Source organism: Moschus berezovskii, chromosome 13 (assembly GCF_049115385.1).
Source record: "Moschus berezovskii isolate FMDL1 chromosome 13, NW_MosBer_1.0, whole genome shotgun sequence".
Taxonomy (NCBI): Eukaryota; Metazoa; Chordata; class Mammalia; order Artiodactyla; family Moschidae; genus Moschus; species Moschus berezovskii.
The window spans coordinates 33,692,707-33,764,795 of NC_142472.1; the positions used below are offsets into that span (position 1 = coordinate 33,692,707).

General features: G+C 40.4%; 1 protein-coding gene across 1 annotated transcript; it reads left to right on the forward strand.

Moving 5' to 3' along the window:
* Positions 1-1,796: 1,796 nt before the first annotated feature.
* Positions 1,797-31,741, forward strand: EDNRB (endothelin receptor type B). Its single transcript, XM_055426525.2, has 8 exons — positions 1,797-2,006; positions 2,812-3,343; positions 22,968-23,080; positions 23,215-23,419; positions 25,097-25,246; positions 26,344-26,477; positions 27,023-27,131; positions 29,045-31,741. Exons 2-8 carry the CDS (start codon positions 2,864-2,866, stop codon positions 29,177-29,179), a joined length of 1,326 nt encoding a protein of 441 aa, XP_055282500.1. The 5' UTR covers positions 1,797-2,006; positions 2,812-2,863; the 3' UTR covers positions 29,180-31,741.
* Positions 31,742-72,089: the final 40,348 nt, after the last annotated feature.

Here is a 72,089-nt window from a genome sequence, read left to right on the forward strand (position 1 = left end):
TAGACCATACTTCACACTTAAAGTTCACCTTTTAAAATAGAAATTGATTTCCTACTTAGATTTTCCCAGAAAACTTTATATCGAAGCCTCAAAATCCAAGATTCTGGTCCCACCTCTGCCATTAACCCACCTAAGAATGACCCACCTAGACACCAGGTGAATTGCTGCAAGGAGTGGCTCCTCCTGGGTCTGAAATTTCACAGATCCAACAGGGACTTGGCTGACTGGAAGACAGCGGAGTAACATCCAGTGTGTACTGTACGGCCTGAATTTCTGATTTCTGTTCTATAAAATCTAGCTAAAACTGGCCAAAATTCTCAGCCAGTATTATTTCTTTCTACCTCTTAAAAACTGAGTTCCAGAATGGACAGGAAGAATTCACTTTATGGCTCTGCTGATAAATATCCTAAATCTGAATGTTAGCTTTCTGATTATTTTCATGCCCCCGATAGGTATCAGGTTCTGACAGTAATAAAATCTGGAGATAGGCTGACAATAGCACTTTAAGACATAGCAGGATGAGAAAAGAGCCATAGCTAGAGAAAATGAGGGAGGAATTTTAATTCTCTCTCAGGGCAGTCATGAGGCTTAAGAAGAAAGGATCAAGCTCTTCCATGCTGGTGGGGGCCAGTGCAGACTTGACACTTAACAGGAAAACATTTGGACTCAGTGGAAGAGGAGGGTGGGATGATCTGAGAAAATAGCGTATACATTACGTATACATTACCGTATGTAAAATAGATAGTCAGTGGGAGTTTGATGCTGGAGAAGGAAATGGCAACCCACTCCAATATTCTTGCCTGAAGAATTCCGTGGACAGAGAAGCCTGGTGGGCTGCTGCCAATGGAGTCGCACAGAGTCGGACACGACTGAAGCGACTTAGCATGCATGCCTGCATTGGAGAAGGAAATGGCAACCCACTCCAGTGTTCTTGCTGGAGAATCCCAGGGACAGAGGAGCGTGGTGGGCTGCCGTCTATGGGGTCGCACAGAGTTGGGCACAACTTAAGCAACTTAGCGGCAGCAGCAGCAAGGTGTTTGATGTATGACACAGGGCACCCAAAGCCGGAAGAGGGTGACAAGGGAGGTGGGGGTGGGGGTTTAGGATGGAGGTGACACATGTATGCTTATGGCTGATTCATATTGATATATGGCAGAAAAAAATCACAATATTGTAAAGTAATTGTCCTCCAATTAAAATAAATAAATAAATATATTTTTTTAAGCCAACAGCATCCTCCACCCCCCAACTAATCCAAGTTTAGGTATCACCGTGGGATAGTTAACTTTGGGGTGGGGGGAGTCTTAGCAGACTTTGTGTGTGCCTGTGTTCAGTCACTTCAGACTCTGTGCAACCCTATGGACTGTAGCCCGACAGTCTCCTCTGTCCATGGGGCTTCTCCAGGCAAGAATACTGGGGTGGGTTGCCACATCCTCCTCCAAGGAACCTTCCCCACCCAGGGATGCAACCCTAGTCTCTTGTCTCCTGCGTTAGCAGGTGGGTTCTTTACCAGTAGCACCACCTGGGAAGCGGGCATTAAACACATTTAATTCAGGGCCAGGTTCTAGTCTGGAGCCTCAAGGGCCAAGAGTTGTGTAAAAACTTGCCCTTGGCCGAGTCTCGTCATCTGAAGCGCTCTGAGCCATGACAAGTCCGCAGCCTTTCAGGACGCATCTCTGGCCCAGGACTGCCCAGTAAGGCAGCGGCCAGGTCCGACTGATGCTGTCCAGGCGTCGCCCCGGGGAAAGGTTGCTGCGCGGTCGCTAGGGACGGGAGGAGTCTGGTGGTGATTGATGGGAAAGGGACGAATGAATAAAAGTACTTGTCTAGGGGCAGCAAGGATCCCGAGCAAACTTCGGAGGCTACACGGTCAGGCATTCCCTCGGCGTTTCGTCAGAGCCAGACCCTCCCGCTGCTGAAGGGAGGCGCGCTCTGCTCCCGGGGGCCGGGAATCCAGCCGCGCGCGGGGGGAAGGAGGTCCCTGCCTGGTGCGTCGGGATCAAGAGGTAACCGTTCTGCTTGGTGTTTAATTCAAATCTGTGATTGAACCTTATCCTAGGGATTCAGTTTGGATTACTTGTTAGATTTTTCTTTTCTTTTTTTTTTTATCGTGTAGGTACAGCAGATTAAAATAGAATTGGAGTGAAGGAGAGAGCTTGAGTGTTTGAATTCACTCGGAGGGGATAGAAACTTCCAAGTTAATCCAGATAGAGACTCTTCCAATCAGACCGAGTGGAGATGTCCGGGAGATTTTCCGGGTCAGCCGGCCCAGTCCTGGGGTGTGGGTGGGGGGGAGCGTGGGGGGTGCGGAGGAGTCCGACCACAGGCAGCGGGGAAGGAAGGGGTCTGGGAGTCCAGACACGCGGCATCCGGGGTTGCTGTGGAGTCAAATGCAGAGACTGGTGATGCCCTTGATCTCTAGGTGCCTTGATTTCCCCCGTCCCCGCGCGCCCTTGGCCGGAACGAATACTGCTCCCTCTGCGCACACCAGGAGCTCAAAGCTTTGCTTTGGACACCCATCCTTTCCTCCCCGTCACACCCCTTCCAGGATACCCCGCCCCACTGCGAGTCATTTACCCCTCAGGGGACGCAAGGGAGGAAAAACCAGAGAAAACTGGCTCTGGAGGGACGGTCTGGGGCACAGGCGAGTCCCACGCGCCAGAGTTCCCCACTCCGGCGCCAGTTCGACTTACTAATACTTAAGCGCGCGGAGAGTGCGGGCGCAGCTGCGCTCCGGGATAGCTGCTTTCAGGGGCGTGGCTGGGGACGCTGACCCGGGTGTCCGGTCTTCCTTCCCTTGCTGGTCTCTAGACTCGGAAAGCTGAGGAGCGGCCACCCGACTCCCTCTGGAGCAGGCAGCAGCATGCAGCCGCTGCCCAGCTTGTGCGGACGCGCCCTGGTGGCGCTGATCCTTGCCTGCGGCGTGGCGGGGATCCAAGCTGAAGAGAGGGAATTCCCGCCAGCCGGGGCCACTCAGCCACTTCTGGGGGCCAGAGAGATGATGGAAACCCCGACTGAGACGTCCTGGCCCGGGAGGTCCAACACCAGCGAGCCGCGATCGTCCGCAACACCGCAGATGCCTAGAGGCGGAAGGATGGCGGGAATCCCACCGCGCACCCCACCCCCGTGCGATGGACCCATAGAGATCAAGGAGACTTTCAAGTACATCAACACGGTGGTGTCCTGCCTAGTGTTCGTCCTGGGCATCATCGGAAACTCCACGCTGCTGAGAATCATTTACAAGAACAAGTGCATGCGAAACGGTCCGAATATCTTGATAGCCAGCCTGGCTCTCGGAGACCTGCTGCACATTATCATTGATATCCCCATCAATACTTACAAGGTAAGGGGTGCCTGCTAGGATCGCGATGGGAGGGCGCACCCTTAGGACCGGGAAGATGGGAAAGTCTTTGCGGGGAGATTTCTCAAGAAGAGCCATCCCCTCCCCCACTCCCCCACCTCCACCCTCTGGCCCCACACCCCCGCTTCCCCTGTACTTCTAATAATCGCTGGAACCAAACACCCTTCTGGTTTCAGTAGCCCCCTACTAAGCCTAGAAAAAGCATAGTCCCCAGACCAGCAGCCTATTACTTGGGAACTGTTAGAAATGTATTTTTAACAAGCCCTCCAGGTAAAGTTAGAAAGGCACCGGTCTTGAAGGACCTTGTCCCTAAATTCAGCTCACAAAGTTATATTCTCTCTGCTCAGAGATTGATGGACCATGGACTGGCAGATTGTTATCACCTGAAAACTTGTTAGAGCTCCAAGTCCACCCCAGATTTATTAAATCAGAACCTGCATCTTAAAATACCTATGCAATTCATATGCATGCTAACCTTGGGAAGCGAATAGGTTTTTAGAAAACAAATGGCCTAGGAGAAAGAGTCCCAGACAGGTGAGTGGGAAAACACAGTTCATCTGCTGTGAATGACTGTATCGTATCTGATCTTTACTGAATGCCTATGATGGGCCAAGCACCGGGATAAATGTGTTACTTTCCTTTCCTTCTTCTGACAACCTATGAGTAGATATGATTCCATTTTATCAATGATAGGATGCTCAAGGTCTCACAAGGAGTAAGTGATGGAGCTGAGGAAAATCAGGCCCAATCATCAGGTTCCAAAGTGCGAACTGCACCCCATCACTTTGAGGACAAGACCAAGGACACTCAACTGCAGTCTGTCACAGTTTCAGTAGCTAACATCATTGTGTGATTACCACTGGCATCAGAGGAAATGGGCATGAAGAGCTAGGGCAGGACACAAACCCCCACATGATTTGACTCTCACTTGCTTTGAAACTCTGAACACATCCCAACATCTCTGGACCTCAGTGTCCTCAACTCTGCAGTAAGCTGCTAGTACCGACCAACTGGAATTCTGTGGCATTGAGAAAACAGCCTAAGGGAAAGAGATGGAATATTTTAAAGGACTGTGCAAATATGTTTCCCCACCTCAAGCGATAAGTTGACTCACTGGAAAAGAGTCTGATGCTGGGAGGGATTGGGGGTGGGAGGAGACGGGGACGACAGAGAATGAGATGGCTGGATGGCATCACCGACTCGATGGACATGAGTTTGAGTGAACTCCGGGAGTTGGTGATGGACAGGAAGGCCTGGCGTGCTGTGATTCATGGGGTCGCAAAGAGTCGGACACGACTGAGTAACTGAACTGAACTGAACTGAACTGATGCAAATATGTAAAACTCTGCATCCCCAACATAATCAGCAATAGAAAGTCACCCATAAACACAGAACCAAAAGTGTGAGGGACTCAGAATGTACTTTGGGGATTTGCCTAAAGCTAGTTTGGGGCTCAGTACAAGGCGGGGGAAGGGGAAGGCATGAAGGGTTAGGAAAAGGTTGTGGGGAAATCTTGGAGCTTTGTGACAGGAGAAGTTACCAGATAGGATGCTTTTAAGTTGCCTTTTATGAATCTCTGAAAATCCTAATCCAAAAAATCATACATTAAGGAAGTCTAGAGATTTTTAAGATTTAGAGATAGTATTTAGATTAGGAACCAGGTCCTAGAAAGAAACACTCCCAGAAATGAGGGATAAACAGATGAAATTCTAATTTCCTGCATGACTACCAGTTCTGATGAACTCTGAGGATTTCCTGGGAGAAGCACGGGCTGAAATGTATCCCTTATATGCAGTCCCATCTCCATTAGAACCAAAACTAACCCATTTTTGAAGTCCTACAGACCAAGTCTTACTGTTCCAACGTGGCAGAGGCATTCCTCAAACCTGACTTAAGAAACTTTAGAGTACAAGGTGTTGTGAAAACTTTAAAATAAGTGATTTCTTGTTGTCGTTCATTCGCTAAGTTGTGTCCAACTCTTTGCGACCCCATGGACTGCAGCACACCAAGTTCCCCTGTCCTTTACCATCTCCTTTAGTTTGTTCAAACTCATGTCCATTGAATCAGTGATGCTCTCCAACCATCTCATCCTCTGTCACCCCCTTCTCCTCCTGCCCTCAATCTTTCCCAGCATCACAAGATCCTTCTGAAAAGGGAGATTACATCTAGTTTTGCTAGTTTTGTGAAAGATCTGTTAAGGAAGGTGCCAGGAAACCCCACGTGGTGAGCCCATTTAGATATCCTCCTAACTCCTAAGTCAGCCGGCAGGTGAAATCTTGTACGGAAGGTAGGATTGAGGGCCCCAGATGTAAATCAGGTCTTCTAGGACCATCTTACTTTCTCTGCCCGGCCAAATTATTACATTCAATAAGCCAGAGGCGAGCCTGTTCCCAAAGGGACACACAGGTTTTCCTTCCCTTTCAAATTCTTTTATGATTTCCCTAGGAAGTTACATTATTTTCCCTGAAACACTGCAGTCTGTTCAACCTGTGTTTCTGTATCTGAAATAAACAAATTAATGAGTCATCACAAATCTGGCTTTATTAGCTATGAACAAATCTATGACCTAGAATTAGGTCCTGTTGCTAGCTTTGCCATCACAGAATCCTACATAGTGGCCTTTGGTTTATGTTTATAATATCGGTCGGGAAGATCCCCTGGAGAAGGAAATGGTAACCCACTGCAGTATTCTTGCCTGGAGAATCCCATGGACAGAGAAGCCTGGTAGGCTACAGTCCACGGGGTCGCAAAGAGTCGGACATGACTGAGCGACTGAACGGAACGGAAATATATGTCACTTGAGACATAATAATAATGATTACCATTTGTTATGCACTGTGTACCTGGTTTTGTTCATTTCAACCACTACAAGAAAGCCTATGGAGGGAGTATTGTTATCATCCCTGTTTGATGGGGAAATTGCATTTTCAAGAGATGAAGAAGTAACTTGCTTGATGATGTCACACCACTAGAAAGTGATGAAACTAGGGCTTGAACCCAGGCCTCTGGTCCTAGAACCCATGGTCCTCCCACCCTGCACAGATTGAGCGGCTCACAGCATGACCTCCTCCAACCTGGAATATTGTTAGGACCTCATTGGAGTATAATGGTGCAATTATGTGATACACTACCACACAGTAGGCTACTTGGGAAACATTTTCAGTTTTAATTTTGTCATCTGAAGATTTCTGTCTCCTGAAATTCCCCTCAGATGATCTATAATGTATAAAATTGATAATATCACTGTTATTCTAAGTCTTTATTTACAAAAACATCTAATCCAGGACTAGTTAAAAGCCATTTCTTTCTTTAAATAATTGTGTCACTATATAAGGAAGTTTAAAAAATACATTTAGAATTTCACAGTAGTCAAGTATTTTACTTCACACAAAGGAACTTAAGTGAATTATGAGTGTCATTTAAATTTAGCCTAAAGTGGGGTACTCTAGTGATTTCTAACTTTGTTTTTGTGGGGCATTACTAGTCTCTTGACAATCCAGTTAATTATCTAGGTTACATGCTATATAAATTAATATATAAATAGATAATTTATGTATGAAAGAAAAAGTGTCACTCAGTCTTCTCCAACTCTTTGTGACACCATGCCCACCAGGATGGAATTCTCCAGACAAGAATACTGGAGTGGGTAGCCCTTTCCTTCTCCAGGGGATCTTTCCAACCCAGGGATCCAACCTGAGTCTCTTGCATTGCCAGTGGATTCTACACCATCTGAGTGTTATAATTAATACATAATATAATATACATTCACAATTTCTGAGGGTTCATAGAATACTGCAACTCATCTATTGGTTTACCCAGGGTATGGAAACTTCAACACGAATCTGTAACTTTAATCTGGAGTTCAGTAATTCTAGAGTTCAATAAAGTTGACAAAGCACAAAATGTCACAGATGTGGCTGAAAGCTATGCTCCTTGATGCAGCTGTAGAAATGGAATGGGACTTCTCAGGGAGGGGCTGCTGTGAGCGCTGACAAACCTCAGGGCATATGTCTCTTCTGCCTCAACTCCTTCAAGGAACTTCCTCTGGAAACTTCTAGACAGAGTCAGTCCTCTCACCAGAGCTCCTATGTCAGGGAGGAAATCTTGATTGACAGATGTTGTGGGAGACTCCGCAAATTGAAGCTTGAAAGGGACTTCAGATAGGCATGTACGCATGCTGGAAATAAAAGCTTATGTCTCCTTCTCAGCAACACACACTGGGGCTGTCACTGTATTACATAAGAGCGTCTAGATGAAAATGAAATGCCAGCATCCATTTAAAAATATATAAGTGTATGTGTATATGGGCTTGCCCAGTGGCTCAGCAGTAAAGAATCCTCCTGCCAATGCAGGAGACACAGGAGACGCGGGTTTGATCCCTGAATCAGTTGGAAGAAGTCATGGCAACCCACTCTGGTATTCTTGCTTGGAAAATCCCATGGACAGAGGAGCATGCCAAGTTACTGTTCCTGGGGTCGCAAAGAGTAGGACAGGGCTGAAGCGACTGAGCACACACACATACACATATATGTTTGTACATATTCATATGTAAATACATTAAATATTATAAAAATGTATAGATAAGTGGATAGGTGAATATCGTTGGTCACAGTATCTGGTACAAAGTAACCAAGTAATAAATGTTACTAGAATGTGTGAGAGTGTGTGTGAATAAGAATGGAAATTGTTTTGTTTTTCAGCTTTTGCCATTATAAACATGACTACAAATAACTTTTTTGTATGGCTTTGTACGCATGTGTGACTTGAGTTGAAGGATAAATTTCTAGAATTAGAATTATTGAATCAAACGATACATGTCTTTGTAATTTTGATAGACATTGCTATACTGTCCCCCAAAGTTGTTATTGTACTCTTAGTTTGAATCACGAGTTTATGTAAGATGTTACAAAGCTATACAAAGATGTTATTTGTAGTCATGCTTATAATGGCAAAAGCTAAAAAAAAAGTTTCCATTCTTATTCACATATACACCCATACACATTCTAATGACATTTATTACTTGGCTACATTGTACCAGGTACTGTAACCAGTGATATTCACCTCTCTACTTATCTACACATTTTTATAACATTTAATATATTTACATATTAATATGTAGTATATATATATACTTACATATTTCTAAACATCCTCTCTGGATGCTTGCATTTCATTTTTCATCTGGATGTTCTTATGCAATACAGTGACAACCCCAGTGTGTGTTGCTGAGAAGGAGAAATAAGCTTTTATTTCCAGCATTTCACATGATTATCTGAAACCCTTTTAGAACTTCAATTTGCTGAGTCTCCCACAACATCTGTCTATCACGATTTCCTCCCTGACTCAGGAGCCCTGGTGAGAGCCCTGACCAGAAGCCCTCTTTATATGGGCTTCCCTGGTGGTTCAAACATTAAAAGAATCTGTTTGCAATGCAGGAGACCCCGGTTCAATCCCTAGGTTGGGAAGATCCCCTGGAGAAGGGAAAGGCTACCCACTCCAGTGTTCTGGCCTGGAGAATTCCATGGACTGTATAGTCTGCTGCTGCTGCTGCTAAGTCACTTCAGTCATGTCCGACTCTGTGTGACCCCATAGACGGAAGCCCACCAGGCTCCCCCGTCCCTGAGATTCTCCAGGCAAGAACACTGGAGTGGGTTGCCATTTCCTTCTCCAATGTGTGAAAGTGAAAACTGAAAGTGAAGTCGCTCAGTCGTGTCCGACCCCTAGCGACCCCAGGGACTGCAGCCTACCAGGCTCCTCCATCCATGGGATTTTCTAGGCAATAGTACTGGAGTGGCTTGCCATTGCCTTCTCCGACTGTATAGTCTATGGGGCCACAAAGAGTTGGACACAACTGAGAGACTTTCACTTTCATATCAGTTCAGTTCAGTTCAGTCGCTCAGTAGTGTCCGACTCTCCGCGACCCCATGAATCACAGCATGCCAGGCCTCCCTGTCCATCACCAACCCCCGGAGTACACTCAAACTCATGCCCACAGAGTCGGTGATGCCATCCAGCCATCTCATTCTCAGTCGTCCCCTTCTCCTCCCGCCCCCAACCTTTCCCAGCATCAGAGTCTCTTCCAGTGAGTCAACTCATCGCATGAGGTGGCCAAAGTATTGCAGTTTCAGCTTTAGCATCAGTCCCTCCAATGAACATCCAGGATTGATCTCCTTTAGAATGGACTGGTTGGATTTCCTTGCAGTATAAGGGACTCTCAAGAGTCTTCTCCAACACCACAGTTCAAAAGCATCGATTCTTCGGCGATCAGCCTTCTTCACAGTCCAACTCTCACATCCATACATGACCACGGGAAAAACCATAGCCTTGACTAGACGGACCTTGGTTGGCAAAGTAATGTCTCTGCTTTTTAATATACTATCAAGGTTGGTCATAACTTTCCTTCCAAGGAGTAAGCGTCTTTTAATTTCATGGCTGCAATCAGCATCTGCAGTGATTTTGGAGCCCAAAAAAACAAAGTCTGACACTGTTTCCACTGTTTTTCCATCTATTTCCCATGAAGTGATGGGACCAGATGCCATGATCTTTGTTTTCTGAATGTTGAGCTTCAAGCCAACCTTTTCACTCTCCTCTTTCACTTTCATCAAGAGGCTTTTGAGTTCCTCTTCACTTTCTGCCATAAGGGTGGTGTCATCTGCATATCTGAGGTTATTGATATTTCTCCCAGCAATCTTGATTCCAGCTTGTGCTTCTTCCAGCCCAGCGTTCCTCATGCATATGAAAAGTTAAAAGTGAAAGTGATAGTTGCTTAGACAAGTACAATTCTTTGCGACCCCACGGACTGCAGCCCGCCAGTCTCCTCTGTCCATGGGATTTTCCAGGCAAGAATACTGGAGTGGGTAGCCATTCTCTTCTCCAGGGGATCTTCCCAACCCAGGGATCGAACCCAGGTCTCCCACATTGCAGGCAGATTCTTTACCAGCTGAGCCACAAGGGAAGCCCTCATATATATATATATACATATATAAGTATATATACACACATATACATACATATATACACACATATATATGTATCAGTGTCTGTCTCTAAAATATAACATGAATCACTATGCCAGTATTTATATGGGCTATGTATGTACTGACCCACAAACTAGTGTTTAAGTATCTGATGGGAGGGTGAATCTCTCCTTATTCACAAACTACTTATTGTGTCCTTCTTGTAAGACTAAAATGAATGAAATAATCTAGATGTTTGTTGCCTATAGAATCCTGGAGTAGCACCAATGTCAAAGTTGCATAGGAAGAGCTGAGTGTATTTATAGATGCTGTGAAATTTTATGTGTTGCTAGTGATTGGTTGGAGAAGGCAATGGCAAGCCACTCCAGTACTATTGCCTAGAAAATCCCATGGATGGAGGAGCCTGGAAGGCTACAGTCCGTGGGGTCGCTAAGGGTCAGACACGACTGAGCGACTTCACTTTCAGTTTTCACTTTCACACATTGGAGAAGGAAATGGCAACCCACTCCAGTGTTCTTGCCTGGAGAATCCCAGGGACGGGGGAGCCTGGTGGGCTTCCGTCTATGGGGTCACACAGAGTCGACACAACTGAAGTGACTTAGCAGCAGCAGCAGTGATTGGTTGATTAGTTGGTTTGCTTGGTTTGGATTAGCAGTGATATTTTTAAAAGCCTTGAATGCAGGTTGAAGTTAAAATTTCTTCAACTTCTCTTAACATATCAAGAAGTTAAAAATGCTTAAGCAAATATCGAACTTTTAAATTATAACAAATTCACTCTCTTTGTGCTGTATTTATATGGATAACTGAGTTGATATATATAGTTAACATAAATATAGTAAATAATAGAAATATAGTTTCCTCTATGTGTAAGCAAATCGCATTTAGTATCTTCCCAGGTGGCCCTACTGGTAAAGAGCCAAAAGATATGAGACTCAGTTTCAATCCCCAGGTCAGGAAGATCCCTGGAGAAGGAAATGGCAAACTGCTCCAGTATTCTTACCTGGAAAATTCCATGGACTTTTTTTTTTCCTAATGGGCTACGGTCCATGGGGTTGCAAAGAGTCAGGCACAACAGAGCTCACACACACACAAATTACATTTGAAAACAAACATCCTTATAAACTGATGACAGATATCTACATGGACATTATTTTGATAAGGATCCAAGTATAATCAGATGTCTAGTGGCAGTGGAGAGCTTTCTAAAAATTAAGCTGGTGACCTGTTTGGAGTGCCTCTAGATGGTTTTATCGTTAAGACTTTGGAGGCCACTGTTGAGGCAAAGAAGCTGCCTTCATAGGTCTGAGAGGCAAAAACTACTGATCTTTAACATTTAACTACTTCAGGTGGAATACATGTAGCATTAAAATGCTGGTATGTCAAAATGGGAATTGCTTCACTGAACCCTCAAATGAGTTTTGAGTGAAATGAGCTTGTAGTGACTTTGCCAGATAGTCAGGCTTTCCTGCTTGGGACACAATCAAAGCTCTATTTCAATCAAAGTCACCTTTCTCACTTTTCAATCTTAGACTATTTCTAGCACTTAACAAGTCTGTGTATGATTAACTAGTTTCATAGTTAGAAGTAGAAGTGAACAGAACACCATCAAATTTAACTTTCCTTTTTTTAAAAATTTATTTACTTTAATTGGAGGTCAATTCCTTTACATTATTGTATTGGTTTTGCCATACATTGACATGAATCTGCCCCGGGTGTACATGTGTTCCCCATCTTGAACCCCTCTCCCCAAATTTAACTTTACACTTATCTGATTAATAAATGGAAGTTTATGTGTATAGAGCAACACAAGAAGTAAAGATATCATGGAGTTGTTGTTGTTGTCGTTGCTTAGTTGCTGACTCTTTTGCAACCTCCAGAACTGTAGTCCTCCAGGCTCCTCTGTCCATGGGATTTCCCAGGCAAGAATACTGGAGTGGGCTGCCATTTCCTTCTCCAGGGGATCTTCCCAACTCAGGGATTGAACCAGTGTGTCTTGCATTGGCAGGTGGATTCTTTACTGCTGATCCACCGGGGAAGCCCCTGCCATTGAGTAGCAAGTCTAATTTTGCCCAAGATAACAATACTGTTCTTATGTCCAGTTAAGTAACTGAGATATTTTAGTGACATTTTAGTAATATCTGGAGATATGTTAGGGTTCACCGGCAGCTTAGCGGTAAAGAATCTGCCTGCTAATGCAGGAGATACAAGTTCGATCCTGGATCGGAAGATCCTCTGGAGATAGAAATGGCAACCCATGCCAGTATTCTTGCCTGGAAAATTTCATGTACAGAGGAGCCTGGCAGGCTACAGTCCATGAGGTCACAAAGAGTCAGATACAACTGAGCACACAGAGATATGTTAGTAGAAGAAGCATTTTGTACTCAGAACAGAACCTAGATACTTCTGAGATTCATTTATTTAAAGCAAAAAAAAAAAAAAAATGTAAGGATCACCAATTAATCATATTTGAAGTAGTAACATTTTAAAAGTATTAATAAAGAGTAAGACTATTCATTTTGAATGACCTTGAGTCAATTAATAAATATAACTTAACACTCCAACACCCTGTAACAGTCAACTGCAGACAAATGCTTGTTGACAGACGTTCTACTCATATTTTTGTAACTGTCCAAATGAAAAAGAAAGGGAGATTTTTGTTCTTTTTTCTATATATATGAGGCTATTGGCCATTGCGGAATAAGAGGTTAATAGCAGATGTCAAATAACCCAGAAACTCAAGACTTCCTAGTTCTGATTCAGTGCTTCACATTTTGCCCATGGATGCCTGTGACAAAATGATTGGCAAACCCTTGGCTATGGACAGTGGAAGGTTTCCTGGGGTTAATCGTGTTTGCCTTTGATCTGTCACTCAGTCGCTCCATAAATCTAAGGCGCTTAAAATGTCAAGGCAATGTCTCTTTCAACATGGTAAGGTTTATCTATCAAAGACTTTACATTTTTCTTTACTCATTTTAAATGAATCATTCAAGACTGAAGGTATTTCCATAGTTGTACAAGAGGATGATCCAGCCAAGACCATGTTGTTTCAAAGCCGGGGAGCCAGGGTCTTCATTCCCTAAAGAAAACCAAATAAGGTTTTCACCGTGTAGCTAATATGCAATGGTTGATGATTTTTAGAGAAACATGCCTAATGCTAACCAATGATTAAGTGCTTTTAAGGGTGTTGACAGATATAGCCTGAGCTGAAATGCAATTCTGATATAATTTATGATGTGAAGCATTTTCTTTGAGGACTTTGCAAAGTTAAGAAGAGGTTGGTTATGTCTGGGAGATAGCTGAGCGTGGTATATGGATGTAGCTTAGCCGGCAAATTCTCTAATTTTAGACTTTCTTTTTTTTTCTTTCCAATGCTTTTATTTTATAGAGTTACTATTTCTCTTTCCTAAAAGATACTCTGGCAAAAATGTAAAGAAATAAGAAAATGGCCAAAATAGGGTGGTAGAAGGAAGAGAGAATGAGGATGGTTCTTGAGTCAGAAATTATTAGCAGGGACTTCCCTGGGGGTCCAGTGGTTAAGACTTTGTCTTCTAGTGCAGAGGGTATGGGTTCGATCCCTGGTCAGGGAGCTAAGATTTCACATTCCTTGCAGCCAAAAAACCAAAACATAAAAGAGAAGCAATGTTGTAACAAATTCAATAAAGACTTTAAAAATGGTCCACATCAAAAAAAAGAAAGAAACATATCAGCGAAGTCGACTGAGGCATTTTGTCCCCGATTCCTTTCCAGACATACTCGTGCCTTCTCACTCATGTTTCTACTTCTCTCCTCCTTAGCTGCATTTTACTTTCCAGAAAGGAGTAACCCAGTTCTCAGGGTGTTTAGGTTCTATATGTCTCCTTCCCCCTCACACAGTGTTTTTAATTTATATTAAAGAACTTTTGACTTCCATAGTAATCAAATGTTTTCTAAGCACAGATTATTCCATAAACCATTCTCTGGGTAGAATTAGGTTTAAGTAAGACATGAAATGACTTAATAAGATTTGTTGAATTTATTAAGTTTGAGAGTTACTTTCTGAGCCATGAGATCATCACATTATAATTCTTTAGTTTCTTCCGTTGTCACAGTGATCTTAGAAGATTCAGCTCAGAGAAGTGAATTTGACCATAAAGCTAGATTTGTGAATAGCATTTCTTAATGCTCTTAGTTGAATCTGTTCAACATATATGACATGTCAATGAAAGCTTTTAAGCACAAATTGAGGATAAGTTTTCAGGTTTAGATAATAGAAGAGTAGCCATCTAGTTATTTATTGGCCTGTTACAGATGTAGAAATAAATTTCATTGTAATCGAGAAGGGATATATGTTTAAGGTGAAGTTAATTTACTCCTAAGACATTAATTTTTTATCTTTTTCTTTCTCTTTGCTGCTCTTAGAGATTTTGTTTCCAGAAACTTAACTCATTTTAATGGAGTCATTCATCTGTCCTAGGAATCTTTTCAGAGCAGTGGAAAGTCCTTTCTTTGCTGGAGTTCACACAACAGATTCCTAGGACAGGGTCTTTGTCCTACACAACTCCAGGGAGTGCTGTTCATACTGCAGTCTATTTAAATGGCACCTCTGGCCTATTCTTTAAGTGATAAAGTGCATTTTAATGGATGTAAGATGGAACTTGTAATTGATATTTGTCCCCAGGGCACAAGTACCATGTATGTCAAGAAAATATTTTCTGTGCACTTGACCAGCAGCTTAAACTCTCACTGTATGGTTTTTTTTTAATTAAATTTATTTATTTTTGATTGAAGGATAATTGCTTTACAACATTGTGTTGGTGCCCACCAAACATCAACATGAATCAGCCATAGGTACACCTATGTACCCTCCTCCTTGAACCGTCCTTCCACCTCCCTACCCATCCCACCCCTCTAGGTTGTCACAGAGCTCCAGTCTGAATTAAAGGGAAAAAAAAAATTGGACATGGGAAATCCTTGAATGAGGGTGTCTTATCTTATTAAAACGCCAGTTCAAACGCAGAAAAACTCTTATCTGCCACAGGAAACAGAGATAAAAGCAGAAGAATACACCCTTCCCCAAACCTGTGAAACACAGCCACTCCATTATTTCCTTCTTTTGACTCTGACTGTAAAAATATTTCTATAATATCAGTCATTTGAAAGAAATGTTCACAGTTCATCACCAGATGGAACAGACAATAGTCTGGCAAAGTAACCCTGGTTGTCACTTGTAATGTGTTGCTCACCCACCTTCCTAAAAGCACTCTGTGCTTTCTGCATTCATCTCCACCACGTTTACAAATAACACACCTCATAGAATCCCATCAGATAGTGAGAAATAGTGGGTTCTGTTTTATACCAGTCATTTCCCTGACAGGTTTGAGGAGGAGAGAGAGAAGGGAGGGGAGGAATTTTGCTCTCCACTTTTTCCTGTCTGCTTGGCAAGCGGAACTCCCAGAGAAGAGCCAACGCCTCATTTCCGGAGGCCCTGGCTTTATGTGTCAAGAAGACTTGATCATCTGGAAGGGAGGAGCACGTGGACTAGACAGTACAAAATCAGTCAATCAGTAGAAAGTGCAGTCATCTCAACTCTCAGAAGAGTTTATTTCAAATATGGGAACTGAAAAGCTCATGACAAGTCTTAATACAAGATGTCTGTCTTATGATCAAATTCATTCATTCATCCATGAACTGATTCATTCACCATTAAGAGCCAACCCACTGGAAATGACCCTGATGCTGGGAAAGATTGAAGGGAGGAGGAGAAGGGGACGACAGAGAATGAGATGGTTGGGTGGCATCACTGACTCAATGGATGTCAGTTTGAGCAAACTCTGGGAGATGGTGAAGGACAGGGAAGCCTGGCATGCTGCAGTCCATGGGATCGCAAAGAGTCAGACACGACTTAGCGACTGAACAACAACATTTAATGAGCAGTCACTGTGTGCCAGGCACTATGCTAGCCACTAAAAATGTTGTAGAATATTCTGAAACTAAGAACCAGTTAAAGCTCAGTGTATCCTGTTAATTTTTTTGAAAAATAGAAAGGAGAATGGTGATTATGGTTAATGAGACAATTGAACATTTGTTAGTGCAAGATCGTTAACTTTGGCATTTCCTGACCCTATGGGGCTAGATTCCATTGGGTATTAAGAGTGGTATGTATTAATAGGATTTTCTCCATTTCATTTCTCAAGAATGTAATTTTTAATTAAAAAGAGAATTGGAAAATGTAAATTTCCCCAGTTGGAAAGATTTTGTAGGACTCATTTAGCAATACCTTTAAAGAAAAGACATTGTCTGTTCACACTATTTATCCTTTAGAAATTTTTAAAACTACGTAATATAAAAATATGTATATACTATAATAGTATATAGTACATAGTATAAACTATGTACTATAAAAATAATTTTACAATATGATATGAAATTTTTTTGTATTCTGTTGCCTTTTTTCTTTCTCACTGGTTCAACATAAAGTTATGAAATCATGGGCATCTTTGAGTAGAAACCTTATCTTCAGTATGACCATGACTGTTTTCAATCTAGTGTTTATTTGTTTGTTTATTTATACAAAAGAAATGCACTAGCAAAGCAGTGGAAGCTTTAGGGGAAAGAGCTAAGCCTGAGGACAGGCTATCATTTGTCAAATGGACACTACATTGCTCCCAGGACCAACACTAACAAAAGTTCTTTCTCAAATGAGCCATCACCATTGCAAACCAGTGTCAGTAATGGGAATATTTTCTGACTGGCTCACATTTGATAAATGGTAAGCAATATGTATTCAAACTTAATTTTAAACAGGACCCAAACATTTAAGTTACGTGGCAGGGACCTAGAACAATATTGATCCCTGACTTTTTTTTTGCAATCAGAGAGATTTGATTACATGCATGATTTGTCTTCAGTACTCAGATTTTGCCCTTAAGTTATCTAACTGAATGACGAAAACTGCAATAAGAAATATGAATGTGTTATTGCTGGGTTTAAAGTTAAACTTGCTTCTTCTTGCAATAAAAGAGAATCAGTTTCCTCTACCAAAAGGAAAACTGAATCATTGAACTTCAGATTATAGGCATTGGGTGTCATTATTTTTGTCAAGAAATAGTGAAATAATTTCCAAGAATTGTGAAAACCTCTAAGAACATTCTTTCACCAAATTTTAAAGTGGTGTCTTGGTTGAGATCGATTTTTTTTTTTAAGTTCACAGCTTTTCCTCCACTCAGGGCAAGAGATTAATGTCTTTGCATTCTTAATAAGCTCAAAGCCCTAAATTGCCAAGACATTCTGGATGGAGGCCATTTAGACTGAGATGAGCATCAATAGTAGGCATGGTCTAAGTCACAGGAGATCAGGCTTCTCAGTGTCTCCACAAAGCCTTCTGATGAGAGAAGCAGAGGTTGCCAAAGTCATCCTTTTGACTACAAAATAATAGAAATGAGCACTCAATCCCCCACCTTCTGTGGCCTCTCAGGACTGGCAGCATTCACGTCTGAATTGAAATCATGAAGGGTTTTTTGGCAGTCTCTTTTTCTTTGGAAGGGTAGATTAGAAAATTGTAATCTGTCGGTTGTGATTAAGTTTCTGACTATCTCTGTGTTGAACTTGAAGAGAATTGCTACAATTTTCAGTTTGTGTTTCCCTGTCCCCTGTGATAACTTGGGTCAGAGGTTGGACTGCAGGCCTCCCAGTGGTATGAAGAGCAATCATCCAATGTCTAGTCTGAGCCAAAATCAATAATAACCTCAAAACAGAGCCTGGATTCAACGCAGAACTCATTTTCATTGGCCAGACATCTTTCCCTTCAGTGACCAGACACTCATTCATTTTGACTCATCCAATGACTGTACCCTGTGATACTCACATTTGCATATTTAGAGATTGTTCAAGACAATAAAATATTTGAAACTATCTGAATTTTTGGATATTAGATGAATAAAATATCTAGGGAGTTATCTATTACTTACCTAAGTGAGCATGTTGTGTGTGTGCTAAGTCACTTCAGTCATGTCCAACTCTTTGCGACCCTGTGGACTGTAGCCCTCCAAGCTACTCTGTCCATGGGATTCTCCAGGCAAGAATACTGGAGTGGGTTGCCATGCCTTCTTCCAAGGGATCTTCCTGACCCAGGGATCTAATCCACAATATCTTATGTCTCCTGCAATGGCAGGTGGGTCCTTTAGCACAAGCGCCACACAGGAAGCCTCACATAAGTGAGTGACCAAGGACAAATATATTCCCTGGTAGCTCAGTTGGTAAAGAATCCACCTGAAATGCAGGAGACCCCAGTTCGACTCCTGGGTCAGGAAGATCTGCTGGAGATGGGATAGGCTACCCACTCCAGTATTCTTGGGTTATCCTGGGGGCTCAGCTGGTAAAGAATCCACCTGCAATGCAGGAGACCTGGGTTCTTCTGACTCAGGGTCTCTCACAAGGGTCAAATTATTGGCAGGGCTACAGTCAAGAGAAGGCTTGTCCAAGGCTGGACACTTGGCAAATCAGTGCCAGCTGTTTTCAGGTGGCTTCAGTTTCTTGCCATGTTGGCTCTTCACAGGGACCCTTGGGTCTCCTCCTTTATGTGGCAACTCCCTCAAAGCAATGATCCAAGAGCGAGCAAGGAGGAAGCCATAATGCCATCTATTAACTAGTCTCAGATGTCAGGCATCATCAGTCCCACCACATTCTATTCACTAAATGTCAATCATTAAGTCCCCCACCCCGCTTCAAAGGGAGGGAAATGAGCTTCACCTTTTGAAGGAAGGACTGAAAGAATCTGTGGACATGTTTAATACTTGCAACCACAAGTTTCAGCCCATGATCTCTCATCAAATCTTCTTTTCTTGACTATTCTAGTCTATCATTGTCTATCTAATCTATTCATAGTCTACCACACCACTTTCTAGTCTATCTTGGTCCCAGCATCAGAGTTTTTTCCAGTGAGTCAACTCTTCGCACAAGGTGGCCAAAGTATTGGAGTTTCAGCTTTAGCATCAGTCCTTCCAATGAACACCCAGGATTGATCTCCTGTAGAATTGACTGGTTGGATCTCCTTGCAGTCCAAGGGACTCTCAAGAGTCTTCTCCAGCACCACAGTTCAAAGGCATCAATTCTTCGGCCATCAGCTTTCTTCACAGTCCAACTGTCACATCCACACATGACGGCATGTGGAATCTTAGTTCCCTGACCAGGAATCAAACGTGCAACTCCTGCACTGAAAGGTGAAATCTTAACCGCTGGATCACCAGGGAAGTCCCCGGAGTGATTTTTTAAACATAAATAAGATGATGCCATCTCCCTGTTCAAAATACTGCAATGGATTTCCTTAAAAAAAAAAAAATGACACTCCTCCCTCTAACTACATCTAGGGTGGTCTGGACCACTCCAGTCAGCCTTAAGAAACTTCTTTTCATCTCTTCCTGTCACTAGGCTTATTTTGACCTCAGGGCCTTTGTATTTGCTCTTTCCTCTGCCTAGAATACAGTCTGCATGGCTTACTCTTTTATTTTAGTTAAATCCCTACTGAAGGTTGCCTCTTGTGAGAGAGACCTGACTGGTGGTACAGGGGTTAAGACTTTACCTTCCAATGCAGTGGGTGCAGGTTGGATCCCTAGTTGGGAAGCTAAGATCCCACATGCTTCATGGCCAAAAAAATCAAAGCATAAAGCAGAAGCAATATTGTAACAAATTCAATAAAAACTTTAAAAATGGTTCACATCAAAACTATCTTTAAAACAAGAAAGCACCCCAAGTTTCATTACAATTTCTCAGTTCAGTTCAGTCACTCAGTCATGTCTGACTCTTTGCGACCCCATGAACTGCCGCACACCAGGCCTCTCTGTCCATCACCAACTCCCAGAGCCTACCCAAACTCATGTCCACTGAGTCGGTGATGCCATCCAATCATCTCATCCTCTGTCGTCCCCTTCTCCTCCTGCCCTCGATCTTTCCCAGCATCAGGGTCTTTTCCAATGAGTCAGCTCTTCGCATCAGCTGCCACAAATCTGCGAACAACTTATTATGTATTTATGTGTCCTTTCTCTGCCTCCCTCATTAGACTGTAAGCTCCGTGAGAGCAGGGAGTTTGCCTTGTTCACTGATAGGTCCCCATACTCCAAATGGTGTTGACACATGGTGAGTATTGAATACATGTTTGTTGAATGAATAAATAAACAAGCAGAGTTATGAGTCAGCCCATTAATATAGAGGTCACAAGTTAGAGGCTGGTCTGACACATAAAATTATTTTGTTAACATGATGTTATTATCTGTTAGTGTTTTTGTTTTTTCAAAAATTTGAATTAGTTGACAGTTTTTATAAATTGTGAGATTTTGTATAAATATTCCAATTTGGGGATAAAAATCAAGATATTTTGGTATTGGGGATTTCTTATCAACAATCACATCATGTTTATTAGCAGGGGCTCCTTTTAGACAGGATTTACCCCATACCCCTCTGCCTTTTATTATTTCCTGACACCAGTGAATTTCTTGCACCTGGCTGCCTTCACTCTTGTGTGATCTGCATGGTCTTGCAGGCTTTCCGACCCTAGAAAAAGCATATTTGCTGTAAGTTTGCCAACATTTGTCTACATGTCGGTGTAATTTTTCATGTCTGTCTTAGAAATAAAATTGGTCTCATGTAGGAGCTCTGAGTCATATTCATACTGAGACACACATTTCAGCTTTGGGTGCCATTCTAGTTGCCAAACAATTACCCAGCATGACAAACTCTACAAACAAACATTACAAGTAGAAGAATGGAAAGACTTAATTACGTTTCAAACTAGTTTTCAACTTTGGAAGGTTATTCTTTAAAACAGTAAAACACACATATGTAGATTTAAAACAGTTTCTTTTCAAACCACATAAACATTTGACCCAGATGTTTACCTAATGTGATTCACTTATATTGTGTACGGGGCATACACAGTTGTCCTACAAAAGAAAATCATGGGTTTAACAGAAGATGGCTGCACAGTTAGTTTGAAATAGAAATGTATGTATAGTAGCAAGAACTAAGTCATTTTGCTCACTGAATAACCAGTGCCTATGTATTTTAGGGACTTGAATACTTAAGCATCTGCTGTGTGTCAGGAACTGTGCTAGGCAATTGCAGAAGTTGTATTCTGTCTGATAGGCTAGGGGTTGCAGACAGCAAAAACTTAAAACAAATAAGTATACTATATTATACACAATAGGAGTTAATAAGTGCTGGAAGTGTAAAGGGAAGTGGAGTAGAAAGACAGAGATGGGGAGGGCTGACCATTTCCTATCTTAACGGTGTGGTCATGGGAGATCATATTGAAAAGATGAGACTTGAGTAAGAGCTAAAAGAAGTAAAGTTTTTAGCCAAGTGGATCTGTGGCGGAAAAGCCTTCTGGGAAAAGGAAGGACTCAGGTGAAGTCTTAAGGAAGAAGCGTGCCTTGTGTTGAACACATGCTGGACAGTGTGCTGACAGTGCAGTTGACCAGAGTGAAGAAGAAGTACACGAACACACGATCTGTTCTCTATAGGAGTCTGTGCTTAGTCGCTCAGTCCTGTCCAACTCTTTGCGACCCCATGGACTGTAGCCCACCAGGCTCCTCTGTCCATGGGGATTCTCCAGGCAAGAACACTGGAGTGGGTTACCACTCTCTTCTCCAGGGGATCTTCCCAACCCAGGAATCAATCCAGGATCTCCTGCATTGCAGGCAGATTCTTTACTAGCTCAGCTACCAGGGAAGCCCAGGGAGTCGTCTAGTCTAACTAAGGAATGCTTTTCACCTATTTTTGATTAATCTTTATTTTGATTCGGCCATCAACTGAGCATTGGAGACTTCATAAGAGTACGAGAGACATTTTCAGCACAATTCAAAAAAAATTTTTTTAACTGGAATATAGTTGTTTTACAATATTGTGTTAGTGTCTGCTGGGCAATGAAGTAAATCAGCAATATGTATGCATATATCCTGTCTCTCTTGAGCCTCCCTCCCACTGCCCCCATGCCACCCCTCTAGATCATCACAGAGCACTAATCTGAGCTCCTGGTGCTATACAGCTGCTGCTGCTGCTGCTGCTAAGTCGCTTCAGTCGTGTCCGACTCTGTGCGACCCCATAGACGGCAGCCCACCAGGCTCCGCCGTCCCTGGGATTCTCCAGGCAAGAACACTGGAGTGGGTTGCCATTTCCTTCTCCAATGTGTGAAAGTGAAAAGTGAAAGTGAAGTCGCTCAGTCGTGTCCAACTAGTAGTGACCCCATGGACTGCAGCCCACCAGGCCCCCCTGTCCATGAGATTTTCTAGGCAGGAGTACTGGAGTGGCTTGCCATTGCCTTCTCCGGTGCTATACAGCAGCTTTGCATTTTTGTAAGGAGAACTTAGCAATTGGCCCCAGTTGGCCCTGCAGTAGAAGAGACCTTGACCCTAAGCTCCTGTTCATGTGTAGCTAATTCTCCTGAATTGGCTGCCCTTTCATGATTGCCAGCCCACTCTCTTGTTGCAAATATCTAACAAATGCAGGTGGTTTTCAGAGAAGTCCATGAGAAAAAAGAATAAGAACTGGAATGTGTTATTTTATTCCACAAGCTCATTCCCCTCCACTAAGTAATACATACAGTTCGAGAGCACCCTGTGAACATCTCCCTAACAGAGCTTTGTATCTCCTCAATGCAGCTGCTCGCCAAGGACTGGCCCTTTGGGGTTGAGATGTGTAAGCTGGTGCCTTTCATCCAGAAGGCCTCCGTGGGCATCACTGTGCTGAGTCTGTGTGCTCTAAGTATTGACAGGTAAGAGCATGTATCTAAGCGACATATATCCTGACCACGATCCTAGTGGTTGCTATGTTACTTAGAAAGTAAACTGTAATTCAATAAAAACCAGGCTCTGCCAGCTTGGCAATTGATTCTGTTTTGTTCTTCAGATATCGAGCTGTTGCTTCTTGGAGTCGGATTAAAGGAATCGGGGTTCCAAAATGGACAGCAGTAGAAATTGTTTTAATTTGGGTGGTCTCCGTGGTTCTGGCTGTCCCTGAGGCCGTGGGTTTTGATATAATTACCAGTGATCACATAGGAAATAATCTGAGAATCTGCTTGCTCCATCCCACTCAGAAAACACCATTTATGCAGGTAAATTTTACTTTTCTTTCCCTTTTCTGCTCTTGCCTTATAAATGTTTAGCTATTTTCTGCCAATCTCCTCTTCTTGGGAAATTATTGATTTATTACTGTCCTTTGCATACATTAAAAGTGTAGGTCCCAGGACCTCAGGGTTAACAGCAGGACTAATGGCCCATGCTGCAAGAAGCTAGGTCATTATTTCTCCAAGAATCCCCTGGTTCTAAGGAATACAGATAAGCCAATTTGACTTCAGAGAATCTATTGGAATTTATAGCTTTCCTACTCAAATTCACATGAGAACTGGCAGCTACAACATATTTTGCATTAAGCAACACAACAGTCATTGGAGGCAGTGTGTAGTTAAAGGAATGATCAAGTAGAAGTCACCCTGGTACGGATAGACTGGTAGAAATCTACATGACTCCATGAATCTTGGTATGAATGACAAGCTTGTCCTCTCTCTAAAGGGAAAGCTGCCATTGAGAAGAACTTCATCTTGTCTATTTATTTAAGAGTGTTTCATTAGGAAATGGGGGAAAATAGCAATGCTGGTCATCAGAAAATAGACCCTAAGTGAAAAAGGCTGTTCCTAACAGAAAGGGTGAGGAGGAGGTAATGCAAAGGGAGTGGGTCCAAATGCCACAAATAATTATTTTCTATTTTACACTTAAGTTTATATAAGATTTTATGTATATGTGTATAGATCATGATAAACAAAAGTCTAAAGAGGGGCTTAATGGGAAACTGAAAATGAAAATGCTGTTTCCTTGTTTCTTATTAGTTACAATGGAAAAAGTACTGCATGGGTGTGCGCTAAGTCACAGTCATGTCCCAAACTTTGCGACCCCATGGATCTTACTCCACCAGGGAGTAGAGATAGAGATCCATGGGGTTAGATAGAGGGATAGTAGGGTTAGATAGTAGGGATAGAGATCCATGGGATTCTCCAGGCAAGAATACTGGAGTGGGTTGCTGTGCTCTCCTCCTGGGGATTGTCCCGACCCAGGGATCGAACCCGCATCTCTTATGTCTCTTGCACTGGCAGGCGGGTTCCTTACCATAAGCACTACCTGGGAAGCCCAAAGTACTGCATAGATTCCATGATTTCTGTTCCAACAGAGACATATCTGGAACAACAATCTTTAAAAGGAGAAAAGAACGAGTAAGAGAGAAGTCATTTTATAAGCAATTTTGATTTTTAGTAGATAGTTTAGATGTATACAGCCCTGAGCTAAATGATTACTAGAGACCTCTTCCTACCTGCTTTCCCCAGAAACAAACTTGTTAAAAAGTGAGAAGTTCCCCAAAACACTAGGTATCTTTATACATCCAGATGTGATATTTCACACAAGGAATTCCTTTTACTTATGTGAAGACAAAAATATTTGAGCTATCAAGTATTTAAAATTTTGCCCAATTGCTTACTTTTTTATATATAATTATAGCACACTGCCTTAGAGAATTGAAACACCTTTTAGGAAAAGTTTGTTTCATTTAATTTAATTTTTTGTTCAGCAGACAAAAAATTCTACATAGTAGAATAAAGATTCTACTGAAAGATTCTACATAGTATTTATAAAATGGATCTACTTTAGAAGATTATTCCTTGATAAGCATTTTTTAGTATTTGATACATAAGATTTTCTTACAGAGGAATATTAACTATAACGTCCTTTCTTCCCCATAGTTTTACAAGACAGCTAAAGACTGGTGGCTATTTAGTTTCTATTTCTGCCTGCCATTGGCCATCACAGCATTGTTTTATACCTTGATGACTTGTGAAATGTTGAGAAAGAAGAGTGGTATGCAAATTGCTTTAAATGATCACTTAAAACAGGTAAGGAAATAGAAATATTTGCTGAATCATGATTACAATTCCAATTATGAATATGAAAATTATTGTAGTAATAATAAATTAAAAGTATCATATGCTAGAGCATAATTCCTTTTTCTTAGTCTGATATTTTCAATATGTTTTATACTATCTGGAGATATCCTACATAATCTAAAGGAATGTAAAAAGAGCCATCACTTTTTTAGATAAACCATTTTTTATTGGAGTGTAATTGCTTTGCAGTGTTGCGTTAGTGTCTGCTGTGCAGTGAAGTGAATCAGCTATATGTATGCATATACCCCCTCCCTCTTGGACCTCCCTCTCGCCACCACCCATCACACTCAGCTAGGTCATCACAGAGCACCGAGCTGAGCTCCCTGTGTTATACTGCTGGTTCCCACTATCCATTTACACATGGTAGTGGGCTTCCGTCTATGGGGTCACACAGAGTCGGACACGACTGAAGTGACTTAGCAGCAGCAGCAGCAGCAGTATATTTGTGTCAAACCTAATCTCCCAGTTCATGGTGTTCACACATCCTTTCTCTGTCTGTGTCTCTATTCCTGCCCTGAAAACAGGTCCATCTGTACCATTTTTCTAGATTCCACATATAAGTCATTACTTTTTAAAGATGAATCTCTAGGATAAGAGGAAGGGCTGGCTAGCTAGGGGGTTTGAAATGGACATGTACACATGGCTATATTTAAAATAAATAACCAACAAGGACCTACTACATCAGCATATAGAAGTCTCCTAAATGTTGTGTGGCAGCCTGGATGGGAGGGGAGTTTGAGGGAAAAGGGATATATGTATATGTATGACTGAGTCCCTTTGCTGTTCACCTGAAACTAACACAGCATTGTTTATTGGCTATACCCCAATACAAAATGAAAAGTTTAAAGGAAAAGATTAATCTCTAGTCATTTAGGTTCTAATTCACAGTAACTATTCAGTTTAAAACTCTGTATCCTGAATTTTTACAAATGCCACTGACTTTTTGTAAACAGTATTAAACATTTTGTTTGGAAAGGTTATAATGATTATAATTAGTGATTATAATGAGCCATCCTTTACAGAGTCTGACTGTGGTTTTATTTCAGAGACGGGAAGTGGCCAAAACAGTGTTTTGCCTGGTCCTTGTGTTTGCTCTGTGTTGGCTCCCTCTTCATCTTAGCAGGATTTTGAAGCTCACTCTTTATGATCAGCATGATCCCCGTAGATGTGAATTTTTGAGGTAAGTAAGGTAAAATAGAAATAGTTGTGTAAATAAATGCCATTCAGAAGTTTTTCCATTGAGTCCTTTCATTGGCAGGAAGAATACCATTTTTCTAATCCTAAGGGAGAATTGAAAATGCCCCCCCCCCTTTCTTTTTTTAAATTTACCTTTACTTCTGTTTCCAACAGAGAAGTAAGGGGAGCTTTAGAGAACACTGAGAGCCAGGGCTGTCCAAGTGAGTGAGTGGCACGATTGAAAATACCAGATCTGGTTCTCCATTGCACTTTTGTAAATCCTCCTTTATTTTTTAGACAGCCTGGGCACTTACAAAATAGATTTCATTTTAAAGCAGAGAATGGAGCGTGGGAGTGGGAATGGGGATGAAGGATATGATGGGGCAGAGAATAAGAGAAAGAGATGGAAACAGAGAGATCAAAATCAGCAGAGACTAGTGATAAAGCCAAATAATTAAAAATGGGTAATTTTTTAATATATAAAACACAGGAGTCTGTAAAGTATATGTGCTCGTAGCACATAAATAAATTCTTGTATTATTTTTGCAGCTTTTTGTTGGTATTGGACTACATTGGCATCAACATGGCCTCCCTGAATTCCTGTATTAACCCAATAGCTCTGTATTTGGTGAGCAAAAGATTCAAAAACTGCTTTAAGGTAAGAGACTATTCGAAAATCAAAAACCCTTTTAAACTGGTATCAAATATAACCCTTTCAAACTATTAATATTTCTATCCAGAGAGATCTAGTCAATTGTTTTATAGTTTTCCCTTGTATTACATGATAGACGATTCTTTAAATATGAATTTTGCTCATAAATCACTATAATTGATTTCTCCCCACAAATCCCAGTCATCCATTCACTGCTGCCTCAGCCAATCGGTTTTACTCATAGAGTTACTCAGAAAATGAATAAAAAATTACATGCATTGATATCTGAACGCTATCACATGATAAAATAAGAGCTACACATGAATTAAATGCACTATTTCCCTTTTTGGAAGATTTTGGACTAGGTAGCACAGTGCTAATTATAACTAAATTAGTCTCCTTTTCATACACAGATGAGAATTACAAGCCAAACAAAGCAGTTTAATTCAGGTTCTACCTTCACTTTTCTGCTTTCATTCAATAGCAGTGTTCCTTGATACAGAATACGTGAAATTATTCCTCATTTGGCTGCTTCCATTTGTGTGTAACATCCATCCATTCATTCACTCCTTCGGTTACCTAGTATGGAATAAAATATTCCTTCCCTTATATCCACTTGTTCCTAGTGTAACCAAACCCAGGTTGGCTGCTTGCTGCTCATACACCAATAATTCCAGAGGCAAGTGTTAAAGAAGAAAAATGTTTTCATCGGAAAAGCCAGCAATCTAGGGAGATGGTGGACTCAGGTGTAGAAACCGACTCCAAAGATTCTGTTCAGTCATGACAATCTTTAAAGGGAAAAATGGAGGGAGAAGAATCTCAATGAATCATCCAGGCAGAAGGTTGGGTTCTGCCTCTCCACGGAAGGCAGACTGTCTGGCTCTCTCTTCAGATGTTATCTTGCCAAGTGATCTGCTTGCAGGATTCCTTGGGGGGACTGCTGTGGGTTCAGACCTAGTCCTACTTCTTTTTATCTGGGAAAAGCATCAACAGGTTAGACAAGGCATCTTGTGCACTCAGTTGAGCATTAAGTCAGGAGTTAGTTTCAATTGCTTAGTGATCAAATCCCTACGGGTGTGTTAGTTGCTCAGTCATGTCCAACTCTTTGTGACCCCATGGTCTATAGCCCACCAGGCTCCTCTGCCCATGGAATTCTCCAAGCAAGAATACTAGAGTGGGTTGCCATTCCCTTCTCCAGGGGATTTTCCCAACCCAGGGATTGAACATCAGTCTTCTGCATTGCAGGCAGATTCTTTATCCTCTGAGCCACCAGAGAAGCCTATAATTAGGTTCTTTTAAGATTAGAAGTGAACAGAAATAGGCAAACAGGAAAGGGACAAAGGAGTTGCTTTCAGTTCCCCACTGTCAACCACCATTCCATTTCTATGGAATTAAGGGTGAAGTTCTAGGGCACCATATTCTGAATGGAAGACGTCAGTGAGGGTCTGTAGCATCTCTTGCTGACAATTTTAGTTGTGTACTTTAATATACGGGCAGAACAAGCTACAATTATTTTGATGCCCACAAAGTTACAGATTATTATGTATTTATGGGTATGGTAATATTTCCACTTGCATAGGAAAAAAGCTTTGAGTTATATATTCATCAAATATTAAGAGTATTTCTCAAGTAATCAAGAGTAAGTATCCAAGAATTGAGTGTCTTTCTATTTCATTTTAATTAAAAGATGAAGAAGTTTAATTATATACATTTTTCTTTGGTGTAGCTTCTAGTTTAAAAAATTATCATATACTACTTCTGTAGTTGTATGTTTTTAAGGGGAAAATTAGAGGGTACGGCAAGAAAGTGGCCCAAGAATTGCTGTTCATGCAGAGAAAGCCAGAACTCTGGTGAGCAGGAAGGGTCATGATAGTGTAACTTGATGTAAACTTATAACGAAGTTACTTTGTTTTGTGCAGTCATGTTTATGCTGTTGGTGCCAGTCATTTGAAGAAAAACAGTCCTTGGAGGAAAAGCAGTCGTGCTTAAAGTTCAAAGCTAACGATCACGGATATGACAACTTCCGTTCCAGTAATAAATACAGCTCATCTTGAAAGGAGGAATATTCATTTTCTTTATTTTGGACAGAAATCATTCAAACAAAGAGGTGTCTGCCAAAGTGAAACAAAACAACATTTGTGTTTGCACAAAACAATGTATAAATCTAAGAGTGATTATTCTCTTCACACTCAAGAGTTCCACATGACATTTGATGAGCTGTTTACAGCATGAGAAGAGAAGCAGTGAGAATTAAGAAAGCCTCATTGTGAAAGCACTTAATTCTTTACAGTTAGCACTTCACTATATTATAGCTCTTCAGAACTTCTGGTCTATTCATATACCACTTACATTTAACTTGAGTTCGCTCAGAATTCCTGTGAAAGATGTTTATTTTTGTAAATTAAGATGAATCTGATATAAAGGAAAAATGTGTCACTGCAAAACAGAGTTTTTAGATGAAATTTAAATTATTCAATTTAAAATTTTAAAAATCTTTTAAAGTTTCACACCATTGGTGGGACTATATTTGGAAACAACACGTGAAAATAGTTCAGCTGGTGTATTTTTGACATTAGAGACATATTTACATGATCAGGAGGGAGAGTCAGAGAGACTGAGGTTTTTGAAAATCATGCAACTTTACATTCAGATAAGATCAAATGTCACAAAGGGACAGAGAGAAGTTTTGGAATGCCATCCCAAAGCACTGCTTTGAAATCGCCTATTCAAGTACTTGGCAAAGAAAGGACTACCTATAATTTTTTTCAGGATTATTAAAGCATTCTTCTTTTACCACTGTAGTTTAAATGCTGTACGTTTAGTTTTGTCATCTGTAAATACTTAGCTACAATACACAACGTGTAGATTAAACAGAGGGCAGGCCCCGGTGTTCATACCTTTACAATGGAGAGATGCCAGTAACCCCATCATGGACAGAATGTGAGTTGCCTGGAGCGTTGACCATATGGCAAAGGAGACAGCAGCATCTCCTCTGCAATTAAGACGGTATCTGGCATATGTATCATGTGATAGTTAAAATACTGTCTCTAAGATCATAGCTATTACAGTCAGTGTAACAGTCACCTTTAAAGCTTATTACTAACTTTTATATTATTTCTGTAAATAACTAATAGAAAAGAGTTCTGGATGCGGTGCTTTCCTGTCACAGGCAAAACTGTTTGCTATATGAGACTGTTAAGAACATTTTAACTTTGTACATTCTTGCCGAATTCTTTCATCTCCCCAGCAAAGTGCCTTAGGTTAACTCAGATGAGATGTGTGTGAAAGTATGTACGAGAGAAAAACGGAAGACAGAGGAAATGAGATGGGGCGGGAGAAGACCCATGGGGACAGATTCCCATTCTTAGCCTGATGTTCGTCATTGCCCTTTACATCAATGCAAAAGGTCCTGATTCTGTTCCAGCAAAACACAGTGCAATGTTCTCAGTGTGGCTTCAGGAACAAATTGGGCCCAAGAGCTTTAACTCTGTCTTAAAATATAACAGAGTTTCTGATTTTTTTTTTTGGTAACCCAGAGCCACATGTTGGGAATAAACGAGCAATGCTGCTTTCCAGCACCTAATGTGATGATACCAAAATCCCAACAATGCCAGAAAGGAAAGAAAAGTCATGGATTCATATGCCAGATGGAATTTATTTATGCATCACAGTCTTGTTTATTAATGTCTTCCCAATCACATTTTCAGATCCTTGTCATCACAAAAGACATTTCAAACTTCTGATCTTAAATTAACTTTGGGTCGCTACTGTTTTCAGTTTGTTAATGAATTTTTTTATTCCTATTTAAATTTGAGCTCATTTTGTGTCCATTTCATTTTGTTTCTTCCTCATTTACATTATAATGCTTTTTCTCTGTGTCAGAATCATGGGCTGTAAACATCTTGCCAAATTTTAAACTGCACACAGAAAGTATTGCATGCATTATTTATAATGAACTCATGTTCAGTTCAGTTCAGTTCAGTTGCTCAGTCGTGTCTGACTCTCCGCGACCCCATGAATCACAGCACGCCAGGCCTCCCTGTCCATCACGAACTCCCGGAGTTCACTCAAACTCATGTCCACAGAGTCGGTGATGCCATCGAGCCATCTCATTCTCAGTCGTCCCCTTCTCCTCCCGCCCCCAACCTTTCCCAGCATCAGAGTAGCTTTTCTAAAAATGGTTGATTCAAAATTTTAACAGACTGACAAAGGTTGGTAAGAAACAAACGTGATTCCTCAGCATAAATAAAATCAACATGGGGAAAAGGGCTACCGTTTAATTTTCAAACATATTTTCTTGTATTAAGGACTGCATAATATAACAATGGACAAAAGTAGTGTTAACATGGTTGTAAAGCTTAAAAGACTATGACACTTTTAGATTTTCTCTTTTATATTTGCTAATATGGGTGTGCATTAGTATTGATAGCTTACAACATATGGCCAAAGGAATACAGTTTATAACAAAGCATGAGTATTCTGTAACTAACTTTATAAAATTGTAATATAGCCATGTAAAATAATTATATATTTTGTTTTTTCTGAAGTCACTTAAAGTGGCAACTACTATAGTTGCTAATTCTTTATGATGTAAACAAAATCAATAAAAATTTAAATTGTTTTTGAAAAAGACCAGTTTATTTTTTCAATGTGCACGCAATAATTTATTAAATACTCATTTAGTATTAAAGTTTAATGGAAATATAAATGTCATGAATGGACATTACTTATGTTAAACACACAACCATCAAGAAAACATGAAAGTTCTTAAATTAAAATGCCAAGTTTCTAGTAATGGTTTATTGTTGCGAGTAACCAGATACATACATACATTCAATTTTCTGAGGTTATCTGATTGATAGTTGCCGATGGCACCTTATGTCTTTCCATCTCTGGTTTCTTGCCTGGGGAGCATTTCATTTTCTAATTATTACTGTACCATAGATGAAAGGTGAAAGGCTGAAATGAGATTTTGGAATCACTCATTTCATTTCACAAACTCCTTTCGAGTATTTACTAAGTGCAAGATAGGATGAAATTAAGAAAATAAGAAGTCGGTTCTTACTTGATAAGAGATAGAAATGACAGCAAAAGTTAGTACAGGACAAATTGAAGTGACCACTAAATAACTGTGTTTCTCAGCTCTCACGGTTCACATGCCTGTATCTCTTAGTACACAATCTCTTTCTTCCCCTGATAAAAAATAATCAAGAATTTGCATTTACCCTTTTACCAAATAATTATCTTAAACTCAACCTAGTGTTCCAGAGGTTTGTATGAGTTATTCCTCACCTTTTCTGAATGTCAAGTTGCCTAATCTGAGCTGGGCATTTTGAGATATGCTTGTGTGCTAAGTCACTTCAGTCACATTCAACTCTTTGCGACCCCATGGACTGCAGCCTGCTGGACACCTCTGTCCATGAGATTCTCCAGGCAAAGATACTGGAGTGAGTTGCCATGCCCTCCTCCAAGGGATCTTCCCAACCCAGGGACAAAACCCACATCCATCTCTTACATCTCCTGCATTGGCAGGTGGGTTCTTTGCCACTGGCGCCATCTGGGAAGCCCCCATTTATTTTGAGATATAGATGTTCTGAATTCAGGAGCTATGTGAGAAGTACAAGAAAGCAAAACCCAGGCAGAATCCTCTCTAAGGATTCAACAAAAAGCCTACCTTCTCTTGAACTATATTAGTTACCGAGTCACAATAATAATAATAATGCCCACATGATTCATGATAGTAAATGTAGGCAAAACAAATACAAATTATGTTCTTGGAAGAAAATCAAAAGATGTGGCAGTACTAAGATGGAAATGTCCAGAAATCCAAACAGTGCAGAGGCCAAACTCATGAAGAATAATGTATCTGGCTGGACTGACTCACTTTCAGTCATTAGTCAGCCACAGAAGTGACAACATTAAATAATCAACAGACCAAACGTGTATACCCAAATCAGAAAATCCCACTGAACACTTCCCAGAATGTAAGGCTCACCCGCCCAGGGAATAACACCATCATGGTAGAAAGGCAGCTTGTGTAATGGAAAAAAAACTCCAAATGTAAAAAAAAAAGTGATACCCTCAAACAAGTCAGTTAACACCTCAGAGTTCCAGTTGAATTATCTATAAAATATAGATATTAACACTCCTAATCTAACTCTTAAATCAACACATTTATAGCATTGTTGTTATTCTGTCACTCAGTGGTATCAAACTCTTTGTGACCTCATGAACTGCAGCGTGCCAGGCTTCCCTGTTCTTCACTATCTCTCGGAGTTTGCTCAAACTCATGTTCATTGAGTTAGTGATGCCATCCAGCCATCTCATCCTCTGGCGTCCCTTTCCTCTTGCCCTCAATCTTTCCTAGCATCAGGGTTTTTCCAACGAGTCAGCTCTTTGCATCAGGTGGGCATAGTATGAACCTGAGCTTCAGGTTCAGCATCAGTCCTTCTAATGAGTATTCAGAGTTGATTTCCTTAAATAGTGACTGATTTAATTGCCTTACTGTCCAAGGGACGCTCAAGAGTCTTCTCCAGCACTACAGTTTGAAAGCATCAGTCTTAATATGTACTTTTATTGTACCGTCTAAAACATAGGTATATTCAAATGCAGAAGATATAGTCCCTGTCCTTCAGAAATTCATACTCTAAAGGGAGAAGTAGACAAACAAATTAAAGCAGCTAATATGTTATAGGTTCTAGAATATTGATACATACACAGTAAGAATAGACCGTTCAGGGAAACTCATCAGAGCGGTTAGAACTTGAATTGAACCATAAAGGAAGTTTACCCAACAGACCAGGAGAAAATGGAATTACTGGCAAAGTGACTATCTAATGGGGAAAAGGAGGATGAACCAGTATGGCCAGTTCAAGAAAAGGGCTGAACCACAGCATGTTGAAGGAGGAGTTGTGAGAGGTGGGGCTGGAGAGGTTACAGGTCATGCAGGATCTGTGCTCCATGCAGAGGGGTTTGCCCTTTCCAAGGCTGAAAGTGAAAGTGTTTGTCACTCAATCATGTCTGACTCTTTGCGACCCTGTGGACTGTAGCCTGCCAAGCTCTTCTGTCCATAGAATTCTCCAGCAAGAGTACTGGAGGGGGTTGCCATGCCCTTCTCCAGGGGATCTGCCCGACCCAGGGATCAAACCCAGGTCTCCTGCACTGCAGGCAGATTCTTTACCATCTGAGCCACCAGGGAAGCCCTTTTTCTAAGGCTACTGGTTTTCAAATGTTTGAGGACCGCAAGTGCCAAACCATCTGGAGGTTTGTTTAAAACGCAGATTCCTGGCCTTCAACTCATATCTTCAGAATCTCTGGGGTGGGGCCCAGAAGTCTTTAATTTAATAAAGCTTTCAAGTAGCTCTTATGCATCTAACATTGAGGAAGCCCTGCAATGTAGATGTTTGCAGAACACCGAGTATTTTACATAAGAAGCAACAGGGTAAATTCTGTTCCCACAAGACACTGGATTGGAAGCAGTGTGGAGCCTGACTACAAGACAGAAAGCAAGGAGACAGAACAGAGACATGAGGGTCTGAGTGGGGAATGTGTGTGGAGAGGATGGAGGACAGACCTGGAAAGACAGAGTCATCATAACCTACTCAAAGATGTGGCAGGTAAAGTTTATAAGAGGTTTCTGGCTGGTGGGCCATTAACCTGAATTAGCAAACTGTGGCCCAAGGGCCAAGCCAGGCTACTAACCTGTTTTCTTTCTTTCTTTTTTTTTCTGTAAATAAGGTCTGGGAAGACAGCCACATCCATTTGTTTACATATTGACTATAATTGCCTTTCACTATAATTAGCACAATTGTGACAGAAACTTCATGGACTGCAAAGCCTGAAGTATTTACTACTTGGCCTTTACGGAAAACATTTGCCAGTCCCTGACTTGGATAAGGGCTTCCCAGGTGACGCTAGTGGTGAAGAACCTGCCTGCTAATGCAGGAGTCATAAGAGACTAGGGTTCAATTCCTGGGTTGGGAAGATCCCCTGGGCATGGCAACTCACTCCAGTTTTCTTGTCTGAAGAATCCCCACGGACAGAGGAGCCTGGCAGGCTACAGTCCATGGGGTTGCAAAGAATCAGACATGACTGAAGCACCTTAGCACACTGGCACAACTTAGGGAAAAGAGAGGCAGCAATTAAATTGAAGGACAAAAATGAATTCTGGGAATGAAATGAAGTCTGTTTGGGATGGAATGAGTTTAAGGTACCATGGAACATCCACGGAGAAATTTAGGAGCTATGTCGAGGTTCAAGACAAAGATGTGTTCATCATGGTATGTGTTAATCACTTCGGTCATGTCTGACTTCTTATGGTCCCATGGACCCACCAGGCTTCTCTGTCCACGGGGATTTTTCCGGCAAGAATACTGGAGTGTATTGCCATGCCCTCCTCCAGGGGATCTTCCCAACCTAAGGATCAAACGCAAGTCTCCTGTATTGCAGGCAGACTCTTTACCATCTGAGCCACCATAGTTTAGAGGTGTTCATTAAAGGGGAAAAGGTTCACGGAGATAAGAAAAAGTAGAAAAAAGAAAAAAAATAACAGGGGTCACAAATGCAGGAGGGTGAACAGAGAAGAAAAATTCAGAAGAGACTGCAAGGAACAATGAAGGCTGGTGTCCCTAAAGTCATGGGAAGGTGGTGCAGAAACAAAGGAATAAGCTGTCAATCAGAGTAAAATGAGAATGTTCAAAGCATCTTTGAAATTGGAAATTTGAAAAACATCAGAGACTTCATCAGGAGCAGTTTGTGTGTGTGTGTGAGAGAGAGAGAGATGATGATGATGATGATGACAACGACAATATATCTCCATTTTCTCATCTCCTATTCACTCATCAATACGTATTTTATACATATGTCATATATCATGCCACCTTAGCAATAGAGGAGGATTAGGCTCTTGGTTAACATTGGTGTATTAAAAACATATGCTTTTTTCCTCATACTCTTTCCAAAACTCCACTAAAATGACAGAAAAAAAGAATTTTTTAAGGTACAAACCCACAAAGACAGAGATGAAAGAGAAGATAGCATCTGATTAGAAATATTAACAGAAGTGAGTAAGATGAAAACCAGAAAGATGAGAAACAACTCAGTCAAATTTGGGCTTTCTCTATGCAGTGACTGCCACAGAGGCAGGTTGACAGCCCAGAAGAGACTCAGGTTTTGGAAGGGCAGGTGTCTTCTTTCCCTTTGAAGACAAGGGACTGAATTGAAGCAAGAAAAAAAAGGACTGATTAAAAGTCTAAGAGATCAGACTGGAGCATCCATCTCTAGCCTGTACAAACTAGTGTGCCCCTAGTCCGCTGAAGACATGTGACTTAACTTCTGGAGAGGTTGCACCAGGTTATCTGTGGAGATCATGGTCCGCAGAGGTCAGCTCTATGGTCACATGGGGGACAGGAGAAGGTGGGAGGGGAAAAGGATCCCTTACTGGAATCAAAAGGATGAAGCAAAGACTGCCTTATAGACAGTGGGAGCTTCAGCCCTCATCCCCTACCAGACATACTAGAAGAGTTACCGGCAGTCTTGCATGTCCCAGCAGGAGACTGAAGATTCTGTTCTAAGGAAATAACCAGCTCAACTCAAGAAAAATAACGTCTACAGATATCTCTATTGAGGATGGGGAAGCTTCTCATTGCAGTGGGTTTTCTTCCCCACCACATACCTAGAATTACCATAGTGCCACATATTGAAATATGAATAATCAGGCAAAGATCAGTAGGAATTTTAGAAAAATGTCTAACGTGAAAGAACACAAAACAAACAGGAAAAAAAAGCGAAGGGACTAGGGAAACAAATGTGAAAAAATGCAGCAAAATCATAACTGATTTTCCCAGAGCAATAAATAATGAACAGCAAAAACTGGATGTTGTATAAACAAAAGGAATGTTCCAAGATGGAAAACATGCTCCTGGAAAATGAAAATTGGCAAGAGAAATAAAATAAAATACAATGAAAGGATTTCAGAGATGAACTTGAGGGAAAGTAGAATGTAATGCTCTTCTACCAAAGTGTGCTTAAGCTAAACTGAGGAAGGAAATTAAGGAATCCAGGAAACAGGTGAATCCCACACAGGAAAGGCTCAGAAACTATTCCCAAGATAACTGAGGGGGAGGAAATACTGTTTAACCTGTCTACAGTGCAATCAGTCTAGTTTAGAGCTGAAGAGCACGGGGAGGAGCTCACAAAGAAAAAACCAGAAGAGAGAGATTATCTGTCATATTTGCCCATGGTTATAGGAGTTTGTAAGTCTATTAAAACACCTGAGGATAAATGGATAACAGTTGCATAGAATGTAAGCAAACAAAAAATAATTAGATAATCATTCATCTCCAAAATATTTTCTGGTAGGGAAAAAATAAATTATCATACCTACATGACTTGGATATGTTGTTGTCAATGTGAACACTGAAGATTGTTTTAAATAATCTTGTGACACAAATGAAATTGTGATATAAATAAATTGGAAGAAAAAAAGGGGGAAGAAACATGTGTGTAATGATTATGGTGCAACGGAGGCAAATCTTAATTTTGTATAATAAAAACCTAACACCAACTTGGGAAAACAACTGTTGTTGTTGTTCAGTTGCTAAGTCATGTCTGACTCTTTGCAACCCCATGGACTACAGCATGCCAGGGAAAACAATTGCTGACTACCTAAAAAATTTGAAGATATGCTCATCCTATGACCAATTTCTACTTGTAGAGATACTGCTTATGTAATCAGGATACAGATACCAGAATGTTCAGAGAAATATTGTTTGTTTCAGACAAAAATAGAAAAGCTCTAACCCTATCCATGATACTTTCTATGGCTAGATTTTGTGGTCCATAGCTGTAGAGTGAAATACTCTACTATGGTTTTATCAACCTCAGCACTGTTTACATTTTTGGCCCAAAAATTCTTTATTAAAGATTCTTTCTTGTGCATTATAAGATGTTTAGCAGCATCCTTAGCCTCAGCCTAGTAGAAGCCTGTAGCATCCCCACACTCAGTTGTTACAAACAAAATGTCTCCAGACTATCCAGTGCCTCGTGGGGGCCAAACTGCCTCCTGTTGAGAACCACTGAGTTTCATCAGTCTGATTTCATTAACATGAAGTTCAAAACCTTGCAAAACCAAGCTATATTTTATAGTATTGCATACATCAGCTCAGTTCAGTTCAGTTCAGTTCAGTCGCTCAGTCGTGTCCGACTCTGAGATCCCATGAATCACAGCACGCCAGGCCTCCCTGTCTATCACCAACTCCCGGACTTTACCCAAACTCATGTCCATCGAGTCGGTGATGCCATCCAGCCATCTCATCCTCTGTCGTCCCCTTCTCCTCTTGCCCTCAAACCCTCCCAGCATCAGAGTCTTTTCCAATGAGTCAACTCTTCCAATGAGGAGGCCAAAGCATTGGAGTTTCAGCTTCAGTGTCAGTCCTCCTAATGATCATTCAGGACTGATTTCCTTTAGTATTGACTGGCTGGATATCCTTGCAGTCCAAGGGACTCTCAAGAGTCTTCTCCAGCACCACAGTTCAAAAGCATCAATTCTTTGGCACTCAGCTTTCTTCACAGTCCAACTCTCACATCCATACATGACCACTGGAAAAAAACATAGCCTTGACTAGACAGACCTTGGTTGGCAAAGTAATGTCTCTGCTTTTTAATATGCTATCTAGGTTGGTCATAACTTTCCTTCCAAGGAGTAAGCGTCTTTTAATTTCATGGCTGCAATCAGCATCCGCAGTGATTTTGGAGCCCAGAAAAATAAAGTCTAACACTGTCTCCACTGTTTCCCCATCTATTTGCCAAGAAGTGATGGGACAAGATGCCATGATCTTAGTTTTCTGGATGCTGAGCTTCAAGCCAACTTTTTCACTCTCCTCTTTCACTTTCATCATGAGGCTTTTGAGTTCCTCTTCACTTTCTGACATAAGAATGGTGTCATCTTCATATCTGAGGTTATTGATACTTTTCCCGGCAATATTGATTCCAGCCCAGCATTTCTCATGATGTACTCTGCATATAAGTTAAATAAGCAGGGTGACAATATACAGCCTTGATGTACTCCTTTTCCTATTTGGAACCAGTCCGTTGTTCCATGTCCAGTTCGAACTGTTGCTTCCTGACCTGCATATAGGTTTCTCAAGAGGCAGGTCAGGTGATCTGGTATTCCCATCTCTTTCAGAATTTTCCACAGTTTATTGTGACCCACACAGTCAAAGGCTTTGGCATAGTCAATAAAGCAGAAATAGATGTTTTTCTGGAATTCTCTTGCTTTTTTCATGATACAGCGTATGTTGGCAATTTGATCTCTGGTTCCTCTGTCTCTTCTAAAACCAGCTTGAACATCTGGAAGTTCATGGTTCCCATATTGCTGAAGCCTGACTTGAGAATTTTGAGCATGACTTTACTAGCGTGTGAGATGAGTGCAATTGTGTGGTAGTTTGAGCATTCTTTGACATTGCCTTTCTTTGGGATTGGAATGAAAACTGACCTTTTCCAGTCCTGTGTCCACTGCTGAGTTTTCCAAATTAGCTGGCATATTGAGTGCAGCACTTTCACAGCATCATCTTTCAGGATTTGAAATAGCTCCACTGGAATTCCATCACCTCCACTAGCTTTCTAAGGCCCACTTGACTTCACATTCTGGGATGTCTAGCTCTAGGTGAGTGATCACACCATCGTGATTATCCGGGTCGTGAAGATTTTTTTGTACAGTTCTCCTGTGTATTCTTGCCACCTCTTCTTAATATCTTCTGCTTCTGTTTGGTCCATACCATTTCTGTCCTTTATTGAGCCCATTTTGCATGAAATGTTCCCTTGGTATCTCTAATTTTCTTGAAGAGATCTCTAGTCTTTCCCATTCTGTTGTTTTCCTCTATTTCTTTGCATTGATCACTGAGGAAGGCTTTCTTATCTCTCCTTGCTATTCTTTGAAACTCTGCATCCAGATGCTTATATCTTTCCTTTTCTCCTTTGCTTTTTGCTTCTCTTCTTTTCACAGCTATTTGTAAGGCCTCCTCAGACAGTCATTTTGCTTTTTTGCATTTCTTTTCCATGGGGATGGTCTTGATCCCTGTCTCCTATATAATGTCATGAACCTCCGTCCATAGTTCATCAGGCACTTTGTCTATCAGATCTAGTCCCTTAAATCTATTTCTCACTTCCACTGTGAGATAAATCATAAGGGATTTTATTTAGGTCATACCTGAATGGTCTAGTGGTTTTCCCTACTTTCTTCAATTTAAGTCTGAATTTGGCAATAAGGAGTTCATGATCTGAGCCACAGTCAGCTCCCAGTGATGACAATAAATAAATAAAAGGGAGCAAGAAAATTATACAGGAAGGATAATGTTTATTCATGGGAGATAGGAGATCATTGTGATTTGGAAGAGATACATGAGGCTCTACTGACTTGGAGAGATGCTTATTATTTGTTGTGTTATTAATTTATAGTATTCTGTATGCTCACATGCATATTAATACATAATATATGATGTATATAATATGGCTATATATGGTAATACTTAACTATATTATATAGGGGCTTCCCTGGTAACTGGCAGTAAAGAACCTGCCTGCCAATTCAGGAGAAGTGTGTTTGATCCCTGGGTCAGGAAGAATCCCTGGAGATGCAAATGGCAACTCACTCCAGTATTCGTACCTGGGAAATCCAAATGGATAGAGGAGCCTGGCAGGCTGCAGTCCATGGGGTTGCAAAGAGTCAGACAGGACTGAGCGACTAGACAACAACAGTAACAACTATATTATATATAAATATATACTTCGTGTCTGTACTAAGTCACTGCAGTCATGTCTGACTCTGCGACCCAATAGACTGTAGCCCACCAAGCTCCTCTGTCCATGGGATTTGTCAGGCAAGAACACTGGAGTGGGTTGCATTTCCTTTCCCAGGGAATCTTCCTGACCCAGGGATCGAACCCAAGTCTCCTGCATTGCAGACAGATTCTTTACCATCTGAGCCACCAGGGAAGCCCAACATGTACTTTAAATATAACTATATTATACATGGGGCTTCCTAGGTGGCACTAGTGATGAAGAACCAGCCTGAAAATGCAGGAGATATAAGAGATTTGGGTTCCATCCCTGGCTAGGGAAGATTCCCTGGAGGAGGGCATGGCAACCCACTCCAGGATTCTTGCCTGGAGAATCCTATGGACAGAAGAGCCTGGCAGGCTACAGTCCATAGGCTTGGAAAGAGTCAGACACAACTGAAGCAACTTAGCAGGCACACACATATATTATACATACATGTATTATATATTATATATGTAATATAAGTTTGCATATATTATATATGCATATGCTGATACTATTATATATACATATTACATAAAATATGATGTACTTTATATACTGCTAAATTTGTATAATTATTTCTTTAAGTATACATGTCTTATGACTGCTTCTGTAGTTGTGTTGTAGTTCACAGTTTAAGTGAAAAAAAAAAGAAAAATTTAAATAACACCTAATTGAAAAATTGAGAAATAGCAGCAAATTATGTTTTCAGAAATATGAAAGGAAAAGTCTGAAAGGCTAGGAAAAAAGAAAGATATTACCTAAGGATGAAGAATTCACAGGAACAAAGGATGGGAGAGGGGCAGGAAGCAGCTAGTATTCATTATAAACCTTCTTACAGTAAACTAGAGCACATATGTTACTTTATTAAATGTAAAAATTAATCTTTAAAAATGGAACAGTGGTAGAGGCATATGAATACATTTCCTGGGTCATAAGCTCTATAAGCATTCTAGCTAGATTTTTTAATCCCACATATTAATCAGAGTGTTTATTATTTGCAGAGTGTCTGAATGCTTTGGGGTTGGCAGAAGTATAACAAGGCTATTTTACTAAATAGGCAATATAGAAGCATTTTGTAATGTTTACTAAAGATTAAGCAAATAAATTCCAAAGGGTATTTTAAAACTATAGCACATTTAACACAATAAACAGGCAAATTTGAATTAATTCTTGAAAGTTTAAACTTTTTAGCAAATCAAAGGAAACAAGGGAAAAAGAACACAGTGGCTGAACATGAAGTCCACTTTATTACATTGTAGGTGGTGCTATAAAAATTGTTTTTTTCCAAGAGGTTTTAGTATTATCAATTAGCATTATCCTATTGTACTTTAAGACTAGGAAAGTTTTATTATTTCAAATACTTAAATTGACACCGTAGTCAACTTTGGCCTCACTGTTCAGTACATATTAATCAGATTGTGGAGAAAGCCAAGTTATAAATCTGAGATAAGCAACACCGTTCATTTATTCCTCTCAAAAGTCAACAACACACGTGGAACTCAGTAAGAACTCTTAGAGAAAAAAAACAAAGCACAGAGGAGCCTGGATTCTGTGGCATTTAGGGAAGGCTTCCTAAGGCAGGTGACTTAGGCTGAAGTCTGAGAGAGTGGGAGTTAGCCAGACCAAGGTCCGAAACAAGGAGATTTCTCCTGAGAGAGGACAGCACACACACAGCCTAGAGATAAGAGAAGACACGATCTCTGACGATCTGTGTGTGTGTGTGTGTGTGTGTGTGTGTATGCATATGTATGTACATGGGTGTGGGTCTATGTGTGCATATGTATGTGTGTGTATCTGAACTCTGTGTGTGTGTGGCATCACAGCAAGAGAATAGTGATAGACAAGTAAACAAAATCCAGTTCAGAAAGGCCCTTCAAAGGTAAGAGTTTCAAATCTGACCTGGGCAGTGATGGGGAGATACCAAGTACTTTCAATCCAGGATGTGCACTTAGAAAGATGATCATGGACCTACTACAGACAGTGAATGAGGGCAAAACTGGAATTCTAGAAACAGATTAAAAGGCCATGCACCCTAGACTAGGGTAATAGTTCTGGAATAATGTAGCTGGGCTAAAGAGTTATTTAGAAAATAAATCAACAGGACCCCACCTAGTGATGAATGAAAAGTGGGAGTCATGTAGGTAAAGAGTCAATGACACATGCCAGGTGTCTGACTTGGGTGATGCTGTTCACTGAGAGGGGGAGTCACAAGAGAAAGGCAGCCTCTAATGCTTTTGAAGGGTGTGTGTGTGTGTGTGTGTGTGTGTGTGTGTGTGTGTACGCACACATGCACTCACCAGACACACCGAGGGTAAAGGGAGAACATATAAATATTTGACTTGGCATCGCTCTCACATGCAGAATTTCTACAACATTTGTCTTTTTTAAAAAATACACAAGAATCTTGACACAGTTGATATAACGACGGGGTTAAATTGCTGAAAAGGGAGAGGTTTGAAGATACAGAAAGAAGAGGATTTGGGAAATGGTGTAAAGAAGAGAGTCCTGAGAAATCATGAGGAGATGGGATTAGATTTCAAGAAGGAGAGACTGAGTATAAACTGGAGAAGAGAGAGAGAAAAAAAAAAAAACTTTTTTAAAAATAGTGATGTAATTGTCAGTTCAGTTCAGTTGCTCAGTCATGTCTGACTCTTTGTGAGACAGACTACTGCTGGACTGCAGCACACCAGGCTTCCCTGTCCAACACAAACCACGAGAGTTTTCTCAAACTCATGCCCATTGAGTCTCTGTGCCATCCAACCACCTCATCCTCTGTCATCCCCTTCTCCTCCCGCCTTCAATCTTTCCCAGTATCAGAGTCGTTTTTTCTAACAGGTGGCCAAAGTATTGGAGTTTCCACTTCAGCATCAATCCTTCCAATGAATATTCAGGACTGATTTCCTTTAGGATGGACTGGTCGGATCTCCTTGCAGTCCAAGGGACTATCAAGAGTCTTGTCCAACACCACAGTTCAAAAGCATCAATTCTTCAGCGCTCAGCTTTCTTTATAGTCCAACTCTAATATCCACACATGACTACTGGAAAAACCATAACTTTGACTAGATGAACATTTGTTAGCAAAGTAATATCTCTGCTTTTTAATATGCTGTCTAGGTTGGTCATAGCCTTTTTTCCAAGGAGCAAGTATCTTAATTTCATGGGTACAGTCACCATCTGCAGTGATTTTGGAGCCCAAGAAAATGAAATATGTCACTGTTTCCATTGTTTCCCCATCTATTTGCCATGAAGTAATGGGACCAGATGCCATGATCTCACTTTTCTTTTTTTTAATATAAATTTATTTATTTTAATTGGAGGCTACTTACTTTACAATACTGTAGTGGTTTTGCATACATTGACATGAATCCACCACGGGTGTACATATGTTCCCCATCCTGAACCTCCCTCCCACCTCCCATCCCATCCCCTCCCTCTGGGTCATCCCGGTGCACAATCCCCGAGCACCCTATATCATGCATCAAACCTGGACTGGCAATTCGTTTCACATATGATAATATACATGTTTCAATGCCATTCTCCCAAATCATCCCACCCTTGCCCTCTCCCACAGAGTCCAAAAGACTGTTCTAAACATCTGTGTCTCTTTTGCTGTCCCGCATACAGGGTTATCGTTGCCATCTTTCTAAATTCCATATATATGCATATATATATATATTCCTGGCTTACTTCACTCTGTATAATAGGCTCCAGTTTCATCCACCTCAGTAGAACTAATTCAAATGTATTCTTTTTAAGGGCTGAGTAACACTCCATTGTGTATATGTACTACAGCTTTCTTACCCATTCGTCTGCTGATGGACATCTAGGTTGTTTCCATGTCCTTGCTATTATAAACAGTGCTGCGATGAACATTGGGGTACACGTGTCTCTTTCAATTCTGGTTTCCTCAGTGTGTATGCCCAAAAGTGGGATTGCTGGGTCATATGGCAGTTCTATTTCCAGTTTTTCAAGGAATCTCCACACTGTTCTCCATAGTGGCTGTACTAGTTCGCATTCCCACCAACAGTGTAAGAGGGTTCCCTTTTCTCCACACCCTCTCCAGCATTTATTGTTTGTAGACTTTTGGATAGCAGCCATTCTGACTGGTGTGAAATGATACCTCATTGTGGTTTTGATTTGCATTTCTCTGATAATGAGTGATGTTGAGCATCTTTTCATGTGTTTGTTAGCCATCTGTATGTCTTCTTTGGAGAAATGTCTGCTTAGTTCTTTGGCCCATTCTTTGATTGGTCATTTATTTTTCTGGAATTGAGCTGCAGGAGCTGCTTATATATTTTTGAGACTAATTCTTTGTCAGTTGCTTCATTTTCTCCCATTCTGAAGGCTGTCTTTTCACCTTGCTTATAGTTTCCTTTGTTGTGCAGAAGCTTTTAATTTTAATTAGGTCTCATTTGCTTATTTTTGCTTTTATTTGGAGGTGGATCATAGAGGATCCTGCTGTGATTTATGTCAGAGAGTGTTTTGCCTATGTTCTCCTCTAGGAGTTTTGTAGTTTCTGGTCTTACATTTAGATCTTTAATCCATTTTGGGTTTATTTTTGTGTATGGTGTCAGAAAGTGTTCTGCTGCTGCTGCTGCTAAGTCGCTTCAGTCATGTCTGACTCTGTGTGACCCCATAGATGGCAGCCCACCAGGCTCCCCCTTCCCTGGGATTCTCCAGGCAAGAACACTGGAGTGGGCTGACATTTCCTTCTCCAATGCATGAAAGTGAAAAGTGAAAGTGAAGTCACTCAGTCGTGTCTGACCCTCAGCGACCCCCATGGAATGCAGCCTTCCAGGCTCCTCCATCCATGGGATTTTCCAGGCAAGAGTACTGGAGTGGGTTGCCATTGCCTTCTCCGAGAAAGTGTTCTAGTTTCATTCTTTTACAAGTGGTTGACCAGTTTTCCCAGCACCATTTGTTAAACAGATTGTCTTTTCTCCATTGTATATTCTTGCCTCCTTTGTAAAGATAAGGTGTCCATAGGTGCGTGGATTTATCTCTGGGCTTTCTATTTTGTTCCATTGATCTATATTTCTGTCTTTATGCCAGTACCATACTGTATTGATGACTGTGGCTTTGTAGTAAGGACTGAAGTCAGGCAGGTTGATTCCTCCAGTTCCATTCTTCTTTCTCAAGATTGTTTTGGCTATTTGAGGCTTTTTGTATTTCCATACAAATTGTGAAATTATTTGTTCTAGCTCTGTGAAAAATACCGTTGGTAGCTTGATAGGGATTGCATTGAATCTATAGATTGCTTTGGGTAGCATACTCATTTTCACTATATTGATTCTTCCGATCCATGAACATGGTATATTTCTCCATGTATTTGTGTCCTCTTTGATTTCTTTCAACAGAATAGTTTTATATATATATAGGTCTTTTGTTTCTCTCGGTAGATATATTCCTAAGTATTTTATTCTTTTCGTTGCAACAGTGAATGGAATTGTTTCCTTAATTTCTTTCTATTTTCTCATTATTAGTGTACAGGAATGCAAAGGATTTATGTGTGTTGATTTTATATCCTGCAACTTTGCTATATTCATTGATTAACTCTAGTAATTTTCTGGTGGAGTCTTTAGGGTTTTCTATGTAGAGGATCATATCATCTGCAAACAGTGAGAGCTTTACTTCTTCTTTTTCAATCTGGATTCCTTTTATTTCTTTCTCTGCTCTGATTGCTGTGGCCAAAATTTCCAAAACTATGCTGAATGGTAGTGGTGAGAGTGGGCACCCTTGTCTTGTTCCTGATTTTAGGGGAAATGCGTTCAATTTTTCACCGTTGAGGATAATGTTTGCTGTGGGTTTGTCATATATAACTTTCATTATGTTGAGGTATGTTCCTTCTATTCCTGCTTTCTGGAGGGTTTTTATCATAAATGGATGTTGAATTTTGTCAAAGGCTTTCTCTGCATCTATTGAAATAATCATATGGTTTTTATTTTTCAATTTGTTAATGTGGTGTATTACATTGATTGATTTGCAAATGTTGAAGAATCCTTGCATCCCTCGGATAAAGCCCACTTGGTCGTGACGTATGATCTTTTTAATATGTTGTTGGATTCTGATTGCTAGAATTTTGTTAAGGATTTTTGCATCTATGTTGTGACATTGGCCTGTAGTTTTCTTTTTTTTGTGGCATCTTTGTCAGGTTTTGGTATTAAGGTGATGCTGGCCTCAGAGAATGAGTTTGGAAGTTTATCTTCCTCTGCTAAGGGGAATGTTCATAGCAATACAGGCATACCTCAAGAAACAAGAAAAAAGTCAAACAAATAACCTAACTCTACGTGTAAAGCAACTAGAAAAGGAAGAAATGAAGAACCCTAGGGTTAGTAGAAGGAAAGAAATCTTAAAAATTAGGGCAGAAATGAATGCAAAAGAAACAAAAGAGACCATAGCAAAAATCAACAAAGCCAAAAGCTCGTTCTTTGAGAAGATAAATAAAATTGACAAACCATTAGCCAGACTCATCAAGAAACAAAGGGAGAAAAATCAAATCAATAAAATTAGTTTTCTGAATGTTGAGCTTTAAGCCAACTTTTTCACTCTACTCTCACTTTCATCAAGACGCTCTTTAGTTCTTCTTTGCTTTCTGCCATAAGGGTGGTATCATCTGCGTATCTAAGGTTATTGATATTTCTCCCAGCAATCTTGATTCCAGTCTGTGCTCCATCCAGCCCAGCATTTCTCATGATGTACTCTGCATATAAGTTAAATAAACAGGGTGACAATATACAACCTTGGCGTATTCCTTTCCTAATTTGGAACCACTCTGTTGTTCCATGTCAGTGCTAACTGTTGCTTTTTGACCTGCACACAGATTTCTCAGGAGGCAGGTCAGGTGGTCTGGTATAACCATCTTTTTTATATTAGAAACAATTCTTTTGATTAATCTTGGTTCAAGTCACTATTTTCTCCTTGACTTCTAAAAAGCTATTATTTAGACACACATAATTGTATATCTACAAAATACAATTTGGAATGCTGAAACAGATGATATTCAATATATAAATTCTACAGAAAATATTTCTTATACATAATAAACCATGTTGGGGACAACAGGACTTTGTAGAGATTATTATGTGAGAAAATTACTTAATTGCTTTCTATAAATATTGGACAGCAGCTTGAGTTGAAATTATAGATTTCTTGGAAGTTAGTGAATACTTCTCCTTCTTCTGCGTCTTGGTAAGTCCCACTTACCCAGCCAGACAGCTTAACAAACATACTCTTTCCAAAAAGACATTTTAAGTTTGCCTTTACAAAGAAAATATAAACCAAAAAGTCACCTTGTTTCCAGGCCCATTGCTTGAAAATTTATTTTTGAAATTCAGCTTTAAGTTTTCAATCTGTTGTGAATCAGTGTCAATAGATCAAGGCATTACAAATAGAATAATAAATATATATACCCTGCTGCTGCACTGCTGCTGCGTCACTTCAGTTGTGTCCAACTCTGTGTGATCCCATAGACGGAAGCCCACCAGGGTCCCCCGTCCCTGGGATTCTCCAGGTAAGAACACTGGAGTGGGTTGCCATTTCCTTCTTCAATGTGTGAAAGTGAAGTCACTCAGTCGTTTCTGACCCTTAGCGACCCCACAGACTGCAGCCTACCAGGCTCCTCCATCCATGGAGTGGCTTGCCATTGCCTTCTCCGATATATACCCTAATACATCCTAAAAAAAAAAAAAAAAAAAAAAAACACCACACACTGTATGCTATTCAACTCACAGAAGTAATTGAGAAAAAAATCAACGAGGCTAGTATCAATCCAAAAAACCCACCACTGTGTGTCATGATGTGTGTGTGTGCTGTTGCTTCAGTCGTGTTCAACTCTTTGCAACCCTACAGACAATAGCCCACCAGGATCCTTTCTTCATGGGATTCTCCAGGCAAGAATACTGGAAGAGTTGCCACACCCTCCTGTGTCCTCCTGTGATGAGTTCCATGTGATACAATCCACCATTTAGGGACAAAAAGAGGAATAGCCTGATTTTCTTGTCTTGAATGTTCATCCCAAATGGAAAAATCTCTTAAAAAGCACTTGTGTGCAATTATCTAGCATCTACCTTCAGCTCTATTACTTGGAAAAAGACTCATGAATCAGTCAAAAGGATTTCTTTTTCCAAATAGTGTGGTTCCTAAGAAATCAACTGTACCGAAAGTAGGGGTAAGAAGCAAAACCACACATAGCATGAAACCAAAAGGGGAAATACAATGCTGACTGTTGTAGTTCTTCCTGTTCAGGGATTGGTAATAAATATGTGGTACACAAAGGGAGCTGATAGATAGTAGATGTGAAGAGACATGCCCCTTCTATCCCATGTGTATGTGATAGAGGCCTCATGCAGCTATTAACTACCATGCACAGCCAGGATCTGCACATAGTCATGCCTCTTAAACTGTGGTACTTGCAAGTGGAGCCAGAAGGGCAATTTTCCTAACCGCTTACCTCACCCTGCTTTTACCCCACCACGTACGCAGGTGCGTGTGCACGTGCACACACACGTGTGTGTGTGAGCATTCACAGACAGACTCCCCACCTCCAACTCCACAAAGCATTTTTAAAACCCAGCTCTGGCTGAGAAAACAAAGTCCTTCCTTTTTCCTCAGTAGCAACCTCCTTTATCAGTTCTGGAACTGGGAAGTCCCAGATCAAAGCCAGCAGATTTGATATTTGGTGAGAGCCCTCTTCCTGGTTCACAGATGGCTGTCTTCTTTCTGTCCTCACATGACAGAAGGGGCAAGGGAGCTCTCTGGGGCCTCTATTAGAAGAGCATTAACCCCACTCATGAAAGCTCCATTCTCATGACCTAATCACCTCCCAGAGTTCCCACTTCCACATACCATCACATGGATAATTAAGTTTCATCATATGAATTTTGAGGGGACCCAAACATTCAATCTACAGCTTCTTCTTTCTTTGCTTTATTTTTCCCCATGACAGTGCTTATCAGATCTGCCACCCTATAAATTTATTTGATCTGTTGTCTTCCTTTCTTAATTAGAATCACAGCTCCACAGGGGCAGGGTTTCTTTGGTTCACTGCTCTAACCCTAGGACATACAGCAGTGCCTGGAATGTGGTGGACATGCAACACGGTGGACTTTGGCTGAATTAATCCATTTGTTCACCAAGTATTTGTTGACTGTTGTTGCCCAGGATTACATAGATGGTTGGACATAGAGCCAGAATGAGTCCTCAGGTCCCCTGACCCCCTTTCCTGTGTCTTTCCAGTAGATCATACCGTCTTCTACTTATGAACTGCTATTTCCAATAATTGCTTAGATGAATGGACAGATTTTCTAAAACTTATGTATGTAGAAAGACATGAGGTGATGCCCGTATAGTATGTCATATTCTTCTAGATTCTTTAAATTAAAAATCAAGAAAGTAATAACTATATAGTAAAAAAAAAAAAAAAGAAAAGAAATTGCATTTTAAAGTTCATCAAAAAGTGAGGGAAGTCACTCAGCTGTGTCTGACTCTTTGCAACCCCTTGGACTGTAGCTTACCAGGTTCTTCCGTCCATGGGGTTTTCCAGGCAAGAATACTGGAGTGGGTTGCCATTTCCTTCTCCAGGAGATCTTCCCAACCCAGGGATTGAACCCAAGTCTCCCACATGGTAAGCAGACGCTTTACCGTCTGAGCCACCAGGGAAGTTTAAGAAGGGCAAAATTATGAAAGTGAACCTTCCTATTTCTTTTGCATTTTAATCATTAGATTATGGATAATTGACCTGGTCCCTGAGAATAGGACAACAGAGGATGAGATGGTTGGATGGCATCACCGACTCAATGGACATGAGTTTCAGTAGGCTCTGGGAGTTGGTGATGGACAAGGAAGCCTGGCATGCTGCAGTCCATGGGGTTGCAAAGAGTCGAACACGACTGAGTGACTGAACTGAACTGATACTCTTTGAATTCTATGTAAAATAATCTGAATACAATGTTTTGATCTTATGAGTTTCATGTAAAATGTTATAAATAAGTTGTTTTGAGCTTCTTTAATGCCAATTGCTTATTCACAGAGGTAAAGTCTATACAACTGAGGATCTGTGGGCTCTACTGGTGGCTAAGTGGTAAAGAATCCCCCTACCAATGCAGGAGATGGGGGTTTAATATCTGATCCAGGAAAATCCCCTGGAGAAGGAAATGCTAGCCAGTATTTTTGCCTGCAGAACCCAATGGAACCTGGCATACTGCAGTCCATGGGGGTGCAAAGAGCTGGACATGACTTAGCAACTGAACAACAAAATCTATACAATACATCAGAAGAAATTTTCCTAGAATTGAAAAGCTATATACTGATAGATCCTAGTTACTGAGTAGGAATTTCATAGATGATAGATATAGTCAGTGATTTCCTTACTGCACATTCCTAGAGATCTGTTAATATTGCTACCCAAAGAGAGAGACAGAGATAAGGAACTAGATAAAAGAGAACTTCATTTTTTTTTTAAGTTTTTAAATCCTCTGATTCTTTTACCATTTCCATTTGATGAATAATGTAACTATGTCCCAGCCCCCTGCTCAAGGCCCAGTAACCAGTGATTCCCTAGTAGCTCTGTTGGTTAAGAATCCACCTGCAATGTGGGAGACCTGGGTTCGATCCCTGGGTTGGGAATATCCTCTGGAGAAGGGGAAGGCTACTCACTCCAGCATTCTTGCCTGGAGAATTCCAAGGACTGTATAGTCCATAGGGTCACAAAGAGTCGGACACGACTGAGCGACTTCCACTTTCACTTTCACTTTGAGGAATAATAATAATCTGTCTTCTGAGTCCTCATCCAAACTTCATATCATTGTACCAACTTCCTCCCCCATAAACAAATCTATTTTGAAACAACAGATAATCTGGGTTAGGTCTGCCATCTCTCACTCCAAAATATTTCAGCTATGTGCTTGCAATTAACCAAGAATGACAGGACCACAGCAATTAATTCTGAGGTATTTATCACCATAGAATCATTTACCACAGATGAAGCTTGAAATGAACACTCACTTTTCATCTATCATACTTTTTCATGACTTTCTGGTTAGGGAATCAATACGGAAATATCCTTCATGCGTTCTGGGACTAACAAGGAAAGAACACAGATACAAACCCATTTCCTGGATCCCTGAGTCCTAATAAAAGGGAACTGAATGCCTCCCCTTAAGCTTGGGAAGTAAGCTCAAAGTCAGGGGTAATATCTTCACCTCATAGAACAGAAGAGGCTTTTGGGGTAAAGATGCATTTCAAACACACTATCAAACCAACTGTAGGATTGTTAGTATAACCAATGCCATGTTGGGCCCATTCAACTCTTCCTGTCCTTTCACTGACCCTACTACCTAGGACTGTGCTGTGTAGTAAATCTCTTCCCTGTTGTCAAGGGCTTTGTAGTTAATATCGTCTAATAATTGTTAGGTTCAAGTGGCCTCTATGCTCTGTTAGTCTCCAAACAATGATGAAGACCTTTGTTGGTGTTTTCCTGGCAACTACAGGACTCAGGAATGCACATCCTACATCCAAACACAAACCCCCATTCCCTGAGTTAAATGATAAAATTGTCCCAAATGGCTCCTTAGAGGTCTGAGTACAACTGAAAATGCTTTAAGATCATCATTTGCCGGACCCCACCCTGTGGGTAAATTACCCTATCACAAGCTGACCCATTGCTCATATGGAGCTCGCTGCCTCGTTTTTCCATCTCAAGATACTTTCTCAGTTCAGTTGGCACTTTTTGCTCCCTTCAACCTCCAACACCAAGACCAAGAAGTAAATGTTCACACACATCCACTAGAATGGCTATAATCAAAAGAGCAAACAATAACAAGTGTTGGTGGAGATGTGGAGAAACTGGAACTCTCAAACATTGCTGATGGGAACATAAAATAATGCAGTCACTTTGGAAAACCATTTGGCAGTTTCTCAAAAAGATGTACATAAATGTATCATATGATGAAGTAATTCTACTCCCAGGTATCTACCCAAGAGAAATGAACATGGGTCCACATAGAGACTTTATGCAGCATTGCGAGCAACCTTGTTTATCAGGTCCCCACACTGGAAACAACCTCAAAGTTCGTCAACTGGTGAATGAATAAACAAAATGTGGTATGGCAATACAGTGGAATTCTATTCCTCTATTAAAGGGAACATAAAGTGCTAGGTTACATCATGGATGAACCTTGAAAACATGCTAAGTCAAAACCCAGATCTAAAGATGACTTATCGTATAATTTCATTTCTATGAAATGTCCAGAAAAGGCAAATCTACACAGCCAAAAAGCAGATTAGAGCTTTTGTATTGGGCTGGAGTTGGGCTTCCTCGGGTGGTGCTAGTGGTAAAGTATCCACCCGCCAATGCAGGAGACAACCAAGACTTGGGTTCAATCCCTGGGTTGGGAAGATCCCCTGGAGGGCATGGCAACCCACTCCAGTATTCTTGCTTGGAGAATTCCCACAGACAGAGGAGCCTGGTGGGCTACACACAGTATGTAGTGTCACAAAGAGTCGGACAAAACCGAAGTGACTTAGCACACACGCATGCACAGGGCTGGGGTTGGGAATGGAGATGGATGGCAGATAGACACAGGGTTCTTTCTTGCATAATGAGAATGTTCTAAAAATGGATTGTGGCAATGGTTACAAAATTCTGTAACTTTACTAAAAAATCATTAAGTTGTATATTTAAATCAGATAAATTTTATGTATTTAAATTACATCTCCATAAAGTTTTTTTTTTCCTAAATAAGAAGCAGACATTCACATGGAATTAGTTAAGTCTGTAGAGGAATTTAGACTGCAGAAACTAATCCAGAATTTCCAAGCCAGAAATAATTATGATACCTTTTTTCCTCCTTATTAGGCACCTTCAGCAACTATTGCATACACCTGGGAATTTGATCCTCAGAAATCATCCTCCTCTTCTGGAGAATGTTTCCTCAATAGCAGCACATCTTCTTACTCATCTGCTTCTTACTCATTCACATAAGTGCTGTGAATTCCAAGCACAATGGTGGGTATGGATGGAATATAGTTGGGTTTTTAAACACTATCTTGACCTGGCTATTGAGGTCCTGGCTAGTTAGAGGCCCATCAGTTCTCTTTTTTTGAATAATTAAATCTCCAACCATGTCCCTTCTAGGCTCTCACACTTGGGGCTACTATAAGAAGACAGCCCTAATCACCAGGGCCAGGTACACAACAACCAGGAACAGCCCCTCTGTCCTGAACCTGAAACTATTCAAATTAGCCAGTTCATGGGGAGCCCAGAATCCAAGATAACCCCATCCCCCTGCACTAACAATCTCTCCCCACAGCTCCAGCTAACTGTTACCCATTTGCAACCCCTGAGATTGTCCTGCTGAGCAGCCTTCTCTCCTTTAGTGCTGCAGGTAACAGAGTTCTGCCTTTCATCTATTCATGTCAATATATTATCTGTTTCCATCAAAAGAACCTTTAAATCTTATGAAACAACAGAGCAGATAGTTGATAGTTTACCAGGGAAGGAGAGGGCAACAAAGAGCCATCTATCAACCAGACTTTCAAGTGCACTTTTCCAAAAACTTCTCATTTGCTAAGCACTTCATGAAGTCAGTCTAACTGGTCTGGAAGAATCTGCCCTTGATTTTCCCTGGAAATCTCCAAGGTTAATGTATCTAAAATGCCTGCGTGCTCAGTCATGTCCGACTCTTTGTGAACTCATGGACTATGGCCTGCCAGGCTCCTCTGTCCATGGGATTTCCCAGGCAAGAATACTGGAGTGGGTTGCCATGTCCTCCTCCAGGGCATCTTCCTGACCCAGGGATAGAACCCATGTCTCCTACATCTCCTGCACCGGCAAACATATTCTTTACCACTGAGCCACCTGGGAAGCCTTAAATGTATTTGACAGTTCTCTCTAAAGTATTTTTTGATTATTTGTTTATTCTCAAACAAAAAGACAAATAATCACAGAAATGATTTTGACAAAGAGCCTAACAATGTGTCAGTTTTTATTAGTATAGTCACTACTTTCCCAGAATTTTCATTATATCTTAGGGGGCCTTTGAAAGAACGAGAAGTGCCTGAGAAAATTCAGCTTATCTCCTTTCTCATACAACTGGAGAAAACATAGCATTTTCATGCTTATCAAACTTAACTGAGTTACGGACTTAAAAACTGACCAAATATTATTGACTTCTGGACTGAATGGTGCATCTGCTACTTAGAGGAATGTTGACTGATTTAAATTATTCCTCATCTTGCTTCTTCTCTCTTCCAAAGAGCTAAATGTTATGATTACATGGTCTTGGTTGAGCAAGTAGAGTTTAGTGGTTCCAGATTTTCTCTGGTAAACTCTTACGTGCAAAAAATCTGCTGTGTGACGTACTTTAATGAAGAGGAATTTGTTGTTTATTCTCTTTTCAAGTTTTTCTGGGAGATAACATCACTGTCCTCTTCCAGAAGGCTGGCTCTTTAGCATGTTCACTGTTGCAGGAGATTAAACAGACTCAGCAAATAGGCAGTCATATGTCTATCAGAAGGCAGCCTCTTTCTCCACCCATCATTACTTCCAGTCTCCACCAATTGACTTAGAAATGGTGGTTTAGTAACTAAGTCGTGTCTGACTCTTGCAACCCTATGAACTGTAGCCTATCGGGCTCTTCTGTCCATGGGATTTCCCAGGCAAGAATACTGTAGTGGGTTGCCATTCCTTCTCCAGAGGAACTTCCTGACCCAGGGATCGAATCCACATCTCCTGCATTGCCGGCAGTTTCCTTCATTGCAGGCAGATTCTTTACTACTGAGCCTCCAGGACTTGGAGCTGGTCTTAACCACTCTCAGACCAGCTTTTCCAGCATTCACAGTGACTCCAGGAGCTATGAGTTGAGATTGAATATAATATCTCTCAGGGACTTCCTTGGTGGCCCAGTGGTTAAGACTTTGTCTTTCAACACGGAGGGTGGAGGTTTGATCCCTGAGCTAGAAGCTAAGATCCCACATGCCTCATGGCCAAAAAAATTAAAGCATAAAACAGATGCAAGATTGTAATAAATTTAATAAAGACTTTTTTGAAAAGACCTCTCAAATAGCAAAGAGGGCCCAGTAGAAGTTAAAGATATTAAAAATCATATCTCCTCTACCAGATAAAATTCATTTGTGTTGCCATAAGCAGGAATAATTTGCATTGCTATGAACCTCTGGAGACCCATTTAATTAAGTAACCAAATAAAAGTATCAGGCAGAAAACAGCCTATGGAGATAACTGGAGAAGTTAAAACCCTTGATCTTAAAGTAACATCTTCACTAGTCTGCCAAGATATACTTAGGGTGTGTGTTAGACTGTGAGTAGAGATGTTGTCTGTAGAATTTCCTTGTAATAAGGCACCATTGTTAGAAAGAATATAATACTTAGCATAGGTGAGTTTATTGAATTTCATTGTGACAGAGAAAAGGTATAGTAAGAATGTGACTTGACCCAGCCTGGTTATTATAAAAACTTCTTTGAGGACAGCGAACATTAAAAGGCCTTATTCCTGTATATACTTATTTATTTGTACAAACACTATAGCTTTACTATGACTTGATTAACTAGAGTTAAAAATTTGGGATAACCCAGCCATGCTTTGACATGGACTCCAAAAGTCATGGATATTCTACTTAAAGAAACTTCATTTCCATATGAGATTTGAGGTAGTCCAAAACATAGAAGGCAGGTTAAAGAAGTTGATCATTTAGAATTAAGAATATATCAAATATATGAAAAAGACAAAAAATAAATCCAGATCTATTCATATATCTTTTCTATGAATGGGTGCAATTGATTATGAGTAGGCTGACATGTCAAAATATCATTTTCCAAAATCAGAAAACAAAAAGATTTTAATTAAGAAAAAAGTTTCCATGGGGCCTAAATTATAGGAAATTTTTCATGTGGAATATATTTAAGAGACATTGACTAATTTAGGGGACAAATCCTAAACAAACCATCTAGGAGCAAGCACAGCTTGTGGGCTCATAGGATATTCCAGATACAGATTCTTAAAGATTATGACTCTCGAAAATCTGTAAAAGAACAATTCCCACAAAGATCTACCAACCTTCTGAATGAAAAGAGACAGATAATGCTAACTATCCACATACACCCCTTCAACCCCCAAGAAGAGGTTCACATGGAAATTTTTTAAATTGTATTTTGAGAAAGTAAAACATTTTAAAGAATTTTGTCTAACTTCAAATTCTTTATGAGCCCATTTTACAGCATCATGGCTTTAAGTCCACTCTTTCTTCAATCTTTAATGGAAATAAGCCAATTTGTCAGATGCAATGATAAGCATTAGCGTCATTGGTTTAAGAATTCAAGTCTATTACTCAGCATGATTAATCTGTCATAGCAGTCTGATTCAAAGAAATTGAGTTGTGATCTGTTTGATTAGTCTGCATCATATATAAAATATAAAAAGAAGAATGATATCAGAGGAGCTGGCCTCAAGCTCTCATGACAGTGACTCAGTGAGCAAAGTTGCTGAAAATGAGGTAAAACAGAAGTTTCCTTGCAATATCCCCTTTCCTATGAAAACATTTTTATCATTTTTTCTATCAAGTTTCAGTGTATTCTGGTTTTGGATGAAATTATTAGTTATATGTTTCCTATTAGGAGACCCACACTTTAAGCTTTAGGCTATAGGAGTTCATATTTCGTCTAGCTGCCTTAAGTATACTTGAGCCAAAATTGTTTACCTGCTTCATTTCAGACATTCATTGCAATCCCCTGTTATAACAGGATATTATTCAGATTCTTTTGAGTCAAAATAGCTTAATAAAAATCAGAATTTGCTTCGGTGACATTTTGAGGACTTTAATTTTTTTCCATTCAATTTTAGAAAAATTATAAAACTTTAATCCATTTTATCTAACTAAACTTAAAACAAGGTTTTAACCTCTTTATTACTAGGTTCTCTTGCCAATATAAGTAAGAAAATGCAACTTGAATCCTTAAATATGCATCTTCAATGCATATACATATATATGTATTTTCTAAGTGTATTATATATTATACTAGTCTCATAATCCATATTCTGATGCCATAGGCAACAAAAATGTAACTGCTTGAATAGCAGCACTCAAAGAGGCATATGAGTCCTTTGAACTAGCTCCTGCTACATCAGTGTTTTTAAAAGACTATATCATGCATGATTTCAAGTGCTTAAGAAGTGCAAATTTCTGATGCACTGGCTCCACCTGCAAGCTCCACTTCAAACCCAACAGGAATGAGATCCTCCTATAGGTTACAACTAAAGGATTAAATTTGACATCCACTCAATGAAGCAACTAAGCACGCACGCGCAATGTGGCACTCCTTCAGTCTACACGGGATACCTACTCTATCAAATTAAGAAGTATTAATACAATTCAATCCCATCAAGTATCTGAAAAAAATTAAAGTACACAAAATATTATGGAGGCACATTTTGATTTTTATTAAGTCTTTCCATTTGACTCAAAAGAATCTGAATAATATCTGAGAGTTAAGAGAGAATCTCAGAGATGGCTAATTCTGGCTTCCCTTAGTCCTTCCTTAAACCCTCTTGCCTTGGACACCAACACTGCTTGCCTACTTCCTATTATTCTCTTTCACTGGGTTCCAGGGTCCCCTCTGAATTCCCAGGCACTCAGTCCCACTAGGATGCACCACAGATGCCATTAGTTCTTCTCGATGATAATTAAAAAAAAATAACACTTCTCACAAATCCCAATCTAATTTTAACTTTTTCCTGGTCCCCTTCCTTGGACGTGTGTGTGGAAGGGTGTGTGTGTGTGTGTGCGTGTGCGTGTGGGCACACACACATGCACACTTCTTTCAAGAGACTCATGCTGAAGTAACAGAGAGGTATGGAGAATCCTGGAATTCCCAGTACTCAGGATTAACTCCCTATGCTGCTTCATGAAGCAACCCTGGGCAGCAGGTAACAGATGCTGCCGTTGCAGTCAGCACCAGGACTAGGTGGTTTCTTCCTTCTCCCAGCTGTTCTTAGACAGAACTTCAGCACCTGCCTCCCTACAGCATCCAGGGTTTTGTGTGTATGTGTGTGTGTGTGTGCCTATTTGTTCATTTGCCTCTTGAGTTAATTCTTCGAACACCACACCACCCCCACATTCACTGGGAACTCACAGTTCAGTATAAAGTCCAGTGGGAATGGCAGTGACGTTTAACTCTTCTAGGGAAAGGAACTACTTAAGATGCAACTGATCATAGAGTTCTGCTACACCATCACACTTTCCAAAATTTCCAGAAAATTTCCATTGACGGCAGAAGAGAGCGGATATGCGACCTCTGAGGTCTTGAGACTCACATGAAGTTGCACAGATTTATGACATTTTGCAAGCACAGATTACTCATATTTTAGCCTAAATGTCCTTGGGATTTTTGAAATTTTTTCAAAGTATTTTGATATTTGTTTTATTAAAAAATGTTTCTCCCTCCAATCCAAGTCTTCAGTCTTATAGTAAAATTGACACTCCAGAAATAGATGGCTGTCTTATCGTCTTGCCTACCTGGTAAACCTTTGTATTTCACTCAGGGGATGATGATGATAGTGAAAACAAAAATGATGACCACAAAAATAGTTTATTTTATCAAATGATTGCTTTGTGTCAGGAGCTATATAATGACCTGGGCAAGTATTATCTCATTTAATTATTACACCAACGTTCAGTTCAGTTCAGTCGCTCAGTCGTGTCCGACTCTCCGCGACCCCATGAATCACAGCATGTCAGGCCTCCCTGTCCATCACCAACTCCCGGAGTACACTCAAACTCATGTCCACAGAGTCGGTGATGCCATCCAGCCATCTCATTCTCCGTCGTCCCCTTCTCCTCCCGCCCCCAACCTTTCCCAGCATCAGAGTCTTTTCCCAATTTCATATAATTATCTTCACTTTGTTGATGAGTGAAGTGAGGTACAAAAAGAGTTAAATACTCACCTTTACAAATGTTTAGCTAGAAAGGCGGAGAAGGCAATGGCAAGCCACTCCAGTACTCTTGCCTAGAAAATCTCATGGATGGAGGAGCCTGGTGGGCTGCAGTCCATGGGGTCGCTAAGGGTCGGATACGACTGAGCGACTTCACTTTCACTTTCACACATTGGAGAAGGAAATGGCAACCCACTCCAGTGTTCTTGCCTCGAGAATCCCAGGGACAGGGGAGCCTGGTGGGCTTCCATCTATGGGGTCACACAGAGTCGGACACGACTGAAGTGACTTAGCAGCAGCAGCAACAGCTAGAAAGAAGAAGACTCAGAATATGAATCCCCACAGTGGTGGAAATTATTGATTTCTTTTTCTTATTCTTCATTAACAGTTTCCTACCATGAAGTCCAGTGGGGTTCAGTTCAGTTCAGTTCAGTCGCTTAGTCGTGTCCGACTCTTTGCAACCCCATGAATCACAGCACGTCAGGCCTCCCTGTCCATCACCAACTCCCGGAGTTCACTCAAACTCATGTCCACAGAGTCGGTGATGCCATTCAGCCATCTCATTCTCTGCCGTCCCCGTCTCCTCCTACCCCCAATCCCTCCTAGCATCAGACTCTTTTCCAGTGAGTCAACTCGAAGCATGAGGTGGCCAAAGTATTGCAGTTTCAGCTTTAGCATCAATGAACACCCAGGATTGATCTCCCTTAGAATGGACTGGTTGGATTTCCTTGCAGTCCAAGGGACTCTCAAGAGTCTTCTCCAACACCACAGTTCAAAAGCATCAATTCTTCGGCGATCAGCTTTCTTCACAGTCCAACTCTCACAACCATTCATGACCACGGGAAAAACCATAGCCTTGACTAGACGGACCTTGGTTGGCAAAGTAATGTCTCTGCTTTTTAATATGCTATCTAGGCTGGTCATAACTTTCCTTCCAAGGAACAAGCGTCTTTTAATTTCATGGCTGCAATCAGCATCCGAAGTGATTTTGGAGCCCAAAAAAATAAAGTCTGACACTGTTTCCACTGTTTCCCCATCTATTTCCCATGAAGTGATGGGACCAGATGCCATGATCTTCGTTTTCTGAATGTTGAGCTTCAAGCCAACCTTTTCACTCTCCTCTTTCACTTTCATCAAAAGGCCTTTGAGTTCCTCTTCACTTTCTGCCATAAGGGTGGTGTCATCTGCATATCTGAGGTTATTGATATTTCTCCCGGCAATCTTGATTCCAGCTTGTGCTTCTTCCAGCCCAGCATTCCTCATGATGTACTCTGCATATAAGTTAAATAAGCAGGGTGACAATATACAACCTTGACGTACTCCTTTTCCTATTTGGAACCAGTCTGTTGTTCCATGTCCAGTTCTAACTGTTGCTTCCTGACCTGCATACCAGTGGGGTTCAGTTCAGTTCAGTTCAGTTCGGTCACTCAGTCGTGTTCAACTCTCCGCGACCCCATGAATCACAGCAGGCCAGGCCTCCCTGTCCATCACCAACTCCTGGTGTTCACTCAAACTCATGGTGCCCCTAAACCCAAAATTCAAGGAGGACTCAAACTGATGAACAGAGATGAACCAACTGTAACTAGGCAACAAAGAGAGTTATTTAGGGACAGAACTTGAGGACCTGAATGATGTCAACATAAATGTGTGAGAGTCTGCCTCAACTCAGGTATTTTGAACCTTTATCAAGTGCTGATTGGGAGCTTTTTCATGACTGAATTCTCCTTCTGGTACTTATAGAGCTGCTGCTGCTGCTGCTGCTGCTAAGTCACGTCAGTCGTGTCCAACTCTATGCGACCCCATAGACAGCAGCCTACCAGGCTCCTCCGTCCATGAAATTTTCCAGGCAAGAGTACTGGAGTGAGTACTGAGGCGGTTGTAAAATAACTTAACATAGCTTTTTACAACTGTGTATTCTATAGTATTTTTTTCATTTGATGAAATTTTAACTGTTAATGTTTTTGGCATTGTGCTTTATACCATTTATTAAATAAAAAATAAAAATAAAAAAAAATAAAGAGTACTAGAGTGGGTTGCCATTGCCTTCTCCGACTTATAGAGCAGGTACTCTATATTAGCTACAAGATTCACATGTTCTAGTGCAGAGAGGTTTAGTGTCACACTTCTGGATGGCAACTCAGCTCCCTTTTATCTAGGTCTTAAGGCAGAACTCAGGTCCTTACCCCTCAAGTCTCCAAGTAGCCTTTTCTCTTCAAGTTGCTGCCTCAACTTTTATCAGGATGACCCCCAGGCAACTCACTTAAGATAACTAAGGAACTAGGCCAAAGCTGAGATAGATCTTCATATTACCTTTTCATGGAAGGCTGAGACACCTGTGCAAATCAAGCTTCAGGAATATTCCTGGCCACTCAATGATTCCTCAAGGCAGAGATGTAAACTAATTCTAATGGGGTAACTGAGTTATATTTATTAATAAATTAGGTTAATAATAAGTGACTTTCCTCTCTCAGGTCTCCTTGCTTCTTTCCCTAGCCAAAATTTCCTTCACAGACCCATTTTAGCTGAAAGTTGAGTGCCAAAGAATTGATGCTTCTGAACTGTGGTGTTGGAGAAGACTCTTGAGAATCACTTGGAATGCAAGGAGATCCAACCAGTCAATCCTAAAGGAAATCAGCCCTGAATATTCATTGGAAGGACTGACACTGAAGCTGAAACTCCAATACTTTGGCCACCTGATGCAAAGAGCTGACTCATTTGAAAAGACCCTGATGCTGGGAAAGATTAAAGTCAGGAAGAGAAGGGGACGACAGAGGATGAGATGGTTGGATGGCATCATCAACTCGATGGGCATGAGTGTGACTGTACAGGGAAGCCTGGCTTGCTGCAGTCCTTGGGGTCGCAAAGAGTCAGGCACAACTGAGAGAATGAATTGAACTGAATTGATCCTCTGCATTTCTAACAGGTCTTTATAAGAAGTATTCATTTGAGCATCATGACATATAATATGTGTCTGTTGAAATACTTTGATTAAAGCCATAAATCACTGCTCAGGACTTTACACAAGGTTCAATCCAGGAAAATTTAACCTTAAATTTTACTCCAGAAATATGTTGCTTTAAATATTGTAAAGTAATTAGCCTCCAATTAAAATAAGAAGTAAAAACAATAATTTTTTTTAAATAAAGAGTTTACTATACTTCATCCAGAAAATGGAAGCCGCGTAACATGTCTTCCCATTGAATTTGCTGCCAGGAACCACTCCATTTGAGCTTCCCAGGTGACACTAGTGGTAGAGAACCAGCCTCTGGGTTGAGAAGATTCCCTGGAGGAGGAAATGGCAACCCACTCCAGTATTCTTACCTGGATGGCAACTCAGCTCCCTTTTATTAAGTCATAAGGCAGAACTTAGTGGACGGATGTCCATGGCATCGTGAAGTCAGACATGAGTGAAGTGACTTAGACTGCATACACACACACCACTCCATTTCACGTCTGAATGAGGTAAAATGTTTATCTCAGGTGCTTGGTAGCATCTATTTGAGTACTGCAGTTTATTTCAGCGTTTCTCAAGCCTAGCTGCTCATTAGAATCTTCTGTTTCAACAATACTCGATGTTTGGGGCCAATTCAGCCAGATCTAAGGGTGGGGGCCAGGTCCTAGAGTATTTTAAATGTTCTCTGAAATGACTCAAGAGGCTTCTCCAGTGGCTCAGAGGTAAAGAATCTGCATGCGATGCAGGAACCATAAGAGACGCGGGTTCAATCCCTGGGTTGGGAAGATCCCCTGGAGGAGGAAATGACAACCTACTCCAGCATTCTTGCCTGGAGAACCCCATGGACAGAGAAGCTTGGCAAGCTACAGCTCATGGGGTCGCAAAGAGTTGGACATAAATGCAGCGACTTAGCACGCACTGGATGATTCAAACATAGAGGAGGAGTTGAGAGTCATTTATAGGGATGCTCTAAATTTGTTGGGGTTTTTTGATTTGTTTTGTTTTAATTCCAATGGTCTGGTTTGTAAACTAACTTATTTACCCTAGCTCAAGTTCTTTCTCAATAAAAGAATCATCATACGTAAATACATGAGCCATCAATCTCACACAGTTGAACAGGTCTACATCTAACCAGTCTTTCTCAGTCTTGGCTGTCCATCAGTGTCACTTGCTGCTACTGCTGCTGCTGCTAAGTCGCTTTACTCTGTGCGACCCCACAGACGGCAGCCCACCAGGCGCCGCCGTCCCTGGGATTCTCCTGGCAAGAATACTGGAGTGGGTTGCCATTGCCTTCTCCCAGTGTCACTTGGGGAGCTGCTAAAAATCCTGGTGCCCAGAACATACCCCAAATCAATTAAACCACAATCTCTGAGGAGGATACTGAAGCAGTGATCATTTTTAAAGCTTCTCAGGGGATTTCATTGTGCACCATGGCTAAAAATAACAGACCCATACTCTCTCTTCCCCTTTAATGGTGTCTTAAGAACATGCATTGTTCGTGGGTGAAATTATTACTCAAGAAAGTGAGCCATTTCCCCACACCTAGGGCAGCTAAGTTAGAAGGATTGCCAGCATAGACTATATTGGGTCCAGAAGTAGCCTTCCCAAGAAACAAAGGGCCTGGTTAGAGTTCAGATAGTCAGTCCAGACATATGTCTTACCCCTCCATCCCCTCTCCCCTCCAAGTGAAATCAGACTACAACTAATACCAAAGTTACTTTGTAGCTCTATGAGGTCATTGTTGAGTTTAGTCACTAAGTTGTGTCCTACTCTTTGTGACTCATGGACTGTAGCCCACCAGTCTCCTCTGTCCATGGAAATTCCCAGGCAAGAATACTGGAGCGGGTTGCCATTTCCTTCTCCAGGAATTCTTCCAGACCCAGAAATGAAACCCATGTCTCCTGCATCACAGGCGGAGTCTTTACTACTGCACCACCTGGGAAGCCCCTGTGAGGCCATAGATGTTAACTAAATTTATTGTGGTAAACATTTCACAATATAGACATATATCAAATCATTATGTTGTACAGTTCGAACTTATACACTATGTCAGTCTTTATATATCAATAAAATTTTATATATCAATAAAACTGGAAACAAATTTAAAAAATAAAAACAGATTCTTGGATTAAAGTATTTTTATTTATTCATTTAATATTGCTTTTGAACATTACAAATCAACCATACTCCAATAAAGATTAATTAAAAATAAAATTATTTTTAAAAGATTTGATCTCATATCTATAAAATTGTTTTCTATATTTCCCTCTTTGTTACAGACGCAACTGTTTCTATATCTTCTTTATTGTCAAATTATCCCCACTATATCCTGTCACATGTGGAAAACAAAACTATTATAAAACTGTAATAAAGTATAAGCTTGTTTTAGCAGAATCAGGTATTTAGTTTAAACTCCCTATAAGTAAGTGTAGGAATAGGAAAAGGATTTTAACCCAAGGTTTGCATACAAATACACAAGATCTGTTGATATGCAGAATGAAATAGGACAGACAAAATGGAAACTGAGACTTTAAAAAGTATTAATTTCTAATGAAATCTACTTCCTGATTCGGAGGAGCTATGTCATGGTGTCTGTTAGGACTTGCACACAAAGTCCAAAAATTCCTTGACTGACTAAATGGAGGTTGCACATTACCAGCTCTGTATCTATCTTTCACTTGTTTCTCCTAATTTAAAACAAAAATGGAAAATTAAGTGATTATCTTTTATAGGGTTGTGGGACAAGATAACATGCATATTGGGCCTAATTTATTTAGAGACTGGTAAATTAAATATTTTAATATTTTCACTTATGAACCATACAGCAACCAAATGTATGCATATAGCTTAATCAGAGAGAAAAAGAGCAAACTATAAGTCTTCAAAAAATTACTAAGGATAAATTCATATGGATTATTTTAAGAGAACTGTCACTTATGGTTGGGGAAGCATTGGTGCTCAGTGGTAAGGAATCCACCTGCCAGTGTAGGAGATCAAGAGACAGATCAATCCCTGGGTCGGGAAGATCCCCTGGAGAAGGGAATGGCTACCCACGGCAGTATTCTTGCCTGGGAAATCTCCTGGACAGAGGAGCCTGGTGGGCTGCAAAGAGTCGGACATGACTGAACGACTGAGCACGCATGCATTTCATGTGATTAGTTCCAACACAACATGTTCCCCCCAAAATTCAAAATGAGTCTTGAAAAGGAAAACAATGTCCCACAACAGGAGCCTGGGAATAGAAAAAGGAAAAACTCATCCATTTGTTTTGGTAACAGTATGGACCTTACAAATTGACCATGCGTTAGACAAGCTCAGCTATTTTTTTAAATTATTTTCTTATTGAAGGATAATTGCTTTACAGAATTTTGCTGTTTTCTGTCAAACCTCAACATGAATCAGCCATAGGTTGATATCTTCTCCCTTTTGAAACTCCCTTTCTTCAGCTATGTTTAAGCCATCTGCGAGGTGAACCAATTTCTTTCCACCATGAGCTCCCTTCCTGATCAACATTTTAGGATCCTGAGCTTTGAATTTATCTGAAGTTTCATGACCAAGAATCATTATTACAAGATTTAGTGTACCTGAAAGCTACATGTGGTTCCTCTTCAGAGCCACTTACCCTGTTTTTATTCCACCTGATTGATTTGAAAACAAATAATCCCATTCTGAGGAATGGTAAAGAATCTGCCTGCCAATGCAGGGGATGTAAGCTTCTATCTATGGGTTGGGAAGATCCCCTGGAGGAGGGCATGGCGACCCACTCCAGTATTCTTGCCTGGAGAACCCCATGGATAGAGGAGTCAGAAGGGATACAGTCCATAACGTCGCAAAGAGTCGGACACTCCTGAAGTCAACTTAGCATGCACACACAACACAAGAAAGTTTGACACACAAAGATATGAACACTGAGCCTATTCTTTACAATGTATTTGGTCTTCTGAGAATGTAATATGAACTTTTGTTTAGGTCTAATTCCTAAGCAATTCCCAACCTTATTCCTCTGTATTGTAATTCAGCTCCTAAACAATTCCTAAACTTATTCCTCTGTATTATAACTCAGCTCAAGTCCCCAGGAAACTCAAGATATATATACACAAGAAGCAATATACTTCATCCCTAGGGTTATTTTTACATAGTTATATTTCTTAGCATCTTAAAGGTAGGAATTGGAAACCATAAATGAAAATGATGACTATTACAATATTAAGCAACATAACATGTGGTATTTTTTTTTATTAAATTTGTTCACCTTTAAAAATGTTCATTTTCCCCTGTTAAAAAAGAAAGTGAATATCTGGGTTCTTAGGCTACCTACTTAATAAAATGAGAGGAAAGAAATAAGAACTCTCAATGTGAAGTTTTAAAAGGGAAAGAAGAAACAGAAACCACAAGCCGGACCCACCTGCTGCAGAATTCCTAGTGTGATATGCAAAATCATGGATAAATTTATTCCAATGGCACAACTTTCTCTAAGGATCACAAATCCTGTTTCACTCCTCTGAGATATTTAGTGCTGTTTTGATTTCTACTTATACCAAAGCTATCTACATGACACTGAAATAGTCAGTTAATAAATTCAGTCAAATTCATTGATGGGTTTGACAGAACTAGATGAAACATATTCAAAACCAAATGACTTGCCAAAATACCAATTGTAAATTTACAGAAGCATTACTGATGTAATCTATTGATCCTAACTCTCAACCAAGAAATATAAATTTTAAAATATATAGATAAACTTACTGTCCATAAAGATGTTTGCTGTGAGGAAGGTACATTAAAAGTGACCATAAAAGATATAAAATATATTTTGGAAACATTACAAATCAAAGACAAAGACAGATTACATATTACTTCCAAGGAAAATAACTAGCAAAACAATTCTATCTAAAAACTGTCCACATTCCACTTTTTCAGGATTATTCTGCCATTTAATAAATCCAAATTTTCTATTGTTTCCATTTCGTTTAACTCTAAAATACTAAACTATAGTTTCTAAATTGCCCTTTCCAATACATTTTATTTATATCCTGAGACAATAAACAAATGACCAAAAAATTAAATGTTACTGAAAATTACATTACAAAAACTTACTGTAGAACTTAAATTATCTGTCACCACACAGCATATTGTTTACATCAAAATGGCTTTATAATTCAAATGCTTGCTCTAACAAGACTTTACTATTCCAGTAATCTCTTGCCCAGGAAGATGAAGTTGCAAATAACTTACTTAATCACTTTTTGGAGAAACTTTCAAAAATCCATTCGTTCCATTAATAGACTATTCAACTAGTGCTTGCCAGAGTAAAAGCCCCTACTCAGGACACTGGGTGACTCATGAGGTTCCCCAATTGACTGTCTACTCTTCAAGATTCACTTTAAAATGCTCACCTCACTTCTTCTATCAATCCTAAGCCATTCTGTTACAAACTCTCCTGAGTCCAATCAGCCTCCTACCCCACACTTATAGATGTGCCTTTAACCAGAACCCTCAAAATCTTATAAATATTCCATCTACCCCTTGTCTTCTAAAAAGCTACAAAGATTCCCAAGGTAGAAGTCTCCTTTACTGAAGTAATAGATAACCTGGATTTCCTTTATCAACAGGCTACTTGGTAGTCTCTCTGGGGATTCATGGAATCAGTAATTGGCACTGCACATTTCAAATAACCATACTTCTATATTATAAAATCAGTGATACTATCTATGTCTGTTATTCTCATATATGGCTGCATATAAAATTGGAACAATTCCCTGGTAAATGATTTATTGGACTAAGAAGACAAGTCTAACATAGAAGCTTAAAAAATACTACGTGAGAAAAATCATATAATTATTTCTATAAGATATAAAGTATGACATATAACCACTGGAGACTCTTCATGGTATCAGCCTTGGGTTGTTTTATCTAGTATTCTTCAATTGTCTGCAACTATATTAAGAAAATCTGCAACTTGCCTAACCCTAACCTACCACAGTGGGCAAAAAAGTCCCTGTAATTACAGAAGGTGTACAGGGCAACAGCAACAACAAATACAGGGCATTGGACACACCCCATAATATAAATCACAGTTCAGAAAAAGAAAAAGCCTTTTAGACATTTTCCAATGCAATATAAATAGAACAAAGCTTTGTCTTGTACAAGTGAACATTGGAAGGACTGATGCTAAAGCTGAAACTCCAATATTTTGGCCACCTCATGCGACGAGTTGACTCACTGGAAAAGAGTCTGATGCTGGGAAGGATTGGGGTCAGGAGAAGAAGGGGACGGCAGAGAATGAGATGGCTGGATGGCATCACCAACTCGATGGACATGAGTTTGAGTGAATTCTGGGAGTTGATGATGGACAGGGAGGCCTGGCGTGCTGTGATTCATGGGGTCGCAAAGAGTCGGTCACGACTGAGCGACTGAACTGAACTGAACTAGATATTAAAATAGATACTTCTGTTCCACAAGGTAGCTCTGTTGTATAAATTTATTCTGAATTCACTTCAATTTCTATTCAGGCATTCTTGGAACATATCTTATTAATTGGTATTAAAGTAAGCCAAGAGCAAATTATGTTTTTATATACGGAAGTCTGAGAGAGCAGCTCCTTTCTTGGGTCTAGATTTTGAGAGACTAATAATAGAGCTCTCCTTTTCTTCATTCATGTTCTAAACCATTTGAGAGATAGATGTAAGCAAAGGAACTCAACATATCAAGTTTTATTATTGACAAAGCTCTTTGGAAATGGAGCTTTAGGATTGTTAGTTCAGTGGATTCATTGACAATGGAGAAAAATGGTAATCCGCTCATTTTTAGTGCTTACCCCCATAACATCTCTGAGATGAAAGCAGCTAATCCTGAAGAGCACCACGAAAAAGGAATTATGTTACTTCTAAAATTTGTCTAAATTTTTCTGCCAGTCTCCTCATCAGAAAGTTATGTCACTTCCTTTAGTGAGGCCTGACTAAAGCATTGGAAAAGTCAGAAGAATTTATTCCCAATGGAAAATCCTCCTGTGAAAACTTAAAGCCAAAGGAAAAGAGCGTGAACACTTAATACCTAGATGGTATGACTGCAGAAGTGATACAGGGTAAGTACTCTTTACTGTTCTATAAACTATTTCCCTGCTGTTTGTGGGTGACACCTATGATCTCCATCATCAGGGAGGCGGTGGTGGTAGTTTAGTTGCTCAGTCATGTCCATCTCTTGTAACACCATGGACTGCAGCCCACCAGGCTCCTCTGTCCATGGGATTTTCCAGGCAAGAATATTGGAGTAGCTCGTCATTTCCTTCTCCAGGGGATTTTCTCAATTCGTGGATTGAACCCACTTTTCCTGCATTGGCAGGCAGTCTCCTGCAGTGCAAGTGGTTTCTTAACTGATGAGCCACCAGGGAAGTCGTTTCATCATCAAACATAGATTTAAAATAAGTTCGGGCTTTCCGGTGGCTCAGACGATAGAGTACGCCTGCAATGCAGGAGACCTGGGTTCAATCCCTGTGTCAGGAAGATCCCCTGGAGGAGGAAATGGCAACCAACTCCAGTGTCCTTGCCTAGGAAATCCCTTGAACGGAGGAGCCTGGTGGGCTACAGTCCATGGGGTTGCAAAGAGCCAGATACGACTAAGTGGCTAACAATCATAACACACACAGGGACTTCCCTAGTAGTCCAATGATTAAGACTTCACCTTCCAGTGCAGGGTGTGTGGGCTGGATCCCTAGTTAGGGAGACTGCAAAAAATTCAATGAAGACTTTAAAAATTATCCACATTAAACAACCTTTTAAAAGTTAATATAGCTCTAGAAATTTCCAGTTCACCAGAACATATGTTACAAGATTATTTTTTAAAAGGTAAAATCATGCCCAGTTTAACAGTTTAAGGTCAAGAATCTTTTTATTATCATAAGTGACCAGTCCAGGTTCGACGCATAAATTTTCCTCTGTTCAAAAAAAAAAAGAAATAAATGTTATTATATAGACATAAAAAAAAAAACAAACTAGTGGTTACCAGAGGGGAGGGGGAAGAGGGGAGAGGAAAAAAAAAAAATAAGAAAAATTCTATGAACTCATTGAGGTTTACCTCCTGTCTTCCTCAGAGCAAATGATTAGCAGACTGCTCTGTGAACTTTTACAAAGAACCCTTTTCTCTCATTTCTGTCCATCTGAAAGATGGATTCTTCCTCCATCATAAATAACTCATCATCTCATTTCAAATTTCTGACAATAATGAGTTCTTGGCATGAACAAACCCTTTTTAACCTCTCTCTTTCTACTAACTTATTAAATAACTCATCTCATTTCAAATATCTGATAATAATAAATTCTTAGCATGAAAAAAAAAAAACAGTTTAAGGTCAAGAATCTTTTTTTAATGAATTTATTTTTAATTGAAGGAGAATTGCTTTACAGAATTTTGCTTTTTTCTATCAAACCTCAACATGAATCAGCCATAGGTAAACATATATCCCCTCTCTTTTGAAACTCCCTCCCATCTCCCTCCCCATCCCACCCCTCTAGGTTGATACAGAGCCCCTGTTTGAGCTTCCTGAGCCATACAGCAAATTCCCATTGGCTATCTATTTTACATATGGTAATGTAAGTTTCCATGTTATGCTTTCCATACATCTCAACTTCTCCTTCCCTCTCCCCATGTCTGGAAATCTATTCTCTATGTCTATTTCTCCATTGTTTGCCCTGTAAATAAATTCTTCAGTACCATTTTTCTAGATTCTGTATACATGTGTTAGAATACAGTATTTATCTTTCTCTTTCTGACTTACTTCACTTTGTATAATAGGTTCTAAGTTCATCCACCTCATTAGAAATGACTCAAATGTGTTCCTTTTTATGGCTGAATAATATTCCACTGTATATATGTACCACAACTTCCATATCAGCTCATCTGTCAATGGACATCTAGGCTGCTTCCATGTTCTAGCTATTGTAAATAGTGCTGCAATGAACAATGGGATACATATGTCTCTTTCAGTTTTGGTTTCCTCAGGGTATATGCCTAGGAGTGGGATTGCTGGGTCATATGGCGTTTTTTATTTCTAGCTTTTTAAGGAATCTCCATACCATCTTGCATAGTTGCTGTATCAATTTACATTCCCACCAACAGTGCAAGAGTGTTCCCTTTTCTCCACACCTTTTCCAGCACTTATTGTTTGTAGACTTTTTGATGAGGGCCATTCTGACTGGTGTGAGGTGACATCTCATTGTAGTTTTGATTTACATTTCTCTACTAATGAGCAGT

Coding starts and splice junctions, on each gene's coding strand:
- EDNRB (XM_055426525.2), top strand. CDS start 2,864: ATGCAGCCGCTGCCCAGCTTGTGCGGACGCGCCCTGGTGGCGCTGATC. Junction 23,081..23,214: donor TGTGCTCTAAGTATTGACAG/GTAAGAGCATGT, acceptor TTTGTTCTTCAG/ATATCGAGCTGTTGCTTCTT. Junction 23,420..25,096: donor AGAAAACACCATTTATGCAG/GTAAATTTTACT, acceptor TCTTCCCCATAG/TTTTACAAGACAGCTAAAGA.